Source organism: Dendropsophus ebraccatus, chromosome 12 (assembly GCF_027789765.1).
Source record: "Dendropsophus ebraccatus isolate aDenEbr1 chromosome 12, aDenEbr1.pat, whole genome shotgun sequence".
Taxonomy (NCBI): Eukaryota; Metazoa; Chordata; class Amphibia; order Anura; family Hylidae; genus Dendropsophus; species Dendropsophus ebraccatus.
This window is the reverse complement of record NC_091465.1, coordinates 35,506,440-35,578,528: the sequence shown is the minus strand read 5'-3', so window position 1 is coordinate 35,578,528 and position 72,089 is coordinate 35,506,440. Positions and strand designations below refer to the sequence as shown.

The 72,089-nt window shown below is 42.6% G+C and overlaps 1 long non-coding RNA gene across 1 annotated transcript; it reads left to right on the top strand.

Annotated features, from left to right (window-relative positions):
* The first annotated feature begins 15,244 nt into the window (after window positions 1-15,244).
* On the top strand, window positions 15,245-42,935 carry LOC138768950 (uncharacterized). The gene is made up of 4 exons (XR_011359186.1): window positions 15,245-15,321; window positions 32,172-32,267; window positions 33,246-33,355; window positions 42,846-42,935. It is a non-coding gene; the product is annotated as an uncharacterized lncRNA (long non-coding RNA).
* The last annotated feature ends 29,154 nt before the right edge of the window (window positions 42,936-72,089 follow it).

Genomic DNA, 72,089 nt, shown 5'->3' with positions numbered 1-72,089 from the left:
ATCACATAGAAATTCTCTCATTGCTCTCTAAGGGTATGTTCACACAGAAATCAGTGTCCCACTGTCAGTAAATGAGAGGGCGCACGCGGAGAGCGGCTGCTGCAGAGGAGCGTGCGCCCTCTCATTCAAAGATAGCGGGACACTGAGCACGGTGGGATTCCACGACATAGAGCTCCGCCGCGGAATTCCGCCTTACTTACTCAGTGTGAACATACCCTAATCCACTTAAGGACTGGGACAATTTCCATTTTTGCCCTTTCGTCTTTTCCTCCTTTTAAGGCCATAGCACTTTTTTTTTTACCTAGAGACCCACATGAGCCCTTATTTTTTGCACAACTAATTGTACTTTGCAATAACAGACTTAATTTTTGCATAAAGTATGCTGCAAAACCAGAAAAAAATTAAATGTGTGGTGAAATAAAAAAAACAAACCATTTTTTTTTTTTTAAATTTGGGAAGGTTTCGTGTTTACGCCAATTGCCCTAGGGTAAAATGTTATACATGTTCCTTAGTTAAGTATGATTACAACGATATGTAACTTGTGTAATTTTTATTTTATTTAATGGCTTTTAAAAAATTAAAACCTTTTTAAATAAATGTTCCTTAAAATTGCTCTATTACCATGCTTATAAGGCTTTTATCCTTTGGTCTATGGGGCTGTGTGAGGTGTCATTTTTTGCACCAGGGTCTCTACTTTTTATCGGTACCTTGTTTGCATATATGCAACTTTTGATCACTTTTTATTACAGTTTTTCTGGATTTGATGCAACCAAAAATGCACAATTTTGCACTTTGGAATTCATTTTTATTTATAAAATGGGGGATGATTCAGACTTTTATTAGGGGAGGGGATTTTTTATTAATAAAAAACTTTTTTTTTTACACACTAACAAGAAGTCTCCCTGGGGACTTCTAGTATAACTACATTAATCTCTCATTGAGCTCTATGCAGTATAGATATACTGGATAGATCAAAGAGATAGGTGTTCTATTGCTCTCGGCAGCTGAAGCCAAGATCAATAGATTGACGTGTTGGGATGAGCGCCACTACAGCGCAGACCCCCAGCTGTGGCAGATGCGGAGATCGCTCCTCCGCGATTGCGTCGCGGGGGGGCGATCCCCCAACTAGACCACCAGGAATGGCCAAAACAAGCCATTTAAATGCAGCTGGCAACTTTGACAGCTGCATTTAAATGGCTAATTATTAGGCATGGCAATTGGGCTGTGCCCGCTAATTGCCGCGGTCCTGGGCTGCAGATAGCACCCGGGATCGTGCCCATTCAGAGCGGGGTCGCCAGGCGACTCCCCCTCTGAACGCCCTTAACGACGCCAGGGCATACATTTACGCACTTGGTCATTAAGGGGTTAATAGGCACTGCTGTGTTACCAAAATTTACATAGATAAATAGTACAAGTGAAAACAATAAAAGAAACATTGTAATATATGCTATTAGACACAAATGCTTCCTGAAATCAAGCATCTTCCCCTTCCCTTCTAAGCTGTTTTCAACTAAAAAAATCAGCTTAGAAAACACTGTTGCTTACTGGTTACAATTTGTAACCGGGAACAGATTACAAGGAGGATTGGAAGGAGGGAGAGAGATAGGGTCCTATTGAACAAAGTGATTTTTTGGTTTTCTCAAAATAACGATAACAATTGCAAACAAGCAATTTTGTGAATGACCTAAAATCGTACACTATAATACACAGAACAATAGTCAATAGTTAAGATGGCAATTACCATCGTTCGTATACTCTATTATACGAACAATTGTAATAACGAATGAACAATGTGTACACACACCGAAAGATTTGCCTACGATTAAAAAAACGATTAGAGATAGTTTTATGATCAGCTCATATGACCAATGAACAACATATGTACAAATTTACATTAGTTGTTTGATCGTTGCCTGCATACACATAGTACACAGACTGGGGAAACTACCTACTGGGGCATCTTTATACTGGGGAAAATGCCTACTTGGGATCTAGTTGTATTGGGGAAAACATTTGGGCACTTACTGCATATACTGGGGAAACTGGAGGCACTGGAGGACCTACCAAATAGGGGACCTACATACTGGAGAAACTACTCTCTGGGGCACCAGCATACAGGAGGAAGCAGCATAATGGTGTGCTCTCCCTATCTAGTGGGGGACCTATTGTACCTTTTGGGAAGACTATAATACAGACATTGCCAGATAAGGCAGAAAAAAATCAAAATATACCATCACATGACATGACTTCTGGATATGGGATGGAACCTCACCCATTAGCTATGTGATCTAAGCACACATCAATCAAACATCGATCCAAATAATATGCAAGATATTATTTTGATATTTAACTTTAACATTTAAACCCACATGACTACAACAGTCACATACCATAAGATATACTAGCTGCATCACACACAGCAAGGGGACAGACAGCAACCAAAGGGTGGCACACTATTCCAACAAACCCAGTCCACTAGTCATCCAACCAAAAGATCTTATTCTTAACAGCCAAGCTGCCCCTGGATGACATTGCCATTATCACTTCGTCCCTGGCGGACAGTGCCATTACCACATATTTTAGAACGGTTACTAAAGTTCAGTCTGTTCACCATTGTTAATTAAATCAGCATCCATAAGTTAATCGGTTGACAATAAATTGTCTGCTAAGTCAACTTTCCACTTTGAAAATTCTTATATAACTCCAACCCTTATGTAAAACACATTTAGGTTATGGTCCCACAACAGGAATGGGCTGTCAATTAACCTCAAAAGGCGTCCGTCTGTTGATAATGACAGCCACAAATAATGTTTGTGGCTGTCATTATCAATAGACAGTAGTCATTTTGTGCTAAAATCGCGTAGTAGGAACATAGCCATAATGCTCAATTCATGAAGAGTCAGAATAGAAAAAAACCCTGTGGAGGAAACCTCTAGGGAAACATGGTTGAAGGACAACCTATCCATTGGGTTTAGAAGATAAGGCCTTTAAAAAATTATGTAGTAAATTACAACTACACTAACCAGAGTAAGCAGTAAAATAACATATCAAATAACTGCACAATAAGGACATCATACTGGTGTGGGGAGGCAATTGTTTCATTCATTACTTCTGGTGTCAGAAAGAAGAGTAGATAGTAAGCCAGGAAGTTATAATTCCTCATAAATCCCACTCCCAATAGTAAAACACCTTTCACTTAGGAAGACTTCTATAAAGCATATCCACCATTATAAATCCATATAATTAACTCTTGTAGGGGTATTCTAGTCTGCAACATTTTTGACATATTCCCAAGTTATGCCATAACTGTCCTTTAGAGATACAGGAGACCACCCACTTATGAGAGCTTCCCATCTCCCCCTTTCCTACTTGCAGCCAATTAAGTTGTAAAATTTTTCTTTCTTTTCAGGCAAAATTTCTCTTTCTTTTAAATCAACTGGTTTTGATGGTTTATATAGAGTTATGATTTACTTCTAATTAAAAATCTCAAGTGTTCTAGTACTTATAAGCTGCAGTATGTCTTGCAGGAAGTGGTGTTTTCTTTCCAGTTTGACGCAGGCAGGAACTGTCCATGAAAGGATCAGTTGCAAATCCAAAACATCTCCTGCTTTGGACAGTTCCCAGACAGAGGTGGCAGCAGAGAGCACTGCATCAGACTGCAAATAATACACCACTTCCTGTAGGACAGGCATGTCCAAAGTCCGGCCGGAGGGCCATTTGCGGCCCGCGTTCCGAACTTTTACGGCCCCCCAGGTATCCAGCTTGCTATTATCTGCCTGTGTTATAAAGCATATAGCATGTAGCATGTAAAATGGTCGGCCCTCGCACATGTTCACTTCATCAAATTTGGCACTCTTCGAAAAAAGTTTGGACATGCCTGCTGTAGGACATACAGCAGCTAGTAAGTACTGGAGATTTTTAAACTGAAGTAAATTACAAATCTGTATAACTTTCTGAAACCAGTTGATATGAAAGAAAACATTTTGCTGAAGTTCCCCTTTAATATGAATAGCAGTATTATCTATGCTGTTTTCATAGTTCCTAAAATTACATTAACAGTATAGCTCATGGTATTACTTAAAGTGTAACTGTCATTTAATTTTTTTGCATAAATCAGTAGTACAAGAGATTTTAAGAAACTTTGTTATAGGCAAAAAAGTCTCTTTCTGTACTCAAAAAGCTGTTTCCCAGCCTCCCCTACTCACTGCTTATCTATGCATTATCAGGCAAAGCCGTCTTTATTACAGAGGAGCAAAGTAAAGACAGGTTTGCTGAGTCCATTATAACCTATGGAGGAGGGAGAGGTCGAGGGTGATGAGTGAACAGGAAGAGCAGAGAAGCAGCTGTACAGTTTGGAGACTGTCTGGGCACATAAAACACTGGATTCAGAGGTCAGAAAGGTCAGTGCTTATCTGGGAGCTTGGCAAGAGAAGATTGCAGGATGATGTTTTGTAGAGCCCTTCTTTTCTCCACTCCATGCTCATTCACCCCCATTGACCCCTCCCCTCTCCATAGACCATAATGGACACAGAATACTGCTTCTTCTAAAGTGAGGGGGGAGGTAGGAAAACGGCTTTTTGAGTACAGAAGGAAACTCCTTGGCTTAATAAAACCTATTACAAAGTTCCTTAAAATCGCTTGTACTATTGATATTTATTGAAATTGCACAAAACAGCTGTCTCCGTGTTTTTTGCTTCCAGACCACCTCTAAGAGCTGGCAGGAGTGAGAGATTCTCAGATCTCAAAGTAGGTGCAGATTCCAGAGGGTAACCACAGGGGACATTTCTGGCATATTCTGTGGGTGTGCCAGATAGGAATACCCCATCATGATGCCCCCTTCACTTAGTTCTAAGAAACTGTTCCTCTCTAGTCACACACAATCTACAGTCCACCTTTATTATAGGAGTTCTTCTGTATGTCCCCATACTCAAAAGCAACCTGAAAGCCTACAGAAGAAAAGTTGCCAACCAGCAATGGAAGTTTATGGCATTATAAGGTAATAACCAGCTAACAATATCCCGAGCGCCAACATTAAGGTATAGTCTGCAATATATAAAAGCATGTACATAACAAGATGAAGCACATACCTGATGTCCGCTCCCTCTCTCACTGTATGTGGGGCACATTTTGTCTTCTTGTCCAAGATACAAACATAGAAACACTTCATTCAGCTCCTAGGTTCAGCTGTAATCCACATTAATAAGAATCATTCCTATAATTGTCATTAGACTGGAGTATTGTGGCATCACAATGCATTTTGCTGCTCCCAGTTGCTGAGTGGTGAAGGGTTCTCAATGGCGACCTCTTGTTAAATAGTCAGCGAGAACAGATTGTTATTTGGTAAAACAAAAGAGCCAAATCAGCAGAGAGAATTTCAATAGGTTTGTTGTTTGAACTGGGGTCAGGGGCTGAGCTGAACCAGTTGCAGATGCTGTTATGTATATTCTCTCTCAGTCCCTATGCTGCTAAGCGGCTCGCTCTAAGCTGTCAGTTTTCAAAATGCACCTTTTAAACAAACCCTATAGTGTGACCCATATTTATTTAAGGGTAGGTGCACATCTATACCATACGTTTGTTACCCGGTAATTTGTCAAAAACGTATACAAATATGATGTACAGTTGCATATGTTTTATACATCTGCTTTTTTGTCTGCATCTGTATGATACAAGAGAGTGACCTGGGCATGTCTGACAGGCGCCAGCTTCAATTTACAGACAAACATATACACATGAGGAGCTGCAGAAAACGTATAGGGACATAAAGATGGAAAATAGTGAGAGAGAATACATAGCTGATAACAGGTCCAGCTCGAGGTTTTTGCGGGCCCTCGGGCAACAGAGCGTCAGCAGACCCCTCATCTATGTACTATGCACCCGTCATCAACACAATATGCACAATCACATGAGACTCCACACAAACACACATTATTGACACAGACACTGACTGACTGACACAGGGACTGACTGACAGGAACAGACTGAAACTGACACAAACACTCTCTGACTCATACCTCCCAAATTTTTGGACAACCAAAGAGGGACACTTGTGGTTCACTCTAGGAAAGACAGATACTCTAGGATTTTTACAGACATTCTATACTTTTTAAATCAAGGATGCAATCACACATACAGGATCTGCCACAGATTGATGCAATCACACATACAGGATCTGCTGCAGACTGATGGAATCACACATACAGGATCTGCTGCAGATTGATGCAATCACACATACAGGATCAGCTGAAGATTGATGCAATCACACGTACAGGATCTGACGCAGATTGATGCAGTCACACATACAGAATCTGCTGCAGATTTATACAATCACATGTACAGGATCTGCTGCAGATTGATGCAATCACACATACAGGATCTGCCGCAGATTGATACAATTACACATACAGGATCTGCCACAGATTGATGCAATCACACATACAGGATCTGCTGCAGACTGATGGAATCACATATACAGGATCTGCCACAGATTGATGCAATCACACATACAGGATCTGCTGCAGACTGATGGAATCACATATACAGGATCTGCTGCAGATTGATGCAATCACACATGCAGTATCTGCCGCAGATTGATGCAATCACACATACATGATCTGCCGCAGATTGATGCAATTACACATATAGGATCTGCTGCAGATTGATGCAGTCACACATACAGGATCTGCTTTAGATTTATGCAATCACACATACAGGATCTGCTACAGATTGATGCAATCACACATGCAGGAACTGCTGCAGATTGATGCAATCACACATATAGGATCTGCTGCAGATTGATGCAATCTCACATATAGGATCTGCTGCAGATTGATGCAATCACACGTACAGGATCTGCTACAGATTGATGCAATCACACGTACAGGATCTGCTACAGATTGATGCAATCACACGTACAGGATCTGCTACAGATTGATGCAATCACACATGCAGGATCTGCTGCAGATTGATGCATTTAGTCACATTGATATCTGCAAATCTGCAGCAGATCCTGCATGTGTGACTGCATCCTTAGGTATCATCCGTAACCCTGTCTGTAATTGGGGACTGGATTACAAATGTGTTTCTTGCAAAAACAATCACGAACAGTGCTCAAGTGCGAAAATTAGTAATAGAAATCCAACAGGTGTAACAGGTGAGTTGAGCTTCAAGCTTCCCTGGGGTCTAGTCTAGTTACCCATGAAGTTTGGGTAGCTAGCTGCATGAATAAACTATTTACATGCCTTGCCTGGCCTGACATGTAGATAAAGGCAAATTGTTACAGGAAGGAAGGGAAAAGTTTGTGTTGCTAGACCTAGTTTTAGCTGCAGCCGTGCTGTGAAGAAGTAGGACACCTAGTGGTTGTATTAAGGAACAGCGGCCTCCTGTCCTAGCCTGTGACACTAGAGTGAGACACTTTTACCACTTTTTCACAAAAGCTGTGTACATCCGGCAAATGAGCAGGACATTGTCACATAATGACTCCGGCCTGCTCATTTATGTCAATGTGGCCGTCGGCCGCACGTCGGGCTGCACGTCGGGCTGCACGGCAGCATCCTTTTCTCATTGATTCCCAATGTGCAGCCCGACGTGAGGACAAAAAACATACCCTATGAACATACCCTAATGCAGCTAAAGACACCATATGCTGACTTTATCCATTGGGGATGTATATAAGAAATTGTGTGGTCTCTCTTGCAGTCCTGCTCTAAGCATGGCGCAGCCAGTTGCATATTCAGGGTGCCACTACATCAGCGACTTTTCTCTGCTAAGGCTGCAGGACCAACTTCTTTATCCACCAACATCTTCAGAAATTGGACCTGTGACAGTCCGCTGATCACAAGCGAGGTACTCCAAATTATTTCAAAGCAACTGATGTCAGGAACTTATACAGATTTGTAAATTTCTTCTATTCAAAAATCTCAAGTCTTCCAGTACTTATAAGCTGCTGTATGTTCTACAGGAAGTGATGGGTGCACAGTGCTGCCACCTCTGTCCATGAGAAGAACTGTCCAGCATAGGAGAGGGTTTCTATGGGGATTTGCTACATCTCTGGACAGTTCCTGTCACAGACAGAGGTGGCAGCAGAGAGCACTGAGTCAGACTGGAGAGACTACATCACATTCTTGCAGAACATAAAGTATAGCAGCTGATAAGTACTGAAAGACTTGAGATTTTTTAAATAGAAGTAAATTACACATCTATATAACTTTCTGCTACCAGCTGATTTGAAAGAATTGTTTTCTACTAGAGTAGCCCTTTAAATGGCTCAAACTTTTTGAGTATTGTGTATGCCAAGCATTCTTCAACATTTTAAAATATCACTCCTTACACCTCCTGCAAAGGGGTCTAAAACTAAAGTTCCAGAGAAACCGGGTTGGCCTTGGGAGACTTTGATCTAAGAAAATCTTTATTCATTCAACTTTGACTTCTATATTGGCTAAAGGTTTCACTTACCTGGATTTCTATGTGACTTTTAGATATCATCTGATACAAGCCAGACTGGGGACAAAGCTGAAAACTATAAAGCACCCAACATCATTCATCAAAACTGGAACAAAAACTAGAACCCAACACTATCAGAATAGACTAAATAACTCACATAGGCAGAACAACAAATCGCTCCATTAAATCGCATTCATCTGATATGGTGTTCTGGAAAGGATTTTCTAGATTTCCTACTGTGCTCCATGAAATAACACTGCATTTATGGTAAACCAAACCTTACAGACAATAGATTGCCCACAACTGCACAGGTTTGTTGTCTCTTTAAATATAACGTCTCTTTCCGCTCATGGACATGGCCCCATAGCCGCATATTTCTTAAAGACTTAAAAACAGAAATAAAACCAAATGCTGTAAAAAATGAGCACAGAAGAATATATTATTTGATCCCTAGTGAGCATTGTTACATTCTTGTATAACTCTTTTATGGACAACTAAACCTTGAAATGAAAAACTTTACATGTGTAACATAAATGAAAAAAAAATAAAAAATAACCTGACTCCCCAATGAAACTTAGCTGAATTGCCATTCAGATTTACTTCTCTTTTCATACAGCTGATGTGAATAATGCAATAGACAAGCATGGAACCTAAAATCTCAGCAGGTTGCATATCCAGATTTAGGAATAACCAGCAAGACTTCAGCTTGTACTGTATGTAGCATTGTATATGTACAGTATTATATGTGCAGTAACCTGGGGTTGCTAGGTGTTATTAGCGGTGAGCTAGGTGTCCGGGTATACCAGAAGTGGTATACCCATCCCCGGATATACTAACACTGGCTTTGAAAAGGTAGAACCTGGTGTGTTGGTGCTGAGCAAAAAGAGCACAGTCCAGCACTTAACCATGATTACACTTTACTTAAGGCAAAAATCTTTTTCTTTCAAATCAACTGGTGTCAGATAGTTATATAGATTTGTCATATTTTTCTATTTAAAAATCTCAAGTCTTCCAGTACTTATGAGCTGCTGTATGCCCTGCAGGAAGTGGTATGTTCTTTCAAGCCTGACACAGTGCTCTCTGCTGCCACCTCTGGCCATATCAGAAACTGTCCAGAGCAGTAGAGTTTTTTTATGGGGATTTGCTGCTGCTCTGGACAGTTCCTGGCATAGACAGAGATGGCAGCAGAGAGCACTGTGTCAGACTGGAGAGAATATACCACTTCCTGCAGGACATACTGTACAGCAGCTGAAAAATAAAGGAAGGCTGGAGATTTTCAAATAGATGTAAATTACAAATCTATCTTGCTTTTTGAAAACAGTTGCTCTCCCGACGGTGTCTGGATTCTGCGGTTAGTATAGTGGTAAAATATAGTGGTGGTGTTAGTAAACTGGGATATACTGTTGGTAAGGGGAAGATTTTAGATAGTTCCTGGTAAAGGGATGGATTGAGCCCCCTGGTGAAATCCCCTCCGGATCATATTGCTGTTTGGTTATGGTTTATAATGGATGGTAATGAACTAGACCGGGTATATTTAGCTGATGGAGATGGTATGGGGTAGGATGTGGATCATTGAGGTTTTAACATGATTTTGTACTATGAAAATTTAATAAAGAGAAGAAGGAAAAAAAAAAAAAAGTGTTTAGGTTCATATATTATTGCCGAACTCAATGCTACTCACCACTGATCCAATTGTTCTATTATTTGTAGAAATATACTGTATATTAGAAGTGGCTTGGTGTCCCTATCAAAATTGATAGATCCCAATGACTGTTTTTGCATCTAGATTGAAATAGCTTCACTATGTGGCATTGTGTCTACTTGACATTCTAGCCTGCTTTGCATTACAAGATTCTGTGTAAGTGGTGTTTAGATTCAGTAGGTCTGGTAGTAATCATGGGGTTACTAAAAATTCAGTGCAACTTAAGGGAAATCTCTCACTAGGTTTATGCCGCCTTAAATGAGGGCAGCATAAACTAGTGACAGAAAGGCTGAACAGATGGGTGTATTAATTCCATTATTCTGTTCAACCGTTCTCCCAATATGCAGAAGAATAGGATTCTTGCCACACCCCTCCCCCACCCTCCAGCTGCTGATTGACAGTTGACTGCCTACACACAGCATGGATAGATAACTGCCAATCAGCAGCTGGTGGGTGGAGTTTTCTGCTTCTCATGAATATCCAGGACTACTGGGCTCATGCACATAATGGAAAGGACTACTTATTGTCCATGTTATTCAGGAGGATACATCATTCTGTTCAGCTTTTCTATAACTAGTTTATGCTACCCTCTCATAGGATGGCATAATCCTACTGACAGAGTCTCTTTAATTCATGTAACTGATTGATTTAGTAGAAAAGGGGACAATACTTTTTTTTTTTTTTGCTTGGTTGAGTTATATTTGTCTAATTATTGTTATTTCTTCTATAACGTAACTTTTGATAAGTTTGATAAGTTTGATAATCTCAAGCAGGCATGTAGATGTGCAAAAATAGAAGAAATCAGGAAGGGAGCAAATCTATTTTCACATTTTTGCTGAGTTGCAATGCTGATATTTGGCCGCTAGTAAAGAGCGTCCTTTTTCATCTTTGTGTCATAGTAGCCATAGGACATAAGCTAACATCATTTATCATATATGCTGCTTTTTCACAGCGTGTGTATTTGATACCTGCTGTGTCAAAGCTTTACAGAGCTGTGAGTCATGTTCCGCCAGTTGGTATGTTCAGAACACAAGTTCAGCCATTTGGTATCCACCGTAGGCATCCAACATAAAATGTTCTGTGAAATGTTACAAGCCAAGCATAATGTGAACCTTTGTAATGATGTAGATACAAAAAAGGTGAACACCTGGGAAATTTAGCTCATGAAAACAATTTTGTTATCAAGCATCTGGTCTTGACGGTGCTGCTTATCAAGCTGGAGCTGGAACATTTTTTTAGCAGATTTAACAAGAATGGAGAATCAATTGATGCTCTTTTTTTTTTTTTTTAAATTACTCTATACTCTTCCTATGGCTATGTTTACATGACGTTTCTTCTTTCCGTTTTTTATTTTCTAAAAAAGAAGTCCATAATTTTGCATTTTGGGGGCCCATCATCTCAATTACGACTGTTGATACATTATTCTATTTTAGACCCTTTTGGGTGTGGTTCTTTTTTTTTTTTATTTTTTCCGAAGGTCCATTGAATTTTATAGTAAAGACGATGTAAAAAATTTTTTGTGTAAACAACAAAAAAAGTCTGTTGTTTGCAAAAAAGCATCTGCAAATAACTGTCAAGAACATTAATTTGACACCCGTGCAAACAACAAAAATAGAAAAATGCTGCAGCAAACTGCAAGTGTCAGGACTCACTGTATATACTACCTCCAGCATACATACGATAAAAGACTGTTTGAAATTTTTTTTTCTTAATAAAAAAAGAATGTACGAACTCACCATGTTAAGGGGAATCACAGAGTTGGACCCTTTTTTTTAACTTTTTACTTTTGTAATACTCAGATTTTCAATAAAGGAACCATTCCAACCAAAGCTCCCCACCCCCATATGTGTATATCCATGCTGTTAGTTTCCAGATAACACAAGCAGTGCATATATACCTTTTGCACTGCTGTGTGATCTGGCATCCTGATCTATGGCACTCCGGTTTTAGCTCTTTGGCTTCAAAAGACATAGCCAGTGGCCAGAGCAGCAGGTTGAGAGAGCTGGAGAGTGGGATGCCAGGTCACACAGCAGCGCATATCTGTGCTGTTAGTTTTCATGGATCGTTCGTGCGGCCTGGCCGGTCAATTAATTTTGCCTTGTAAAGACACCTCAAATGAGCATCGTTCTCGCTGATCGACGCTCATTTGCATCCTTGTACGGCCCCATGTTGGCTCATGTAAAAGGGTCTTAAGTTCTCAGGAGTCCTTGCCAGAGATGTTTCAGTTTCTTGTTTTCTTGTTTTTTCCTCCTCTTAAACCAAGACAATAAAGTAGTCCTCAGAGGGACAGCATATCAGTATTATGTGTTTCTCCCTCTCCCTTCAATTGAATCTACACCAAGGGTCAATCATTTTACTGGTTAGTAAAAGCTTTACCACACAGTGTTCACTCACATAATAGTATGTTGGACTATGGTCATAAAGGCTTATGGCACACTCATAAATAAAAAAAGAACAAAAAGTTGTATTTGTGTTTATTATATTGCTGCGATTTTACCCATTTATAGCCACTCTAGGAATATAATAATAATAATAAATAAATAAATAAATAAATAAAATAGTAATATAATAATAATATAAGCAGTAATGCGGAAATGTGTATTTTAACCATGATATGTTCTTGCAATTATCTGTATTTTTTCTTATTCGTACAGGCCAATGAGGTACATAAAGCTTTTTTTTTATACCTCTGCATATGCTTAAAGAGAATGTACCATTACAGTAGTAATATTGAGAAATGTATACCCTCCTGTCGGTCCTGTCTGTTCATCATATTACACAGAACGATAGTCTGATTTTTTGATCGTTGCCTGCAATTACACAGAACAATTCGAACAATATAACGATTTTTCGCGTGATTATCCCGTGCAATAGGGCCCTAGCCTATGCGACAGAAAGATATCTATCAGTGCAGGGCTGGGTATTTGTGACTCATCAACAACAAAGAAGCATGCCTGCCTGTTAATGTTGTGTAAAACACCCAACCAGTGCTTTGATTACTTAAAGGGGTAGGCAGCTTTATACTAAAAATTGTTTAGTGTACAGTATTAGTAAGTGTACTTACAGCACTTACTGACAGCAGCTCCCGGTGTACCACATAGAGCTAAAATCAGACTTGCCTTCTCCAGGCTGAGCTGCCCTGCTCTGTGGGGAGTCTGTCCATAAGATGGCCGTCATGGAGGAGCATGTGACCCTGCCGCGCCCCCCCAGTGTCCACTATAGGCATATGCAGGTTCAGTGATGGACACTGGGGGTGGGGCATAGTCACATGCTCCCCCATGTCAGCCATCTTAGGGACAGAATTATAACAGAGCAGGACAGCACAGCCTGGAGAAGGAGAGTGTGATTTTAGCTCTATGATGTACACTGGGAGCTGCTGTCAGTAAGTGAAGTGAGTACACCAAGCAATTTTACTATAAAGTGACCAACCCCTTTAAAAATTCTGAAAAAATGTTCTGACATACTCTCTTTAAGAGCTTATATCTCTTTAATTCATTTTTAACGTTCAAACAAGTTTAGAATTTTCCTGCGATTGTTAAACCCCTTTGAGCACTGCGGCTGTCACTGATCTCATTAGGCAGCATACTACTAAGAGCATTATGCAGACTTCTTCTCTGAAGTGTCCCGGTGTGAAGTTCTGGGCTTCACACTGTATAATCATACATAGGCCTGTACGTCATTTTGACAGATCAGGTTACTAATCCTCTTCAGTTGTCGTCACCGGACCTTGTATTTATCATTCAGTATCTCTCTGAACCTCCTAGACATGAAGAGGATTCATCCTTATATCTCAAGGGAACTATTAAAAAGAAATGAAATTCATAGGCTTGACCTGCAAACAGAATGGCACATGTCACTGATGTATCCTTGTGATATAGGAGTGGTGACCCTGCTGTTCCTTCCAAGATTGTAAGCTTTGTAAGAAGAGAAAGCATCTCCTTATGAGGAGGCCTTGTACTTGAATACCTTGTATGCTCATCTTGTTACATTACCATTGTCAGTTTGCCTTTGCACATTATTATCCTATTTTTATACTTTATAAAGATAAAACAGGGTTTTTACTAGATAATGGTCACATATACAATAGGCAGCACATTTATCAAAAACTTATCATTAGGTATCTTATTGAGTCCGTATTATTACTGCACACTAGGTGGTAACTGTGTCTACTAAACCCTATTTATATTTTATATTTTACATTTATATATATATATATATATATATATATATATATATATATATTTCTATGGGATGCATGCCATGTTTTCTGGGCTCATACTGTGCATTAAATGGGCAGCACAGGGTATGATTATAGCTCTGGAAATACATTGATGTTACTGGTTGAGTAATAGGGGGGTTCTTGGTTTAGGAATGCGGAAAAACACTATATTCAATGACATTTAATAGAGCCATCTTGGAGCCCATATGTGTGTAGGGAGCGAAAGGTGAAACTAAATTGGCCATATTATCACTACGGCTGCTTCCCAGCGTTACATGATGAAAGCATGCGCTGCTATAGGGAATGCTATGTCTGCTTGTCTGGTTTGTACAATATAATAGTCCCACTTTTGTGAACTAATTTAGTTTCTCTTGGCTCTCCTACAAGCATAGTTCACATTATTATCTTGCTCCCCGTTGTGACAGCTATTCTTCATTCTACCTTGGAAGTTTTCATTTTTTTAAAATATTTTCAGCTCAACAAGGTAGCAAACAATAATATCAGTATCTAATCTATCTAAATGGCCAATCCCCCCGCCAACCACAAAGCACAATAGTCCCTCTCCTCTAAATCCAAGTCTTAATGAAAATGACCACATCAAGTGCTCATTTTGGGCAACTCTATACAACCATTTTTTTCAATTCACTGATATTAGTGGATCCTCCAAGAAGAGGATTTACTTTTCTACACACTTTATAGCATATAGGGGGAGATTTATCAAACATGGTGTAAAGTGAAACTGGCTCAGTTGCCCCTAGCAACCAATCAGATTCCACCTTTCATTTTGCAAAGAGTCTGTGAGGAATGAAAGGTGGAATGTGATTAGTTGCTAGGGGCAACTGAGCCAGTTTCACTTTACACCATGTTTGATAAATCTCCCCCAAAGCTGTCAGGTCAGCGCTCGCTTGCTCCTCGTTCCCTGCTCGCTAACGGAGCTATTGCACATGCCGGCAGCAAATGAGTAAGAGAGGGGGGGCTGCAGAGAACTAAATCGCCCAGGCAGCCCATAGAAGATACCGGCGGTCTGCTGCCGTCGCTCCTATTACGCGGTGTGACAGCAGCAGATCACTGCTATCATGATTGTTATTTTTTAAACATGTTGAAAGACAACGATCAGCCGACATTGTGCATGTCGGCTGATCGTTTTCTTCTTTACACAAAACAATTATCACCCATAATGGACGATATCTGCCGTATACGGTCGCTAATCGCTTAGTGTAATAGGGCCTTTACTCTTATTTGCAGTAACTTTTGACATCAGTGGCGGATTAAATGTACCCTGGGCCCTGGGCTGTCCACCCAACCTGGGCCCCCCGCCCACCCCAGCAGGCTGTGTGGGGTATATAAGAATACATAGATCTGTGGGGGATCAGTATATAGAAGTGACCCCAGAACATCACTAATAGGGGGAGATGTTTTTATTCTATCCCCTATTAGTGATGTTCTGGGGTCACTTCCCTGCACTGAGCCCCCACGGATCTATGTATTCTTATATGCCACAAAGCATCCAGTGTATAATCCACCTAGGACCCAACTACAACAGCTGCAGGCACTACAACTCCTAGCATGTACTGACAGTCTGCAGCCCTCATAATATGCTGGGAGTTGTAGTGCCTGCAGTTGTAGTTGGGTTCTAGTTTAAAAGTTTTCGCTAGTGTACTGTAGTGACCCCGGGGCTATGTCAGTACACTACTGCAAACAATACACTGACCCATTTAGACCCCAATGGTACACAGGCTCTACACACTATAGGGCTGGGTTCACATACAGTACATTTCAGGCAGTATTTGGTCCTCATAGCAACCAAAACCAGGAGTGGATGGAAAACACAGAAAGGCTCTGTCCACATAATGGTGAAATTGAGTGGATGGCCGTCATATAACAGTAAATAACGGCCATTATTTCAATATAACAGCCATTGTTTTGAGATAACAGCAAATATTTGCCATTAAATGGCGGCCATCCACTCAATTTCAACATTGTGTGATCAGATCCTTTCTGTGTTTTCAATCCACTCCTGGTTTTGGTTGCTATGAGGACCACAATACTGACTGAAATATACGTGTGTGAGCCCAGCCTATAAGTGATTACAGTGCAGTTACTAATGACTCACAGGTGACGTCTTCTCCGATTGCCATCGCTCACTTTTTCCTTTTCTTCTCTATTTGGCACAGCATCATGAAGACTTCTCCGACCCCAACTCATCTGCAGGCGGGGAGCTAGGGGTAACTGGGGAAGGGAGGCAGCTGGGGCGACAAGGGGAGAAGCTGGGGCGACAGAGGCCGGGGGGGGGGGGGGAGCTGGGGAGGCAGGGAAGCAGCAGGGGGTGGCAGCAGGGGGAGAAGATGATGGGGGTAGCAGCAGGGGGAGAAGATGATGGGGGTGGCAGCATGGGGACAAGATGATGGGGTGGCAGCAGGAGGAGAAGATCATGGGGGTGGCAGCAGTGGGAGAAGATGATGGGGGTAGCAGCAGGGGGAGAAGATGATGGGGGTAGCAGCAGGGGGAGAAGATGATGGGGTAGCAGCAGGGGGAGAAGATGATGGGGTAGCAGCAGGGGGAGAAGATGATGAAGGGTAGCAGCAGGGCGAGAAGATGATGAAGGGTAGCAGCAGGGCGAGAAGATGATGAAGGGTAGCAGCAGGGGAAGAAGATGATGGGGGTGGCAGCAGGGGGAGAAGATGATGGGGGTGGCAGCAGGGGGAGAGGATGATGGGGGTAGCAGCAGGGGGAGAAGATGATGGGGGTGGCAGCAGGGGGAGAAGATGATGGGGGTGGCAGCAGGGGGAGAAGATGATGGGGGTGGCAGCAAGGGGAGAAGATGATGAAGGGTAGCAGCAGGGGGAGAAGATGATGAAGGGTAGCAGCAGGGGGAGAAGATGATGGGGGTAGCAGCAGGGGGAGAAGATGATGGGGGTAGCAGCAGGGGGAGAAGATGATGGGGGTGGCAGCAGGAGGAGAAGATGATGGGGGTGGCAGCAGGAGGAGAAGATGATGGGGGTGGCAGCAGGAGGAGAAGATGATGAGGGTGGCAGCAGGAGGAGAAGATGATGGGGGTGGCAGCAGGGGGAGAAGATGATGAAGGGTAGCAGCAGGGGGAGAAGATGATGGGGGTAGCAGCAGGGGGAGAAGATGATGGGGGTAGCAGCAGGGGGAGAAGATGATGGGGGTAGCAGCAGGGGGAGAAGATGATGGGGGTGGCAGCAGGAGGAGAAGATGATGGGGGTGGCAGCAGGAGGAGAAGATGATGGGGGTGGCAGCAGGAGGAGAAGATGATGAGGGTGGCAGCAGGAGGAGAAGATGATGGGGGTGGCAGCAGGGGGAGAAGATGATTGGGGTAGCAGCAGGGGGGGATATGGGGCAGCATGGAGAGCAGCTAAGGGGCAAGGGGTACAGCCGGGTGGCAGGGGGTATAGTCGGGCGGCAGGGAGCCAGGGTGAGCTTCCGGCAGAGAGAGCCTGTCACGCAGGCCGGAAGCTCACAGTGCAGCCCCACGGTGCCCGAACTTCTCTGCTTGGCGGCGCGCATGATGTGGCGTCATCACGCCGCCAGGAGAGAAGTACGGGCGGGGGCGGTGCCGCGGCGGACTCCGACGACAGCGCGCCACAGCAGAACATCACTCGGGGGCCCATTGGGCCCCGAAAGTGATGTGCTGCTGGCGCTGTTATGTAAGATCTTAATGTGGCGGCGTGGACCCCTCGGAGCCTTGGGCCCCGGGCGGCCGCCCAAACCGCCCACATTATAATCCACCACTGTTTGACATCATCAGTCATATCAAAAGTCAGTGATCACACCGGGTCTTACCCAGGCTTTCTCAGCAGTACGCTAGGCTCACCAGCCAGCTTACCATACAACTTTTTTCAGCCCTACACTATAATGAAGCGATTGGGGGGGTGGTCCTCATTTTACTCTTTGCAATAATGCTCCTTGACATTTTTCCTGCTGATTTTTTTTTATTTTTTAAGCAGTAATATCCCTGAGATTGATATCGTTCTAGAGAGGGCAAAGTTATACACATATGGATTTTACAGCACAATTCCTGCTTCTAGTCACTAGTTATACAGTACTTACATGGGTAACCTAAATGGATTTACTTGAGATGCCTTTGATCTCTTTTCCCTTGGGAATGTGGAAACCATGCCTGCCAGGGATGGGATGGAAGACGGCAATTTTTCAGCATTGACAATTTACTTTTATGTGATACAGTATATTTTATAATACAGAAGAACTATTTATGACATTGAGGATTACTTCTATAGATTAAATTGGCGTAAGTCCCGAGAGAACCAGGCCATGTCAAAACCCTATAATAAAACAGGGAAAGAACTAATATCACATATAGTTTTATTCTCAGAACGTAAGTGAAAGGGTATTTTCATTGACAGAACTTCTTATTGGTTAACCCTTGTGTGTTTAGCAAGCACTGTTAAAAACGCATAGCAAGTAATTATCCCCTGTAGGTATTGACTTATATGTTATTTCTTAGCTCCCCACTAGACACCAGGCACTTTAACTAGAGACTACAACCCTCTTATAGAATTTGAAAGAAGTTATACTCTGAGGATAGTGATCATTACATAACTTGCTGAAAAGTTTAGACTTTTTTGAAAAGGTTTATTAATGCCAACAAACTTTTCTCAGGAACCGGTCTGAGGTTTTGCCAAAAGCTCAAAGCCCTTTTCTGCACTTGTCACTTGGATTAACATTATATGAACTACAGTCAGGCCTCTCGGTTAAAAATATAACACAATCGATAAAGCCAACTCTGGTCTTTGTCAGAAAAAAACCCGAAAAGATAACAACTTATTTTAAGCAGCTTATCGCAGACTGTCCAGCGGCCTTTCCAGCTCCAACTATATCTAGCACGGACACACTTCAGTACCAGTAGGATCACTGGAGTCTTATGAAGAACGATTCCCAACAGACCAGAGCAACATAACCCATAGAATCGACAAAACAGCATTCAGCGACTTATTTAGTTTCCTCTGTATCTTCTGGAGAATTCAGGTATTTTTATTGTGTTAAAATGATAATAGGAAATCCTATAGGACAGTTTCCTCTTACGTATACAACATTACAATATTTTTTATTTTCTAAATGCGTCATTCTCTGGATGTTGCTTCTGTCTTCAGCTTTATAAGGGAATGGTCAGAATCTGGGGAGTGCCAGGATCTCCATAGTAACTTCTGTATACCAGCTTTGGCCAGGTGCCAGTGTGACACCATCAGAGTGTTCATTTCCAAAACTATTAATTGATCAAGAACTTCCTATCCCAAATTAAGCAAAAAATTACAAATCGGTGCTGGGAAAGGGGGAATAGTATTATTCTTTATTTTTGGTAAAAAAAAACCCCAAAAACAACAACAACTTGTGCTTTACAAAAACAACAACTTTTTACAAAGCACAATTATTTTTATACCCCCACCTCTATACATTTTTCTTTACTGCCTCACCTCTACTTCTTGCTCTCTGTACCAGACCCTCCCCATCACATATTGCATCCCAGCCATGACCCCACAGTATCCCTGCCTAAGTTTGTATTCACCCCTGCTATCTTCTCCCACAATTCCCTGGCAGTCTCTCCCATGTTCCCTTAACCTTACAAAAGCTCAGCTATCTGCCTCCCGCCTGCCTCTGTACACATTTTTACCTTTCTGTTTTTTTTCTCCTTTCCAACGCCATACTACCTTGTGCTCCCCCCATCCCTGTATTAACTGCAAGAATCTATCGGCTTATACTGGGACCTCAAATCTAACCTGAAACCAACAGATATTCAATGTTATACACCAAACAGCAACAATATTAAGGTTCGTCTCAGTAGTAAGTTTCGCAAAAACTGAAAGTCAATGGAAGTTTATGAAGTACCTTAGATACTTGGCTTTTTTGGTGTGGCACTTACCAAAATTCAGGGTGCTGAGGATGAAGCATATTTTCTGCAAACTGTTAAGTTCAATGGAATTTCTTCTGTTTTTCTAAAAAACTACATAGCTTATGTGTATGGCATTTTTTAATGTCATTTTTGGGCCCAAAAAGTGACATTCTGCCCTCTAGGGGTTAATCCCCCTTAGGGACCAATTGTTAAACTTACCTTTCCGGTGTGCAGCGTCATTCTGCAGTCAATTAGCCAATCAGGAGCTGATGCTGAACACTGCTACAGCCACTAATTGGCTCAGCAGAGACTCCTGCAATTTACGCTCAGCCAATCAGCAGCTGCAGCAGTGTAAAATGGCTAACGATAACCCCATTATTAGCCGATTTTTTTTTGTTCTGGGACTACTGGTACCCGGCTCTTCCCAGAACCCTGTGGTCGTATACTCTAAAGATTTGGGCACAGTAGTCCCGGAGCATCAAAAATGGTGCTCCTGGACTGGATGGTGGCAGGCTGGTATTATTAGGCTGGGAAGGGCAAAAATAAATGCCCCTTCCCACCCTGGTACTACTAGGCTGCTTCTGTTTGGTTCAAGCTGGTTATGGAAAAGAGGGGAACTCTAAACGATTAAAAAAAAAAATTATATAAAAAAAAAACATGGTTCCTCTCTTTTCCATAACCATCCAGGTAAAAAAAACAAAATAGAAACAAACAAACAGCAGCCTAGTAGTACTAGGGTGGGAAAAGCCATTTCTTTTTTTCCCTCCTCAGCCTAATAATACCAGCCTGCCAGGTCCAGTCCAGGAGTACTATTTTTTGATGCTCCAGGTCTACTAGTACCTGGATCTTCAAAGTATACAGCCATAGGGTACTGGGGAGAGCCGGGTGCTGGTGGTCCCGGAGCAGAAGAAAAAGGGCTAATAAAAGGGCGTTATCGTTAGCCATTTTACTGGCTAACACTAAGCTCCGGCATAGTAATCGTCCCCCGCAATGTCTGCTAAAACAATCATCATCTGAGGAAGGGTGCTGCAGGAGAGCAGACACTACAGGAGAGCAAACCAGCTAACAGCAAGCTCAGTGTACCAGGTCTGGCTCCTGCCCTAGTAAGAAAGGGGGTCACTTAACACCCTCTTTTATGGTGTAGGTCCATATATCATTCGATCTGAACATGGACGTCAGCGTCTGTGGATCTCAACACTGACCCGAAAAATTCCAAATTAAAAATAAACAATTCACACATAAAATTAAAAATGCCAGAAAAAATGCATGCAAAAAATGCCAAAATACCTGTGTGAGTGAAGCCACCTTAAAACCACCTGCTTAGAAATTTGTAGGGCTGCCTCATGCCCCCGATCACCAGGCAGGTGTTGAGAAGCAAGGAGGCATGTTTACATGTGGCCCTTTAGCAGCTTGGCGACGCCTCTTGGACACTTGTATGTCTATAAAACAGCAATTCAAAAGTTTTAGAAACCGAAAGTCTTAATATGCAAATATCATTTATTTTATTGCTTTTTCACCTAGAAATTGTCTGCAGCTCTAAGCATAATATAAAGCCGACATATTCCCTTTAACCCCTTAGCGACCCATGACGTATCTGATACGTCATGGTGCCGCGGGGGGTGTTCAGAGAGGGGTCCCGCCGGGACCCCGCTCTGAACGGCGCCACTCCCAGCTGATATGTGCAGCCGGGGAGCGCCTCTATTAGCCGGCGCGGGTCCCGTTGCCGCGCCGAATAATTAAGCCTCTAAATGCAGCTGTCAAAACTGACAGCTGCATTTAGAGGCTTTGCTCGCACGTCCCTGGTGTCTAGTGGGACAGAACTCCCCCCCACAATGCGATCACAGGGGGGAGATCCGTTCTTCTGCCCGTGCCGGGCCTCAGCGTCGCAATGACACTGATCCTGGCTCGGCAATAGATTGCTGTGGCCTGCAGCAGGCCATAGCAATCTATCACTGATCTAATGGATCATTGCTGTGTATATACACAGCATTGATCTCTATGAGAGATCAGTGCTGTGTATATACAAGTCCCCCAGGGGGACTTCCAGTTAAAATAAAAGTAAAAATGTTTTTTTATTAATGAAAAATCCCCTCCCCTAATAAAAGTCCAAATCACCCCCCTTTTCCCATTTTAGAAATATAAATAAATAACTAAACGAATAAATAAACATGTTTAGTATCGCCGCGTGCGTAATCGCCCGAACTATTAATTAATCACATTACTGATCGCGCACAGTAAATGGCGTCAGCGGCAAAAAAATTCCAAAGTGCAAAATTGCGCATTTTTGGTCGCATCAAATCAAGAAAAAATGTAATAAAAAGCGATCAAAAAGTAGCATATGTGCAATCAAGGTACCGATAGAAAGAACGCATCATGGCGCAAAAAATTACACCTCACACAGCACCATAGACCAAAGGATAAAAGCGCTATAAGCCTGGGAATAGAGCGATTTTAAGGAACATACTGTATATTTGTTAAAAATGGTTTGAATTTTTTTAAAAGCCATCAGATACAATAAAAGTTCTACATATTACATATCGTTGTAATCATAATGACTTGAAGAACATGCAAAACAAGTCAGTCAACGGCGTAAATGCAAAACTCCCCGAAATCAAAACAAATTCCTTTTTTTTTCAATTTGACAGCGCAAATTATTTTTTTCCAGTTTCGCAGCATATTTTATGGAAAAATAATGCCTGTCATTGCAAGTTACAATTGGTTTAGCAAAAAATAAGCGCTCATATGGGTCTCTAGGTGAAAAAATGCAAGTGCTATGGACTTTTAAACATAAACTGGAAAAACGAAAATTGGCTTTGACCTTAAGGGGTTAAAGAGGGCACAGTAGGAACACCACAGGCAAAGATGTGCAGGCACTTAGGCCCAGTCTGCACCAAGATTCTAGTAGCATAGCTCTTGTCTAAATAATATAAGCATTATCAATTAATTGACCCATATCTATTTACCAAGAAAATACACTAGCGTCTGCCTATTAAATAAAAAACACATAACAAATAACCAATACAACTAACTATCACAATACATATAACTATACAAATTTCATAACCCTTCATGCAAAACGCAACTGATGTGCAGATGCTTCATTGACAGTCATGACGATAGTTTAAAATACAATGAGAAAATACTGCCTGTTACGAGGTCTGTTATACTAAATGTCAAATTAATCTAAATGAAATCATAGGATATACTGTGGGATAGAAGAAAGTATTCCTATGAGAACTGAACCCCTGCAGTATCACCAAGCATATGACATGTACTGATTGTTCAGACTAGCTTTATCATTACTAATTGACTCATGGCGTGACATAAGGTAATTAGCATTGTGATGTATTGTTACCAGGCACACCTGATGTGTTTCATTGTCTGACGCTAATTTAATTATTAATTATTATCCTCAATTACTAAATGTTCTTTTTATTCACATTGAGAGGCATAGGAAGGTTGTATACTAACCCCCACACTGCAGTATCAGGATGAAGGTTAAAGTACAGGAGTCGATGGAGTCTCTTCTTATTGTAAGCGTCTTAGGTTTGATACAATAGCTGAAGTCAGGCCAACTGATAAATTTTATAATTTTATATTTTTTTATGGCTCATTATCAATAATAAAGTTTGCATATATAGGAACCAATGTCTAAAGTAGCCTATACACTTTCGGCTACCAAGTTATCTCTTCTGGCTGCTTCACATCAATGTTCAGCCCAGTTAAACTGCATGGGGGACATTTATTAAGACTGGCGTACGAGTATGCTGGTCTTAAATTAGGCCACGCCCCTTTTCTGTAGCCAGATTCACTAAGAGGTGTGCACCTCTCAGTAAACCCAGTTGGGTGCTTCCAGCAGGTGTAGATTTGTATTATGCTATATCAGCTGCAGGAACATTACCTTTTTACACTTGAATTGCGGGCTCTGTTGGGTGTGCCCGCAATTCAATTAACCATTGAATACAATGTAAAGTACGGCCGCCGGCCGTACTTAACATTGTGTGAACAGCTATTGTTTCAGGTTTTTGTTCGGCGAGCAGCATTTGTTCATTATTTTAACTTCTGTTCTAAAGGACGGACTTTAAAATAACGAATGTAAAAAATGTACACTATAGCACTTCCCCACACAGACCCTCCGGTCTAAGTGTAATGTCAAGCACAAAAACTTTATATAGATGCAAAAGTTACCTGTCCCTGTGTCCTGTAGGGACAAAATAGTTCAAGTCCAGTAGCATGGTAACAGCATCTCACTTAGGCGGAAATACGGAAAAAAGAAACTTTATTCCAGCATGGCAAACAGAGCGACGTTTCAACCTTATAGGTCTTTCTCAAGCATACAGAGTTAGGAACAACATGTAGTATATAAGGGATCATCAGCCAATGGAAAGGAAACATATAATTAACACATATTAACCCTTAACAACCCGTGTTTGAACAACAGTTACAGATAATCTTTATTTAAACAAAATCAAGTGCTACATTTATCACTATAGGGTTAAAACTACTCACAGAGCGCTAGTCTCCCACAGGTGTATCCACTATCTGAGCTACAGAGGAGCGCAACAGGCACAGGCGCCGGCGTCTCACGGCGCTTACTGCGCTTGCGCTAAACAGAACCAATCACAGCAAGGTGGGCGTCAACAGCCGCGATCATGTGATCGCAACCATAGCAACTCACCACGCTCACCCTGACGTGAGTCAGCCGGCCACTGCCAACGGCAGGAACCTAACTCCTGCCAATCATTAGTGTAATACAAGGAAAGTCTCAAATGAAGAGTCCTGTAGAGAGTCCTGTACTCCAGCCAATCTTCAACCGCATCCAAAGCAGGTCACATATGGGGCGTTCAAGAATAAAGTCACACCATAGCTTCTCCGGAAGCACATACGGCATAGACAGCTCCTCCTCATGCAGACAGGTTAATAGTCACAGATCACTGTCATTGATGTAGTTCTCCACTCACCATTTCAGGTCATAAGCTGCAACACATTACATATTGCTGTGCACTGTGGTTCCACCAGTATCATGAGCTGCGGTCCCTCCATCCATAAGCGCAAAAGCACACACTCGGTCCGCGTGTGTCCGCTTCTCAGTGGTACAATCGGACCATATAGTAGTACATGCAGCAAACAGACCCGGGCAAGGGGGCTTCCTGTATAGTGGCAAGCTGGCAACTCTGGACCTCATTCATCATAATACCACTTCATGATAGCAGTTCATATAAGACAGCCTCCAGTATAAGTCCCATAGGGAATCGTAGAAGGCAGCTGGAACAAATATGGCAGAAGGCTCGGCTGATACCACATCAGGATGAAAAAAATAAACTCCTCTGTAGTCTGAACGCTCATCATTTAGTGGACCCATGGCAGACAAGCGGACGTGTCTAAAAAAGTGAAAAACAACAGATTAAAAGATTATAAAACCATCACTAAAAACAAGAGAGGTTGAGTCCTAACAAATATTATATTACAAATACGGTCTAGATGCACTACATATTCGGCAACACCTTATATTCCAAATTTAAGCCCCTAGGGCTCATAGTATTAAGTAAAAAAATCCATTTCAGTTCCAATTTTTTAAGCCTCAATGTTCTGTCACCTCCCCTGACCAACGGGGGGACACCGTCAATGACCCTAAAACGCAACTGGCTAAGTGTATGTCTCGCTTCTAGAAAATGTTGTGGAACTGGCAATTCAACTTTCCCTGTGCGAATAGTACTTTTGTGTTTCTGTATCCTCACTCTTATTTCATTTGTTGTTTCACCCACATAACAAAGACCGCAAGGGCAAGTAATTAAATATACCACATATGGGGTCCAATGTGGCCCCAACTTATGCAAACATCTATATGGCGGTCCTGGAGGAGGAGTCTGTTTATTTGTCATCTTTCTGGGGACATGTCCGTTGCTGGCTCCGCTATATCGATGATATTTTTTTGATATGGGAGGGGTCAGAGGAGGAGCTACTGCGGTTCCAGGTTTTCTTGAATAACCTCCATAATGATCTGCGTTTTACCCTTGTGTCTTCCAGGTTGGAAGTACAGTTTTTGGATACACGTATCTTTAAAGTTGGTAATAAATTGGAGTCTGATTTATTTGTTAAGCCTACAGATAGAAACAACATCCTACACTTTCAGAGCAACCACCCACGTAGGATGTTGGAATCCCTACCGTGGAGTCAAATGCTCCGTGTTAGACGGGTAGTGGGACAAGAGGAAATTGTGGACGAGAGACTTAGCTCCATGTGCGATAAGTTTATCGCCAGGGGCTACCCCTCGCAACTGGTACAACAACATAAAAACCAAGCCCTGTCAGTACGTAGATCGGATTTGTTCACATCTAAGGCACGTACGAAAGAAAAACGCATTCCCTTTATTTCTACGTTCTGCCCATTGAGTGGAAAAATTGCTAATGTCCTGAGAAAAAATTGGGGTATTCTTGCTAAAGGTTGCCCCAAGGTAGAAGAATTTAGTCTCCCTCCCTTAATGTCCTACAAACGGACACGGAACATCCGGGATGCAGTTGTAAAATCTGATATAGGAGTATCCAAAGGTCCAGTACAAACATTGCTATCCACCTGTAAAACGGGATGTTTCCCTTGTCTGAATTGCTCCTGTTGTGGGAATTTAGTCAAGGGAGACACTTTCCATCACCCGCATACAGGCCGTGAATTTAAAATTAAACAGAGATACAATTGTAGATCGAGTTTTGTGGTATATTTAATTACTTGCCCTTGCGGTCTTTGTTATGTGGGTGAAACAACAAATGAAATAAGAGTGAGGATACAGAAACACAAAAGTACTATTCGCACAGGGAAAGTTGAATTGCCAGTTCCACAACATTTTCTAGAAGCGAGACATACACTTAGCCAGTTGCGTTTTAGGGTCATTGACGGTGTCCCCCCGTTGGTCAGGGGAGGTGACAGAACATTGAGGCTTAAAAAATTGGAACTGAAATGGATTTTTTTTACTTAATACTATGAGCCCTAGGGGCTTAAATTTGGAATATAAGGTGTTGCCGAATATGTAGTGCATCTAGACCGTATTTGTAATATAATATTTGTTAGGACTCAACCTCTCTTGTTTTTAGTGATGGTTTTATAATCTTTTAATCTGTTGTTTTTCACTTTTTTAGACACGTCCGCTTGTCTGCCATGGGTCCACTAAATGATGAGCGTTCAGACTACAGAGGAGTTTATTTTTTTCATCCTGATGTGGTATCAGCCGAGCCTTCTGCCATATTTGTTCCAGCTGCCTTCTACGATTCCCTATGGGACTTATACTGGAGGCTGTCTTATATGAACTGCTATCATGAAGTGGTATTATGATGAATGAGGTCCAGAGTTGCCAGCTTGCCACTATACAGGAAGCCCCCTTGCCCGGGTCTGTTTGCTGCATGTACTACTATATGGTCCGATTGTACCACTGAGAAGCGGACACACGCGGACCGAGTGTGTGCTTTTGCGCTTATGGATGGAGGGACCGCAGCTCATGATACTGGTGGAACCACAGTGCACAGCAATATGTAATGTGTTGCAGCTTATGACCTGAAATGGTGAGTGGAGAACTACATCAATGACAGTGATCTGTGACTATTAACCTGTCTGCATGAGGAGGAGCTGTCTATGCCGTATGTGCTTCCGGAGAAGCTATGGTGTGACTTTATTCTTGAACGCCCCATATGTGACCTGCTTTGGATGCGGTTGAAGATTGGCTGGAGTACAGGACTATTTACAGGACTCTTCATTTGAGACTTTCCTTGTATTACACTAATGATTGGCAGGAGTTAGGTTCCTGCCGTTGGCAGTGGCCGGCTGACTCACGTCAGGGTGAGCGTGGTGAGTTGCTATGGTTGCGATCACATGATCGTGACTGTTGACGCCCACCTTGCTGTGATTGGTTCTGTTTAGCGCAAGCGCAGTAAGCGCCGTGAGACGCCGGCGCCTGTGCCTGTTGCGCTCCTCTGTAGCTCAGATAGTGGATACACCTGTGGGAGACTAGCGCTCTGTGAGTAGTTTTAACCCTATAGTGATAAATGTAGCACTTGATTTTGTTTAAATAAAGATTATCTGTAACTGTTGTTCAAACACGGGTTGTTAAGGGTTAATATGTGTTAATTATATGTTTCCTTTCCATTGGCTGATGATCCCTTATATACTACATGTTGTTCCTAACTCTGTATGCTTGAGAAAGACCTATAAGGTTGAAACGTCGCTCTGTTTGCCATGCTGGAATAAAGTTTCTTTTTTCCGTATTTCCGCCTAAGTGAGATGCTGTTACCATGCTACTGGACTTTAAAATAACGAAGTCTGAACACAGCAGTTGGCACTGCATTGAATTTAATGCTGCAGAAAAGAACAGATGCTGATTTCATTGCAATCAGCGTCTGTTTTTTTTTTCTTTTTTTTTTAGAAAACAACTTTGTGGGAGCATAGCCAAAGACTGTCAATATTAAGGCTATGTTCACACTGCGTATGATTCTGGCCGTAGTGCGAACCGCGAATATACGCACGTAGTTTTGAGGTTGATGCGTTTGCTTGAAAGTATACGATATCCAGCCGCACAATGCACACTACGTATGAGCTTACAGCCGGATCGTATAGAGCGCTGTGAAAAATGAACACGACCATTGTTTGAGGAGGGAAATGTTCCAACTGACGGCCGTGGATTTCCATGCGGTCCCGTACAAAGTACTTATTTCAGCCAAATTGAACTTGATTTTTCGATCCAAAAGGTTCTGTGTGGTTTATTGGGCTGGGCGAAGATTTCCAAGTAAATAACCAGTTTCAGATCGCTTCGAAACAAGCTAGGGAAGCATAACTGTACTACGGGCGTATGTTCGCGGTTCGTAGTTTCAGCCACACATGTAAAACGGCGTAGGAAATGTGTCCGGACTCGTACGCAGTGTGAACATAGCCCTAATTCGCAAATTCTTTGTTTTGATAAGTCAAAAGGTCTTATGAATGTTTTGATCGGTCAGTGTACAGGTGTTCAGACCAAGATGGGAGAAGGGTGCAGGTTCCCTCCTGTCATTGTGTCATGTGACCAAAACGGTTGCATAATGCAAGTTTATAGGACGGTCTCGCTCCAGTAGACATCAAGAGAAGCATGCTTATCTCCCTGCTTGTTATGGTGATGGGCTGGCTTCTGAACACTGGAAAAGAAAATTTTATTTATATTTTTTAAAGGTACACTTTAATAATAGGCAGAAAACAATTATATCGAGATGGAATTTTGCAAAGATCAGCATTACAAAATGTTTGTATTTCTAACTCTAAGTTTGTATGTTGAAAACCTCAGGTTACTGGTACTTGCTTCTAGTATTTTGATGTGAATATGTTGCCGTCTATGGAGAATTGCCACTTCGTTGCCCAAAGAAATGCATCAAATTAACTGAAATGTAATCCAGGTTGTAATGTGGAGTCGCTCACTTACGGATTGATCCACGTTTTTTTTTTTTACAAGAGGTGAGGTACAGCAATTTTAATATGACAACCTACTTTCATGCTCCATAAGACTTCATATATTAAATTCTAATCTTGTCATTGACATTCAGAATAAAACAGCCACCCACTAAGAATAGCGAACGGAGTCAATTAATACTTATGCTTGCATGTAACTGCTGAGCAGGGTCCAATTCCCAATGTTACAGATTCTATCTGTACCATAATGGATTATATAGAAAATTCTACATTTATAAGAATAAGGAGAAAGATTAACCTCATTGCCTATAGAATATCAAGAAAGTCAATTGTTCCTAAAAGGTAAAATGAATTTATTGTATTAAAGAGGTATTCCCATCTTAACTAATATAGTTACACTTGTAGTACTTGTCAAATTAAATAGTTTTGCAATTACATTGATTTAGCAAACTTGCCTCCTTCCCCTGATATGGAGCTCTCTCCCTACCATTGTTAACAGCTCTTTGTCTAGGTTACCGACCACCACTCTGCTCTAAAAGCAGTAGCCTGGCTGGTATATATAGCTATAAAAAAAAAAAAAAAAAAAAAAAAAAAAATATATATATATATATATATATATATATATTTTACACAGTATATATACACTATAGGGGTAAATTTATCAAGCCTGCACCCAGAACTTTGGAGGAAATCGGCACCTTTTCCCCCAAAGCATGCCCTGCTTACCTGATTTATCATAATTTACGCCAAACAGGTATAAATCATGGTAAAAATCTACCATCTACTGCTGTACGTTAGTCTGAGATCCATCAGATTTTCTTAGTGATTCCGGTGTGGGGCATGGGGCAGTGTACCAGTATGTTGGTTACGTAACCTTCACAAGATCCTCAGCTGCCATGGAAACCCATTGACACCAGAGATCATACTGCCGAGAAGCTGAAGAGGTAGAACAGCGCCCAAAGACACCCAAATTGTGGCACTCATGATCTGACTGTGGCATGTAAGGGGTCTTTTACACAGGTTGATTATCAACCAGGAGTCGTCCTGTGTAAAGGTGACAGTAATCAGTCAAAAAGTGGCAAAATGTCCGATCCCCAGCTGATTGCATGTTTTGAACTATCCTTAAAATTTATTGCTATCAGTTGCACATGTTCTTCTTGTTAGCAGGGGATGTGCGGCCAATAGCAAAGGGTCAGTGCAGATATCAGTATATCTGTGCTGTCAGTATCAGGATCACACAAGTAGTAAATACACACCTTCTGCGCTGCTGTAAGGTCCGGTAACCTAATCTCTGGCTCTCTCATCATGCTGTATGTCTGCTGTGGCGTCTTCAGGCTCCTCCAGCTGTCAATCATTCTGGAGTAGGTGGCAGCCCAAAGATACAGTGGTGATCGGAGAGCAGAAAAGGAATGCTGGATCACACAGCAGCAAAGTAGGTAAGTATGCACTGCCTGAGTGATCTGGAAACTGACAGCACAGATATACGAATTTCTGTTCAGTTAGTTTCCATGACCGCACAAAAAATACAAGGATCAGTTGTGCGGCCCAGCCACTTAATTTATTCTGCTGTGTAAAGGCACTGCAAATGAACGCCAATCCGATAAATCTTTTAATGTAGAACCCTTGGTCTACCTAGAACAGCTGAGCTCCCACGATCTCTGCATGGGAGTACTACACTGCCTAATTTTAGACCTGCAATAAAAAGGCAGCATGTTAGAATTAGCACCCTAATTAGCACAGACACCAGTCATTAACCCATCAGTAAGAAATATGGACCCAATACGGAAAGAAGATCCTCCTGCATCCATAACCATCACTAAAATGTGTTCATTGTAAAAGCTTTAGCTGCAGAAATATCCTAATATTTGTATGTAAGTACGATTGGGATTATACATGGACATAAGTGCTTTGTCCATCCATATACCGTATTTTCCGTCGTATAAGATGACTTTTTAACCCCGATAAATCTCCTTCTCTGGCGCAGGTAGTGTATGTCACACTGCCTGTGTCGGGAACGGTACGGGAGGTGCGCGGAGGCCGGGAACGGGTCGTAGGTGAGTTTAATGTTTTTTTTTTTTTTTTTATTTAGCTGCAGTTAACCCCTGCCTGACCACAGCAGGGCTGCAGTCAGGCAGGGGTTAATATTTTCCTGCATATAAGGTGAACCCCTGACAATCTTCTTCAATTGTCAGGGGTCGTCTTATACGTCCAGTCGCCTTATACGCTGGAAAATACGGTATTTATCTATAAGCTATATATATATTCTGAAAATATTATTTCCTCTATTGTATTTTCCTTATGCTGCTTGTTTAACAGGAAATCATATTTCATGGGGAAAAAAGTTGAAAGGTAGAAAACTCAGGGGGATTTTATTGCAAAGTTTCAGCCCCAATTAGCTGATGTTAGAACAGTTTGTCCGATATAGCCCGCCCAATGTATACCTGAGAGAGATTCTTACACCTACACTAGATAACAATACACAGGAACAAAAACAGTTTTCATGTATTATGATTGATGTCTTCTAGAGAAGCAGCGATGGCACATAATAAGGATATAAAGAAAGGAAAAGGGATGTTTATGCACTCAGGACTCACAAGAGACTATCTTCTATAAAGGAGAAGGTACATTATCAGCAGTATCATCCTAAATACTCCGATGTATTAAAACATTGCATAATATGGCAAATCTCAGCAATCCAACAGAAAATAATCAGATATGTGTTGTTAACAGGGGATGTTATCACTGAGATGCTGTCAGCTTGGACCCACACACACTGCCTAGTTAAAGGGACCCTACAGAGCAGGATCTCTTCAATACTCTGCACTACTACTCTACCCCAATGTGATAGGTGCCATTGAATAGTTAAAGGGGTTGCTTACTTTATAGTACATTTGTCAGAAGTACAGTATAAGTAAGTGTATTCACATTACTCCCTGTGTACCCAATAGAGCTAATGTCACAGTTCCCTCCTCCAGGCTGGGCTGCCCTGCTCTATAGTGAGTCTGCCCATAAGTTGGCTGAGCATGGATGAACATGTGACCATGCCCCGCCCTCAGTGTCCCCCATAGACATATACAGGCTCAGTGGTGGACACAGGGGGCGGGGCATGGTCACATGTTCCTTTATGAACAGACTCACCACCAGGGGCGTTGCTAGGGTCCTAAAACATCCGGGGCACGGTGCCGTCATAGGCGGTTCGTGAAGGAGCCCAGTGCAGAAGCTAGTAACCCCTATGACAGCTCTATTAGCCCAGCTCTATTGACGCCACTCACAATAACTGCGGCTAAGCAGACACAGGAAGCCACCTGCCCGGGGCTCCTGTCAGGGTCACTGTCATTGATAGTGGTGCACACCACTGCCCAGGCAGCTCCTTCACATCTCCCCTGTACACACAGCCTCTGGGAGGTCTGCCCTAACTCCTATCCTCTAGGTCAGTGTTTCCCAACTCTTTCTACTTCAGGGAACTCCTACCAGATAAGGTTCTACAAAATGCAAAAACCTCATTCAGTGAATCACAGGTGATGTCTTCTTTGATCTGAGATGTTCTCTTTTCCTTTTCCTCTCCACCCGACCGGGATCACCATGATGATTTCTTCCAGCTGCTATTCATCTCTTCAGAACCTGCTAGACAAACATCTTAGGCTCCGCACTTTTCCTTCAACTTCGGTAGCTACTACAAGGCACAGCGACTGGCACTACGGGTGGACGAGTAAGTAGTAAATGCGGTCCTGGAGGTAATTTGGATGGCAGGAAAGATTGTGAACTAGGGGTGCACCTCACTCTTAGAAACCAAATACATATGCAAATAGTTCACAAGCGAAGATATGAGGAGGGCACTCACCGTTTTGGTTCACGTAAACTTTATTTTCTTTCCATCAGAACAGATAAAAGTCCAATATTCGTATATGGTTACATCAGACAGCTTCCCACACCAACACCCTCCAGCTGATTGCTACAGCTGTTTCGTGCTTCCGCACTTCTACAGGCACCGCCCCCCTAGCCAGACAATCAACTACAAATACTTGCAGCTAAACATGTGACCGGAGTAAAGCAGTATCAGATTAAAATAAAAACATATAATTGCAAACATAGTTACTCATCCAATGTATTACAGGAACATACTCAAGTCGGGACTAAAAAAGACTTTGAAAATTTTGTTTCTTATCTCAACACTAATTCTATGAATATGTCATTCACTTTCAATTTCAGCACATCTAACATAGAGTTTCTAGCGGTCATGACTTCCATAGGTGAGAATGGGAAACTAGTTACAACAAGCTATAGAAAAAACACTGCTTCAAATTCCATCTTAGATTATGCAAGCTATCACCCCCAACACACAAAATTAGCAGTTCCTTATGGCCAATTTTTAAGGCTTAGAAAAATAAATAGAACTGATGATGATTTCATGACAAAAGCCAATGAACTTCAAAACAGATTACTAATAAGAGGGTATCCAAAAAAAGAACTAGAAATAGCTAAAGAAAAAGCTTTCAATAAAAAAAGAAATGATTTAATCCATTCCGCCACTAAAAATAAAAAAATAGTTTAGCAAGCAAAATCACATTTCGCCTTTTCTTTTAAATTTTCTCCAATGGCAGAAAAAAAATAAAAAAAGTGGTTAATGACAACTGGTTTCTTATACAAAAAGACCCAATATTATTTAAAATTTACAATGAAAAACCATTGGTGACTTTTAAAAGAAATAAAAATGTAAAAGACCTATTAGTAAGAAGTACATACAGAGAGAAAAAGAACACACAAACTTGGCCACAATTCACACTCCCGCCCGGGAATGACAGATGCGGGAATTGTTCTTGGTGTGATTACTTTCTAAATTGCAAGTCAGTCACTGTGGGAGGTATCACACGGAAAGTAAACAATCTCATTTGCTGCCACACCAAAAATGTTGTTTATTGTATCACATGTACATGCGGTTTATTTTATATCGGCAAGACAAAACGTTGCCTGAACAGCAGATTCAGCGAACATGTGCGTTAGCTACGAACGAGTAAAGGCGCCCCTAGATTATTACAGCACTTTAGAGATGTTCATAATAACAATGCAAAAGAAATGAAGTTTATGGGGTTAGAGCGTGTTCACATTAAATGTGGTTGTGATAATGAAAAAATTCTCCTGCAAAGAGAAGCAAAATGGATAATTTCCACAAATGCACAAGGAGAAGGTGGCCTCAATGATAGAATCGACTTGAGTATGTTCCTGTAATGCATTGGATGAGTAACTATGTTTGCAATTTTATGTTTTTATTTTAATCTGATACTGCTTTACTCCGGTCACAAGTTTAGCTACAAGTATTTGTAGTTGATTGTCTGGCTAGGGGGGGCGGTACCTGTAGAAATGCGGAAGCACGAAACAGCTGTAGCAATCAGCTAGAGGGTGTTGGTGTGGGAAGTTGTCCGATGTAACCATATACGAATATTGGACTTTTATCTGTTCTGATGGAAAGAAAATAAAGTTTACGTGAACCAAAATGGTGAGTTCCCTCCTCATATCTTCGCTTGTGAACTATTTCCTTCAACTTCCTTCCCTTTTCCCCTCCTATAGGCTCCCATACAATAGTAATGCAACTGCTTGGTGTCAGTGAGTAGGTAGGTAAATGTGTTGCCCCCTGTATGTAGGATCCCCTTATGTGCCCCCACTTTGTAATAATGATCAGCAGGGCTGTATTAACAGCTGCTGCTGCACTAGGCACTAAACCTGAAGACGCCCCATCTACACGCACCTATTGGCGATACCAGACTTGACCAATACCACCATACCCCCCACCCCCCTGGAAAAGACACCAGATTTACTGGCAAGTCTGAATGGGAGGAGGAAAACTAAAAAAATAAAAACAAAAAAAAAATAGTTTTTTCTGTCCCCCTGCTCCCTGGTGCTGCCCCCCTGCAAGGTGCTGCCCTAGGCACCGGACCACGGGTGCCTAGTCGTAAATACGGCCCTGATGATCAGTGTTGTGCCCCATAGTAGTAATGTCCCCTGCTGTGTTACCCCACATTGTAAAATGTCCTCTACTGTGCACCCTCATATAGTAATAATGCCCCCAGCTGTGCACCCCTATAGTAATAATGCCCCCTGCTGTGCACCCCCATTGTAATACCCCCTGCTGTGCCCCCTATATATAGTAATAATGCCTCCTGCTGTGCCCAATATAGTAAGAATGCCCCCAGTGTTCCCTCCATACAGTAATAATGCCCCCTGATGTGCCCGCATATAGTAATAATGTCCCCTGATGTGCCTCCATATGGTAATAATGCCTCCTGCTGTATCCTCCATGTAGTAATAATGCCCCCTGATGTGCGCCCATTCAGTAATAATGCCCCCTGATGTGCCTTTTATATAGTAATAATGTCCCCTGATGTGCTCCCAATATAGTAGTAATGTCTCCTGATGTGCTGCCTATATAGTATTAATGTGCCTGCTGTACCCACCATAGTAAAAGTTCCCCTCCTCCCTGAAATCAAGTTGACTGCCATCCCCATACACTACCCTAACTGAACCCCCACCTGACTCCCACGACACACACACATCTTATGCATTAAGGAACCAACAGGCCAAGTGTGTCTATTTGCTTCTCCCCTGTCTCTCCCTTGCCTCCCCTCCAGCCTCCCCCTTGCCTCCCCTCTGGCCTCCCCTCCGGCCTCCCCCTTGCCTCCCCACCGGCCTCCCCCTTGCCTCCCCTCTGGCCTCTTCCTTGCCTTCCCTCCGGCCTCTCTTTTGCCTCCCCACTGGCCTCTCCCTTGTCTCACCTCCGGCCTCCCCCTTGCCTCCCCTCCCCCTTGCCTCCTCACCTTAGTTGAGTGCCGCAGCGGCAGCCCCAGATACCGCCCACCCGCTCTGCTCTGATTGGATTAGAGGACCACATCTAGCCGCTACGTTGGGCAGGCAGTAGGTGAGGCGGAAGGGCAGCCGCGGCGACCTGCGAGCCAGATGGGTCCATCAAAAGAGCCAAATCTGGCTTGCAAGATGCCGGTGCAGAAAAGATTCGGGAAAATTCTGGTGCTGACACTGGTGCACGTTCAAAGGCTGGGGTACTCCAGCCTGGATCCCTTTTTTCCCAATTTCTGGGGAGGGAGTGGGTGGAATTAACTGGATCCACTTACTTCCCTGACTCCAGTACTGCTGCCTGCATCCAGCTGCTCTGATCCCCCAGCCCCTTCCTGGTCTGAGACAGCCACTGAGCTATTCAGTAGCAGAGGCGGGACACAGCTACTGCTGTTGAATGGCTAAGCGGGCCCGCCCACATCACGTCTCAAGGCCCTTCTCAGACCAGATTAGTGTCTGGAGCGCGGGGAATGGAGCAGCTGGATGTGGATGGCAGTGCTGGAGCCAGAGAGATCAGTGGATGCAATTATTTTCACCCGCCCCCTTAACGGCAATTGTGGAAAAAAAAGAGTTCCCGGCTGGAGTACCCCTTTAACATGGTGAGGGTGATGCCTAGCAATGTGTCATCAATTTATGAGATAGGAAAACCTCTTGAAGGCAGGCTGAATATTTCCCATTACAGTCTGTTTTCTTACATGTTATCGAACATTATCTAGCATTAGACATTGTAATTGAGTTATAATAAAATCATAGTGAGGTTATTTTTGGGAAAATCAAGCTGCTGTGCTATCGGTGTCATCCGTTCAGCAGCTCCCTGTGCACCAGTTTACTAACAATAAAGCCGAAAACTGTGCAAACTGCTCCCTGTCTGATGCTATAAGCTAATCCACATGCCTCTGGGAACTGGCTGACAAATGGAGCTGTCATCTGTAGCTGGATGATATGATGAGCATTGTAAGGATGTTTACTGCAGCAGCCATAACATCAAGATGTATTCCATAGTTCTTCCATGGATTATATGTAGAGATGAGCGCAACTCAAGCATGCTCGAGTCCAATTGTTCGGCATTTGAATATCAGTGGCTGAAGAAGTTGGATGCCGCCGTACATTGTGGCACATCATTGACACCTCACAGTCCAACGATTCGTTTTCCATTTAAAAACAGCTACAAAAACTATGATTTTTAACGCCTTAAAGGGGTTATCCAGCGTTACAAAAACATGGCCCCTTTCTTCCAGAGAGAGCACCACTCTTGTCTCCAGGTTAGGCAGGGTTTTGTAATTTAGTTCCATTATAGTAATTGGAGCTTCATTGCAAACCACACCTAAACTGGAGGAACTGGAGAGTCGTGTTGTCTCTGAAAGAAAGTGGCCATGTTTTTGTAGCACTGGATAACCCCTTTAAGGATACAGTGGATTTTGTTCTTAGGGGGAAAAGGGGAAAAGGTAGGCGATCGCGCGGGGTGTGTGTGTGTGTAACACTTTATCAGTGTTATTGGCGATCACATAGAGCTCCTGCCACTGAAATTTAAATGCTGTGAATGCGGCAACCCATCATTAACTGTAAGGATCCAGTTATGGATGCACATCCTCTATGGAGGAAGCCAAGCTCCTAAACTTGCTTCATAGAACCCCGGCACATAATGGCATAAATGTATGCCATGCGTCATTTAGACACAGACTTCTATGGCACACATTTATGTCCATTGTCGTTAAGGGGGTAATAGAAATGACAAATAATGATCCGGAACAATTTTTTTTAAAATTCAGCACCAGCATATTCCAGAACATTAAACTACATTAATCAGGATATGGATAAACAGCTAATGCTCCTGGCTTGACTTCCCCTCTTCATTGAGTGGCCCTCAAAAGTCCTGAAAGAAACAATAACTAATAATAATAATAATAATAATAATAATTGAGAATAATTTATTCAGCCCCAGCATTTTCCACAGTACATATGGATGAAACAGGATATGGAGAGACGTCTAAAGATGTAGGTATGAGTGCAACTTTGCATTAAGTGGCTCTGAAAAATTTAGAGAGGATGATTTTCTAGTAAAGAACATTGGCTCCATTAGAATTTCTAGCACCCTGCACCCCTCACTCTCCACTACGAGCCCAAGGAGGTTATGCCTCCCCTTATGTGGGACCTGTTACTGGTGACATCCATTGCTGATGGTGCAAGCAAAGCTTCCACAGCCGAGCCTCCCCACGGCATCACAACACAATATCTAACAATTTCTTACAATATCTATCTATCTAGACAGCAAGCAAACAATAGCACCATTCAGCTTTTCAGAAGCGACATTTTAGTCCTTCTATTTAGACTTTTTTCAAGACTTGCTTGAAAAGAGTACAAAAATAAAGGACTTAAATGTCGCTTGTCTGTGATGCCTATGGAATAAAGTTCAATACCGTTGCTTTATCACAAAAAAACAGAGTGCTGCTTTTGTTTGTTTGCTGTCTGAATAGACACCGGTGGATCAATGTGTTTGATAGCTGGAACCCAATAATTATTTCTCCTGAGTGCTGCGTAATTTAAAGAAAGTATCTATCTATCTATCTATCTATCTATCTATCTATCTATCTATCTATCCATCTATCTGATCAAATTCAATACAATTTATCAGTGTGAAATCCATTTCACTATAGACAGGTTACAAATGCTCAAGAGGGGCAGGAACATATGACTTTCTTCACAAAAGGGTCAGTGCACATCTTCATAACTGTATGCCTTTTTTAGTGCTTGAGTCACGTTATATAGAACATAGGTCAGTTTGCACACCTTCTCTGTGACATGTTCTATAGGTTATATTCTAATTGCTACGTTCCACCCACGTTTAGTCATGCTCTGCCGCTCAAGGTTCGTAGGTTGGTTTTAATTACTGCAAAGCATTGCTGGATCCATCATGTCCTGAGGTTATCCAGTGGCCTAGCATCCGGAGAGGGAATTTTGTTTCGTGTGGGATACTAACTGGGTCCTACCTGCCCTGGATTCATTTTAGAGGCCTAGTCCCAGGACAAATGATTCTGTGTAGTATTAGGGTCCTTTCTTATCAGGTCACCATAATATAGTCAATGGTTACATACAGTTTACTCAAAATGTGCACTACAATTTTTACATTTATTATAAACACAGTATAGCAGAAATGTAATTTGAAACTACATTACTGCTATGAAATGCATTGAATATATGAATCATGTCTGTATATTTAATGTTCATACATGTCATTATCAATTGCTGCATCCTTTTTGGTTTAAAGTGAATGTACCACTCAGTACATTGCTTGGTGTTTTTTACATGAAAAAAACGTGAATGCAGGTGCCTCGGTTCTATTTTTTTTTTAACTACTGCCCGATTCATGCACACAGCACCAGTCTATTCCCAGGCACTGGACCACAGGCCTGTCCCCAGTCTTTCAAACCAGGCTGGTGCTTGGTAATAGTTCGGCGCCATACGTGGGAATCGGGCGGCGGTTTAAAAAAAATACAATGTGCCATCGGCATCCCCGTGTTGCCGCCGGTCTGTTCATGCAAAAAACACCATGTGATGTACCTAGTGGTACATTCGCTTTAAGTAAGAAAAGTTTTTGCTAGATGAGATGTATCTGGCAGTGAAGTACTTCCCCTCTCCGCCATTCAGAATACATAAATATAGATGGGATAAATAGGAGAGATAGCTCTCAGCCAAATGAACATCTGCCAGCTATTCACATTGTGCTATTGACCTAGAACTAAAGGTGCCCATACACCTTTAATAGCTATTGTGGAAAAATAGTTCTCCCGACAGTTATCTCTCCCGTCTATCTCCCGTCTTTCTATCATCCTTCTACCATCCTTCTCCCGTCCTTCTCTCCCATCCTTGTCTTGTCCTTCTCCCATCCTTCTATCCTTCTCCTATCCTTCTCCCGTCTTTCTCCTGTCCTCCTCCCGTCCTTCTCTCCCGTCCTTATCCCGTCCTTGTCTTGTCCTCCTATCCTTTTCCAGTCCATCACAAGAACATTTGTCAGTCTTCTTTGTGAAGTAGACTGATCGTGACTTTATTCTGTCTTCTATGACTGCAGTGTATTCAAATAATGCACTTTTTCTATAGTTTGGGTAAGTTGTTTTGGGTTGGGGTTATTTTCTGTTCTATTCATAACAAACAACAATTACAAAAATTTATTAAAAATAAGCTTGACAAACATAAGTTTGACTTTAATGAAAGCCGTGAATAATTCGTCAGGATGCAACGCATACATGGAAGGACGGCAATAAACTATGTTCCATATACTAATGAGCATGTAGTCTGATTCCCCTTTTTAATGACCCCTCTGTTCCAGTCCACAGCTAATAAGATTCTCATTTTGATGTTGACATATCTCACATTTCTTTACCGGATAATGTGCAACATTTGGTCTCATAAACCAACAACATGTTTCCCATGAAGACCTTCTAAAAACAGTTGTGACATCCATTAGGATTCTGCACATTGGATTCAGTTTACGTCTGTCTTAATGTTATTATTATTAAACTCTACATTGCTTTCCACACATTAGTAAATCTGATATCTCTGTGTGGTGTATTTATAGTTTCATGAAAATTAACCACCTATTTCTGGAGGGTCCCCTCCCTTTCCAAGGGCCATAACTTTTTAGATTTCCTGTTAATATCGCCATATTCTGGCTTATTTTATGTGGCATGAGTCAAGTTTTAACAGAACCGTTTTTAGTTGAAAACAAATTGATGACCTTGTATCACGTTTTTATGGAAGAATTATATTTTTTAAAGCAATTCTGAACCCACAATCTGAACCCCCCAAACCGCTTGTACCTTCGGATAGTTTCTTTCAATCCAAGATCTGTCCTGGAGTCCGTTTGGCAGGTGATGCAGGTGAATCAGTCCCATGCCCAACTGCCAGGACTTACATTGTTTATGCATAAGGCTGGAACTACCTCTCTGTTCCTCCTCCCTGCCCTCCTCATCATTAGGAATGCTCCAGACAGATTGACTCCTATGTCTCAGCTGTGTGAATACTTAACATGGGCTGGATAATGTTTAGACAGTAGAAAATGTTCCAGTGTCATTCCTAATGATGAAGAGGGTGGGGAGGAGGGACGGAGGGGTGGTGCAAAGTTAGGGCACAGATACTCTAAGCCTCGGCTGTTAGGCAAGGGGCTGCCAGTTTAAAAGTAGTTTTTTAGGGCAATAACTGCATCACCTGCCAAATAGACCCCAGGACAGATCTTGGATTAAAAGCAGCTATCCTAAGGTACAAGTGGTTTGGGGGGGACAGATTGTGGGTACAGAATCGCTTTAACCCCTAGACGACCCTGGGCATACCCGTACATCCAGCGGTGTCCTAGGGAAGTTCAGAGCGGGGCCGCTCTGAACCGCTGTGGTTCCGGGTGCTGCATGTAGCACTTGCTTTCGTTTTGTACCAATAAAGTATATCTTCACTATTTATATTGACTTATTTCAATTTGTTAGAAGTGCCACTCATTCATGTGGCATGCTTTTACTGCTAGTTTCTATAAGGAACATATATCTGTTAACAATGGTTTGAATTTTTTACAAGCCATCACATAAAATAAAAGTTATACATGTTACATATCAGTGTAATCGTTTACATTGTATAAAAAAGGATGAAACATCAAAATATTGCCTCAAACATCATAGAATTGGAATGTTATAAATCAAAGGAAAGTCTTTGATCAAATAATGTCACATTACAAAGACTCCAGATTAATTTTGATTTATTCATTTTTTGCTTGTCCTATCTTACTTTTTACCTTACATTTTCATCGTTTAGAAACAAGATTACAACTTTGGGTTTTACAAAATAAAATTTGAACTTTTGAAAATGTAATCATCCTCTTCACGCTTTCCATAGATAAAAAGTCCTCGCTGCAGATATAACAAAAAGTTTATGGTTCCCGCACATCTCCTGATAAACTTATAACCTGAGGCCGCTGGGTTGTGATATTATTATGTTCCTTTGTAGTTTGCTTTTTAACTCTGTAATTCTGAAGTGTTTGTATGGGGGGAAAACGGCTATGCGCTCTCTTTCAACTAAAGCAATATATATAATCTCTCTCTATCGATTTGTTGTGAATAAAAATAAACACAATTGCATCGAAGTATGACTTCTGCAATCACAGCACGGGACAATGTTTTACAAGCTTGAAAGCAAAGCGGCATCTTCCTATCTGTAAATACCAAGTGCAATTTAACCAATTTGAAAATAAATTGTAGAAAAAAAGAACATACGGATGAATACAATCCCCACATGAGCACTTACTGCGGCACTGCTATATTGTAAGGCTATGCTAATATTCCTACTATTATTACTTATGCTTTTTTCTTCTTTTATAGAAGCAGAAAATCGAAAATAATGTTTGGATTTCTCACATGCGGAATACCAACGATCAATGGGCCCCTTTGGTTCTAATGGGTTCTTTTGGGTTTCTGTCATTTTACCTAATAAAATAACTCCATATAGTGCAATATTTTGTCTTGTATTTTTGGCGGAATATGTTGTGGAGGCTGAATCGATTGCATTAGGGAGATATTGTCAATGGTGGCCTAATCATGGTTTGTTTACATGGAACGATCATAGTTTGAATTTTCGCTATAACGATTGGATTTGAGCGATAATCGGCTCGTGTAAACACAGCGAATGATTAAGCGACGAGACAGAAATCGTTCATTTTGATCTTTTAACATGTTCTCAAATCGTCATTGGTCTTAAAATTCGCAGATCGCTTAGTGTAAACAGTCTTTCACCGATTCACCCTATGTGTGAGACAGGCTTAAGCGATCTTAAAACGATCGCAATAACGATTTTTCCAAACGATATATGGTTCCGTCTAAACGCTGATCGTTATAAAAAACACATTGTTATTTCAAAATTGTTAAGCGTTCGATTGGGCGAATTATCGCTCTGTGTAAATGCATCAAAAGTCTCCCCAATCATGTGTTGAATAAATCACTACATGTATACCATGCAGGCTACATAGCCCCAAAACATGCCCTACCAGAGTACTTTGCAGCATGTTTCTATGAGCTTCTATGGCTCTTCACGTATTTGACTTATAGTGTCACTGTCTTTTAAAAAAATTTTTTTACATGTCATAGAGAGAAACAAATTAGAAAAATTGCACTTGCCCTGCAAGTGTCAGGACTCACGGCATACACAGAGTACTTTGCAGCATGTTTCTATCACTACATATACCCCCTCCAGCATAAATACCATAAAAACCTGTTCTGAAATTATTATTTTTTTACATAAAAAAATGAGGTTCTTAGCAAACCATTTGATCAAATAGAATGTAACAACTCACCAGGTTAAGGGGAACCCTAGAGAGTTGGACCCTATATTTAGCCAATGGCCTCTCTCAGACTATAAGTCTACAAAACTGGGCATACAGGATCAGGTCATGCAGTTTGCTGCAGCCTTTTTTTATTTTTATTTATATGTTAGCCATGGCAGCGTGCAAGCTGCACAGTGTAAGTGCTGGTTATTTGCTTTTTATGTCTTATGTGGGGGGGGGGGGGGGACTACCTCCTTTTAGCTGTGCACTCCACCCAGTTCCAGTGGGTGTTTTACACAGAGTTTAGTTGATCCTATATGCCCACTTTTGTAGACGTATAGTCCGAGAGAGGACACTAGCTTTATATATGGTCCAGCTCTTTGGGGCCACCTTAACATGGTGAGTTGGTACATTCTATTTGAGCAAATGCTTTGCTAAGAACCTAATTTTTTATTTAAAAAAAAAAATTAGAACAATTTTTTATCATATGTACGCTGGAAGGAGTATATGCACTATAATAAAAAAAATACGAACTCGGAGAGGAAAGAGCTGCTGCACCTCACACCTATTGCTGAAACTAATGCTTATCGGCTACATTTAAAAACCAACGCCAGGATGTTGGTATATAATTTGATCAAACCATATTGCCCCATGTACCACGTGCAGGTCCCCTGGCCCACATAGGTCCCTATACTAAACCAACACTGTTTTGGGCAGTGACCGTGAACCCGGCAGAGCAAACAACAACAGGGGAGGGGGGCCCAGAATAGCCATGCAACCCCAATGTCCCATGACCAAACCCACTGGGCCCCCCCACACTCCGCAGGCACCGCTCTCAGAGAAGGAGGCCACCAAGCAACAGGAGTGTGAACAAGGTGTTACTACTTACCATTGCACCAGCAGGTAGAGTGGGAGAAAGAGGAGGTACTTATCATATGTGCACAGGTGCTTCCTGCTAATTGGGGTCACATGGGTCTCACAAGGAGGAGTGCTAGCCACTCAGAAAGGGGAGAAAAGTAAAATACGAACATGGAGAGAAAGGAGCAGCTGCACCTCACAACAATGGCTGACACTAATGCCTCTCGGCAGCCGAGAAGCACTAGTGTCAGCCATAGGTGTGAGGTGCAGCAGCTCCTTTCTCTTCATGTTCGTATAATTTAAAAAAATGATTTTCTCTAGAACACTTTGGATGATCAGAGTAAATTTTATTATTTTTTTTTATAATAATGATAATAATAATAATAATATATTGTTTTTATTCTTCAACCTCATCATTCCAGATCCCACTACATGATCTAGTAACATATGTGGTGATAGGGATTTACAAACCAGGTCAATTAAATTCATAAAATACATGTTTACTACCATAAAATAATGAGCATCTCTAATGTATTTCCCATTTGAATTTTAAAATGATCTTTTTATATGTTTTTATAACAGCATGATACCGACCTACGCCTTCATTAGTACACGCTGCAGTCTTATGGGAAAAACTGAAAAGTTTACTTTCCACTGAGACACTGAAGCAGAAATAATTAAGAGTTTTAACCCCTTCACGTCAGCCATCTGTATATATACGTTCCTATTGCACATGCCCCGTGCAGTAGGAATGTACATATACGTTCCTGACTTGAGGGGGCTTTGTGATGAGAACGGGATCGCTGCAGGGACAGCGATCCCGCTCTCATCTGTGTACAGCACCGGAGATAATGAGGATCAGCTGCGATTCCGCAGCTGACCCCCATTAACCCCTTAGTGACCGCCGAAACGGCGGTCACTAATGGGCCGGTGCCGCCGCTGTATTTCATCTCCCCCCACCGTGAATCCACGGTGGGGGGAGATGAAATAAGTAAAAATCAGACCCCAGATCAGCCCCTAGTGCCCCAGTCACTAACCCCCCCTCCCGCGGCAGCCATCGGATACAAGATGGCCGCCGAGATCACTGTGAACAGACTAATGTCTGTTCACAGTGATCAAAAAAGAAAAATGAATGAAAGCCCCATGCTCTCCGCCACCGGAGGTAGCGGAGAGCATGGGGCAGTCATCGGGAACCCCCTGTGGGGTCCCGATACAAGCGATCAGCAGTATATACTATATACCACTGATCGCTTGTGCCATGTGCCGCCGGCAATTTTTATCCCCTGTCACCATGAATGATTGGTGACAGGGGATAAAAAGTGATGTCCCCCCACCCCCCCAAGTCGCCCCCCACCCCCCCTGTCACCCCCAGTCACCCCCCCCCCCTTCCCCATATACTCACCTGCTCCTGGAGCTCCTTCCTCTTCCGTGTCCTGGCTGGTTATGAAGTGCGCATGCGCTTCACAACCAGCCAAGCTCTGAAAATTTAAAGTGACAGAGACCAATTTGGTCTCTGTCACTGAACTATGATTACTGTGATAGAAAATATCACAGTAATCATAGTAATACAGTGAAAATGAATGTATAAACTACAAAAAGTGACAAACATACAAAAAAATAAAACACACACTTTTTATTATAGTAATAATTGCAGTTTACTCCCAAATTACCCCTAACCCCCCCCCCAGATTACCCGTAACCACCGCAGGTTGCCCGTAACCACCGCACGTTGCCCATAACCACCGCACGTTGCCCGTAACCACCCCAGGTTGTCCGTAATCACGTCAGATTGCACGTAACCCCCCAGATTACCCGTAACCACCGCACGTTGCCCATAACCACCGCACGTTGCCCGTAACCACCGCACGTTTCCCGTAACCACCACACGTTGCCAGTGACCCCCTCCAGATTGTCCGTAATCACCCCAGATTGCCTGTAACCACCCCAAATTACATGTAACCACCCCAGATTAGCTATAAGCACTTCACTCTATCCGTAACAATTCTAGATTGTCTGTAACCCCTCCAGGTTGCCCGTGACCACCGCAGGTTGGGCATAACCACCGCAGGTTGGGCATAACCACCCCAGATTGCCCGTAATCATGCCAGATTACATGTAACCCCCCAGATTGCACGCAACCACCGCAGGTTGCCTCTGAACACCGCACCTTGCCTCTGACCACCGCACGTCGCCTCTGACCACCGCACGTTGCCTATGACCACTGCACGTCGCCTATGACCACCGCACCTTGCCTCTGACCACCGCATGTCGCCTATGACCACCGCACGTCGCCTATGACCACCGCACCTTGCATCTGACCACCGCACCTTGCCTCTGAACACTGCACCTTGCCTCTAACCACCCCAAATTGCCAGTGACCCCCTCCAGATTGCCCGTAACCACGCCAGATTACAGGTACCTACCTCAGATTACCTATTAGCACTTCAGTTTATCCGTAACCACAGCAGGTTGCCTGTAACCACCCCAGATTGTCCGTAACCACCCTAGATTGTCCGTAACTACCCCACGTTGCCCGTAACCACAGCAGGTTGCCTGTAACCACCCTAGATTGTCTGTAACCACAGCAGGTTGCCCGTAACCACCCCAGGTTGCCCGGAACCACCCCAGATTGTCCGTAACCACCCCAGATTGTCCGCAACCACCCCAGATTGTCCGCAACCACCCCAGATTGTCCGTAACCACAGCAGGTTGCCTGTAACCATACCAGATTGTCCGTATTCACCCCACGTTGCCCATAAACACCCCAGGTTGCCTCTAACCACCCCAGGTTGCCTCTAACCACCCCAGGTTGCCTATAACCACCCCAGGTTGCCGTAACCACAGCAGGTTGCCTGTGACCACCCCATGTTGACCGTATCCACCCCAGATTATCCGTAACCACCCCAGATTACCCGTAACCACCTCAGACTGCCCGTAACCACCCCAGACTGCCCGTAACCACCTCAGACTGCCCGTAACCACCTCAGACTGCCCGTAACCACCTCAGACTGCCCGTAACCACCTCTAGATTACCCGGAACCACCCCAGACTGTCCGTAACCACCCCACATTACCTGTAATCTAATTTTTTTTATTGTATTTTAGTAACTGCGCTATTCTAATAACTGTTACTAGCTGCGGTTTTGCTCCAGCAAATTGGCGCTCCTTCCCTTCTGAGCCCTGCTGTGTGCCCATACAGTGGTTTATGCCCACATATGGGGTACCGTTGTACTCAGGAGAACCTGTGTTACAGATTTTGGGGTACATTTTTTCTCCTGTTCCTTGTGAAATTTAGAAATTTCAAACTAAACCAACATATTATTGGAAAAATTCAAGTTTTTCATTTTTACTGGCCAATTTTGAATACTTTCCTCTAATACCTGTGGGGCCAAAATGCTCATCCTACCCCAAGATGAATTCTTAGAGGGGTGCACTTTCCGAAATGGGGTGACTTTTGGGGGGATTCTATTCTGTAGACATTACAGGGGCTCTGCAAACGCACCTGGTGCTCAGAAACTTCTTCAGAAAAATCTGCAGAGAAAATGCTAATTGGCGCTCCTTCCCTTCTGAGCCCGGCTGTGTGCCCATACAGTGGTTTATGCCCACATATGGGGTACCGTTCTACTCAGGAGACCCTGCGTTACAGATTTTGGGGTGAATTTTCTCTCCTGTTCCTCGTGAAATTGAGAAATTTCCAACTAAAGGAACATATTATTGGAAAAATTCGAGTTTTTCATTTTTACTGTCTACTTTTGAATACTTTCCTCTAATACCTGTGGGGTCAAAATGCTCACCACACACCAAGATGAATTCTTTGAGGGGTGCACTTTCCAAAATGGGGTGACTTATGGTGAGATTTTACTCCGCTGGCACTACAGGGGCACTGCAAACCCACCTGGCGCTCAGAAACTTCTTCAGCAAAATCTGCATTGAAAAAGCTAATTGGCGCTCCTTCCCTTCTGAGCCCTGATGTGTGCCCATACAGTGGTTTATAACGGGCTGTTTACTGGAAGCAATAGGAGATTAAAGGTGAATTTTAATTATAGAAATTAAAGCACTGTAAAAAAAAAGAAATTACAGGCAAAGCGCTTGTATAAAATCTATGAATCTCACCAAACGTCTGCGCTGCCCAGTGCCTGGCACCGGCTTCAGTCTTCAGCAAGAAAAGGTTATGGAGAATTAATGAAATACATGAGCACTGTAGATACTTGTATATACTTAGCTGTGATGCCCTTATCTGGGCCAACCCTTGATGTTAATAATAGAGTTAATTACATTGGTTAAGTATAATTGTACTAAGCAGATATCAGAGACGACAGAAATGTTTCATGCTGAGGCTGAACTTTATAGCAGAAGCTACAAAGAAGATTTCATCACCTTTTATACAAATTTTTGTAATAACATGAAGACTTTTGCTGAGCAGAAAAATTATAACTATTTGTGAACATGTAGACCTATAATTGTAGTTATGTCTAAGTATTGTTTGGCTTTTTACACAGCTCCCGTAGAGAATGTATAGAGCTGGGACACGGGTGCACAACCAGTTGCTCCATTCTATTGGGCAACTTAGGTCCTGGTCTTAAAGTAGCAGTGAAGAATTCTTTAAAGGTGGAGTCGGAGTCAGTACTCCTGCCAAAACTCCTCCGACTTCTACTCCAACTCCACAACTTTGTCTCCACAGCCCTGGTTCACACACAGCTTTTCTTTTTTCACCATCCTTTCACTGTATTTACTATTATATTCAATGGACTTTTCAATTAAAGACACATCCAAAGCCTAATCAGTCCACCTAAACAAGAGTTATGTACCAATTGGCTGACAGGCAGCCAATTCTCAAAATAACGACTTCATTTAAAAAATTATAAACGGACAGGAAAAACGTTGTGGGTACATAGCCTATCAGCAGCTTCCTTGCATATATGCACCTTTTTATTACTTTTTATTACAATTTTTCTGGATTCAATGTGACCAAAAATCAGCTATTTTGCACTTTGACATTTTTTTTTGCGATTACCCTGTTTACTGTGCACAGTAGGAATTATATAATTTAATAGTTTACACGATTCAGCATGTGACGATACCAAATATGTTTATTTATTTATTTTTATTTATAAAATGGGAAGGGGGATTTAAATTTTTGTTATGGGATTGGATTTTTTTTTACACAGGAACTTGAAATCCCTTGGGGGACTTCTATGATGACTGCACTGATCTCTCATAGGGATCAATGCAGTACATATGTACTGCATTGATCTATTAGATCAGTGTTTAATTACTATGGGCTGCTGAAGCCCATAATAATCGAGTGTTAAGCTGATATCAGCATCATTGCAGCACTAACGCCCGGCCCAGCCACAAACGTGAATTGCCCCTCTGTGATAGCATTGTGGGGGGACAATCCATCCACTAAACCACCATGGATGGGGTTTAGGGGGAATTTAAATGGTTAATTAGCTAGGTACGGCAATCAGCCCGTGCCGGCCAATAGTCGCCGTCCCCTTCTGCTCATAGCAGCTGGGAGCCGTGCAGTTAAGAGCGGGGTCACCTTAGGGTGCCATGACATATGGTTACATCATAGGTCCTTAAGGAGTTGAGACAAGTGTAGGGGACAACTCTGCCGGTTAGAAAAAAACATTTAAGCGCCATGACAATAAGAATAAAAAGATTTTATCCTAACTGAAAGAAAATGAATATGTTGTATTAGAATGTGGACTTCCTGATTTCATGGATCTTTAGCTTTGAAATAAATGTATGTATTCTGTTAGGATAAGGACACTTGTTAGGCGAGAATTCAATTTCAAGCAATCTTCTCTTCCACCGATGTTACTTTAATTATCTGACCAATCATTATTTCACATATCACGGTTAACTTAGTTTTCAACCTTGACTCCTAGCTCACCTTGTGAGATAAATAAGAGGTAGACGTGAAGGAAACAATAATGGATTGGTTTAATTGCCTTTGCTACATATAAGCCGGTCATTAATTAGTAGGAGATCTCATTAGAATTGCTTTCTAAGTCAAGTTTTATAGATGCTGCTACGACACCATAAAGTTAGTTAGGGCCTTGGGAAACCTTGAAACACATTTATTAAGACTGACATGTAGGCCATACACTAAAAAAAGATTATTGGAGCGCACTAAATTTATTAAATAAAGTGCATAATTCTTAATAAATAGGTAATAATATAATAAAATTATAATAATTTCCGCGCAGTTTATGCTGAAAACTGCTGCAAATACATTCAAGCCATGTTCTCACTTTATATAAAACTGGCCGTTCTGTGATCCTGCCGGGTGTTATTGAAGATCATCCCGGCCGGTACTGCAGTCCCAGCTGGATGATCTTCATTTCTGCTGAATTCGGATGCGGGTGCACTCGTATGCGCCCGCAACCGAATTCACCACTGCACACAATGGAGCTAGCCGCACTGTCCATCGTGTGGACTGACAGATTCTCTGCAGCTGCAAAAAACTGACATGTCAGTTTTCCCCGCAGCCGGATGGAATCACGGCCGGAGCGCATACTATGGGTGGCATTTATTAAGTCCGGCGTTTTTTATGCCGGACTTATAAATGCCCCCGCAGCTCCGGCGCTACGGAGATTTATGTAGAGGCGGACTGCCTCTACATAAATCCTGTGCGCGCCGGTGCGCACCGCCGAAAACCTACGCCAGCTGAGGACTGGAGTAGGTTTTCGGAGTACATTTGGGCGGAACGGATGGTAAATCGCGCGGACTCTGAGTCCGCGCCCTCCGTTCCGCCCACTGCACGCCCCCTTTCCGCCCCCCTGGCGTACTCGGCGGAAAGTGCCGATTTGCAAATATTTTATTCGCTAATCGTCCATTTGTGAATAAAAAAATACGCAAATCGGCACTTTCCGCCGAAAATCATCCGTTTGCCGGATGATACATGTGGCCCTATGTGTATACACTCCGGCCGGGATTCAAATGCAAGATATTTTGCATAAATCACGGCCGCAACAACGGCTGTGATTTATGTAAAACATACGTTCTGTGAACATGGCTTAATTATAAGGCTGGGTTCACACTACGTATATTTGAGGCTGTATGTTTGAGGCTGTATAGCAACCAAAACCAGGAGTGGATTGAAAACACAGAAAGGCTCTGTTCACATAATGTTGTAATTGAGTGGATGGCCGCCATTTAATGGCAAATATTTGCTGTTATTTTAAAACAACGGCTGTTATATTGAAATAATGGAAGTTATTTACCGTTATATGGCGGCCATCCACTCAATTTCAACATTGTCTGAACAGATCCTTTCTGGGTTTTCAATCCACTCCTGGTTTTGGTTGCTATGAGGACCTGACATGAGGACCAAATACAGCCTGAAATATACATAGTGTGAACCCAGCCCAACTGTAAATAAGAACCATTACATCAGTTTAAAATTGTTTTAGATTTGCATTCATGTTTTAGTCCTCAGTTTGGGTGTGGGTTTTTTCAGCTCAGTTTCATAAATGTAAATGAATATATAGATAGATATTTTTATGATATGTACAAGTATGATGTGTGGCAGTTATCTGTTGGCTTAAAGAGGATGTACCATCACGTACATCCTCTTTAATCTGACCCAAGGTTTGAACGGCGCTGTCACGGGGAAGTCGGTGCCGCAGTCCGTTTTTGGAATCAACGGGTCCCGGGCCAGTGCTGAAGCACAGGAAGTGGGCCAGCCCGCCCCTAGTGGAAGAATATTTCTCCCAGAGCCGCGGAATTCGCTCCCACTGGGGCTGGCCGGCCCGCCTCTTGTGCTTTAGCACCTGCCGGGACCAGTCGATAGAACGGCACTGTACACAGGATCTGTGGGTCAGATTAAAGAGGATGTACCTGATGGTACATCCTCTTTAAGAGAGACAGGGAAATCCACTTACGGATATCTTAGAGAATCCGTAACCCAGCTAAAGTCAAGACCCAGTGATCAGACAAATTACTAAAATCCCTCCGAACTATAGGGCCATTGTAGGACAATTCTTAAAATATAACCTCTAATACTTCATTTAAAATAGATAGGGTCTGCTACTCACAAGAAAACACACATATATGGACAACATGATGCCCAAATGTTTATGATGGCTGGGCTTCACACAAACCCAAGGTACTCAGAGGCCCTAAGGAAATTTTTTTTTTCTCCCGGGTACCTTATAAAAGGGGGGACTGACACTGTGGTTGGGGCCACCCTATTAACCCCTTAGCAACCCATGACGTACCTGGTACGTCATGGTGCCGCGGGGGTGTTCAGAGCAGGGTCCCGCCGGGACCGCTCTGAACTGCATCGCTCCTGGCTGCAATCTGCAGCCGGGCAGTGCCTCTATTAGTCGGTGCGGGTCCCATTGCCGCGCCGGCTAATTAAGCACTTCAATGCAGCTGTCAAACCTGACAGCTGCATTGAAGTGCTTTACACTTCACATCCCTGGTGTCTAGTGGGTCAGATCTCGGGGGGGGGGGGGGGGGGAGGAGATCCATGGATGCGATCGCGGAGGGGGGGAGATCCATTCTTCTGCCAGTGCCGGCCTCAGCATCGCAATGACGCTGATCTCGGCTCGGCAATAGATTGCTGTGGCCTGCAGCAGGCCAAAGCAATCTATGACCGATGTAATCGATCTTTGCTGTGTATATACACAGCACTGATCTCTATGAGAGATAAGTACTGTGTATATACAAGTCCCCCAGGGGGACTTCTAGTTTATGTAAAAAAAAAGTAAAAAAGTGTTTTTATTAATAAAAAATCCCCTCCCCTAATAAAAGTCCAAATCACCCCTCTTTTCCCATTTTATAAATATAAATTAATAAATAAACAAATAAATAAACATATTTGGTATCGCCGCGCAAGTAATCGCCCAAACTATTAAATTATCACATTCCTGATCTCGCACGGTAAATGAAGTCAGCGCAAGAAAATTCCAAATTGCAAAATTGCGCATTTTTGGTTGCATCAAATCCAGAAAAAATGTAATAAAAAGCGATCAAAAAGTCGTATATGCGCAATCAAGGTACGAATAGAAAGAACACAGCATGGCGCAAAAAATTACATCTCAACCAGCCCCATAGACCAAAGGATAAAAGCGCTTTAAGCATGGGAATGGAGCGATTTTAAGGAACATATATTTGTTAACAATGGTTTGAATTTTTTAAAAGCCATCAGATATAATAAAAGTTATACATGTTACATATCATAGTAATCGTAACAACTTGAGGAACATGCACAACAAGTCAGGTTTACTATAGGGCGAACGGCGTAAATGCAAAACTCCCCGAAATCAAAACAAATTGTTTTTTTTTTTCAATTTGACAGCGCAAATGATTTTTTTTCCGGTTTCGCAGCATATTTTATGCAACAATAATGCCTGTCATTGCAAAGTACAATTGGTTTCGCAAAAATAAACGCTCATATAAGTCTCTAGGTTAAAAAAGGCAAGCGCTATGGACTTTTAAACATAAAATGGAAAAAGCAAAAGCGCAAAAACTAAAATTGGCTTTGACCTTAAGGGGTTAAGGAGGTGGGCACCCCGAAAGGTAGGGACAGATTTACTTACCATCTAGTGTACGGTGCACTAACCCATTTGTCTTCCCTATGGCCCCTGAGTACCTTTCGTATGTGTGAGGCACAGCCATCATAAACATTTGGGCACTGTGTTGTCTGTATATGTACGTTTTCTTTTGAGTAGTGGCCCCTGTCGGTGGTGACAGGTGTGCTATGTATTTTTGGTTTTGATTGGATTTGTCATTTTTAAGAAATTTACATTAAAAGACCCCTAATTTACCATAGGAAATAATGGCCCATTGGAAATAGTGGCCACACTCTAAACGCTAACAGCCAATCACAGCACATATGCAAATAGCTGAAATATAGCAGCCAATAGAAATTCTAAGGTCTTGTCAGTCAATGCCTCACAACATCTACACAGTCACATGCCAACTATTGGCCAATAGAAGATGTAGAAGATGGAAGGTCCTTAACGATTTTGTCTCACTGACATGAGTAAAATTGTCATGGTAACCGAGCAATGATCTTTACCATTATAAGTAGCACAGTTCAGTCAGTAAAGTAGAAGTGATGAGCCAGCCATGTAGCAGAGCTGAGCCAGCCGTGTAGCAGAGCCGACACCCACACTATGTAGCAGAGCTGAGGGAGCTGTGTAGCAAATCTCTCTTAAAGGGATGGCACCCAAGTCGCTCTTAAAAGGGACGGTACCCAAGTCGCTCTTAAAAGGGACGGCACCCAAGTCGCTCTTAAAGAGACGGCACCCAAGTTTCTCTTAAAGGGACGGCACCCAGGTCTCTCTTAAAGGGACGACACCCAAGTCTCTCTTAAAGTGATGGTACCCGAGTCACTCTTAAAGGAACAGTACCCAAGTCACTCTTAAAGGAACAGTACCCAAGTCACTCTTAAAGGAACAGTACCCAAGTCACTCTTAAAGGAACGGTACCCAAGTCGCTGTTTAAGGGACGGTACCCAAGTCTCTTGTAAAGGGACGGTACCCAAGTCGCTCTTAAAGGGAGGATATCAAGGGTTAAAGTTTCTTTTAAAGGAAAGTCACTGTTAAAGGGGTGTTCTTTTCAAGCACTATGTATTTTCCTGGAAATTAAGCCCATTATAAGTTCTTTTTTTTTTTAATTCAGAGAGAAGATTGTGCATGGGTATGCGTCTGAACACTCAGACCCAGACCAATCAAAACTTTTGACATGTCTCTATGACATGTTAGAAGTTTTTTTTTTTTAATGACAAATACACTTTCAAGGGTACCTGTCATTGTGTTGTTGTGCAGTTGCAATCGATGCCAGACTTTCAGGTTGCCGTGGATATTTTCCAAGACAGCAAGTTCAATGCATGAGCTCTATAAAATAAAACAGGACTCATGCACAGAACTCACCCAGCATGGGACATATGCACAGCAACCAGATCTTCTGGCATCAGCTGTGACAGAGAAACATAGTGACAGTCCTTCTAAAGGCTTAAAATTTTTAAAACATATATTTTTTTTGCTATTCTTGGCTGCTGGTTTGGACTTAGGCCCCAAAAGTGTTAATCCCCTGGTTGATTGACACCACCTCTTGTTTATGCATAAAGCAAGGTGGATTTCTAAGCTAAATGCCCCTGGACCTCTTGGTTTGAACAACTGAAATGATCTGAATGTATTTTTGAAGTCATATTTTTATATTTCACATCTTTGTATGTATCAAACTTTATTTACAAGCACCTTATATATATGCATCTCCCCATTGGACATCATCTCCTGGCTGGATGAAGTCTACCTTTACGCGGAACAGCTGTCCCAGGTTTAAGCTGACCCTTTCATCCTCCTCCCTGCTTTGCCCTCACTATGAATAAAAATTCAGTTTGGTTGCATATGCTGATGAATGCCCAACTTGCTTTTATTTTTTGTTACATACACTACTATGTATCTATTTTGTCCTCCCATTTTATTCAGATCATAAGCTCCAATGAGTAGGGTCCTCTCCTCTTCATCCTCTCATTTGATGTGCACTCTGCTTATCGATTGTAAAGAGCCATGGAGTATGTTGGAGCTACTTTTTGAAAGATATAAGTAAGGTATAAAATGTGCAAGTTTAGCCTCAGGCAGAGAGAATTTTACAATAACGTTATATGGCTGTGTAAAGGGAAACAGGGGATTTAGAGTCCTGTAACAGAAAAGTGGCTACTAAAAAATATAAAAATGTAGTAGTATATATAAAATGCACACAGAAAAAAAATGCTTGTGTCTTATTTTTACAAGGAAATGCTGAGAACTTTACTTTTTTTTTACAACTTACCCTTTCAAAAAGAGCTATTTAGAAGGCGGCAATTGTTGAGAGAATGAAAGCGCTTCCATTACCTATCTTCCTATGCACACCCAGTTCTAATTTATATTATTATGCTCATAAAGCAAAAAGTCTTATGTTGTTAATAGAGTCACCTTTTGTTACCTGGTTTCACTTTGCCGCTTTTATGATAATATGCTGCTACAATCCAACATTTTCTTATATAACATTAAAAAAAGGCTTGTGAAATAGCAAAGCATTAACATATTTCCATGTTCTGACTTTTTTAAAATTTATATTTATTAGTTTAGTTTTGAGCCACTATTGTACAATTATTGTGTTATAAACTCTGTGCTGTGTCCATATTGTTCCTCCAAAGAGGTATTTATATTCACATAACAGTGCTGTCCAATGTGAAATCTGTTCATCACTATTTAACCTGTAGAAGAAAACTGTGTTTCTATATGTTTATACAGGCACAAACATGTCCATTATCAACTTTCAACTCGGAAAGAGTTTCGAATAGAACCTTGGGATGTGATCTTAGAGTTAGTATCATCATTTATGTTTTTTTTTTTTCATTTTGCCCCCCCCCCCCCCCAACCGTGTGTAACATCGGATAGCTGCTTTTAATCCAATATTTGTCCTGGGGTCCGTTTGGCAGGTGATGCAGTTATTGTTCTATAAAACAACTTTTAAACTTGCAGCACTGTGTCAAATTGGCATGGCCTAGATTGTCTGCACCACGGTCGCGGCCCGCCACTCTTGTTTTGCTTGCGGTCACAAGAGTCCGGCTCCGTCTTCCCCCGGCTGCTGCGCGGCTGCCGCGGGTGTCGCGTCTTATCCCCGGCAGCGCGCGCATTCCAGAGCTCCCTGGGCGCCTTGGGCCCTGACTTCCGGTTCCGGCACCCAGGGAGCTCTGGGATGCGCGCGCTGCCGAAGATAAGACGCGGCACCCGGGGGACAGACGGGGACAGACCAGGAGGAGAGAGGATCAACGTGGGAGCGCGTTGACAGGTGAGTTAAGTTTTTTTTTTTTTTTATCAGCCTGCACCAGTGGGGTGGGGGGGGGGTGGAGAGGGGGCATCTATGAGGGTGGGGGGAAAGAGGGGGGCATCTGTGAGGGTGGGGGGAAAGAGGGGGGCATCTGTGAGGGTGGGGGAAAAGAGGGGGCCATCTGTGAGGGTGGGGGGAAAGAGGGGGCCATCTGTGAGGGTGGGGGGAAAGAGGGGGCCATCTGTGAGGGTTGGGGGAAAGAGGGGGGCCATCTATGAGGGTGGGGAGAAAGAGGGGGGCATCTATGAGGGTGAGGGTAAAGAGGGGGCCATCTATGAGGGTGGGGGGAAAGAGGGGGGCATCTATGAGGGTGGGGGGAAAGAGGGGGCCATCTATGAGGGTGGGGGGGAAAGATGGGGCCATCTATGAGGGTGGGGGGAAAGGGGACCATCTGTGAGGGTGGGGGGAGAGGTGGCCATCTATGAGGTGGGGGGAAAGGGGACCATCTGTGAGGGTGGGGGGAGAGGTGTCCATCTATGAGGGTGGGGGTGAAAGAGGGGCCATCTATGAGGGTGGGGGGAAGAGGGGCCATCTATGAGGTGGGGGGAAAGGGGACCATCTATAAGGGAGGGGGGGGGAAGGGGACCATCTATAAGGGAGGGGGGGAAGGGGACCATCTATAAGGGAGGGGGAAAGGGGACCATCTATAAGGGAGGGGGGGAGAGGAGGCCATCTATAAGGGAGGGGGTAGAGGGGGCCATCTATATGGAGGGGGTAAAGGGGGCCATCTATATGGAGGGGGAGAGGGGGCCATCTATAAGGGAGGGTGGGGGAGAGGGGGCCATCTATAAGGAGGGCAACATGGGGGGAGAGGGGCCATCTATTTGGGGGGGGCAACATAGGGGGAGAGGGAATACACAGAGGGGGGCATATATTATTAGGGGGTCACATAGAGTCAGGGCTACCCACTAAATGAGGGTGTAAAGGGGCCAATACAGATGTGCAGTGTGTATAGAGATGAGGATGGTGCCAGAGTGAGAAGCCTAATATGTCTGTCTGGCAGATTCTGTGGATTCGTGGCTCAGAGAAGTTCTCATAACGGCCCAGGACGGATGGAGAAAAAGATGAAAAGGAAATAACTCTGATCAGAAAAGACGTCTCCTGTGAGTCCCCTGATATAACTGCACTGTAATGTATATGGTGTATAGAACCTGTGTAGAGCTGGGGCCACCTCTATATGACTGGATGAGGTGATTTAGTATACTGGATTTGGTCAGTAACAATATGGTGGTGATGGTAGTGGTTGTGGTGTGGTGGTAATGTTTCCTTCCTATATACTGGTATTACTGGTAATATTGGTCTCAGTATACAGGATTTGGTCGGTAACAGTATGGCGGTAATATGTACTGTGATAATACTTTCTCTTCCAATATGCTGGTGTTATTGGTAATATCTGTCTTGGTGTGTATATATATGTATATATTGTGACAATCTGGGGGTTACTCACTCGCTGGGATCGCCATCTCCTGGGTCTGAGACGGTTGGCACATCGCAAATTGCAGTCCAGTCAGCGCTGTACAGTTTTATACTGACCACAGTCAGCTTTATTTATCCATTCAAAGAAAAACACAAGACATAGGCAACACTGCCAATAAAATAAAACCTAGGCCATCTAGCCACTGACTAACACCACAGCTTTCCTAGCTGTCACTTATGAGCCTAATGCTCAATATCTCCAGCTCCATTGGTCTCATCCAGACTTCTTGTCTGCAGCTCCCACAGGCCTAGCACTGTCTTTGTTCTCCCACCCTGGGAGTCTTCACCTGGGAGCCATCACCTGGGAAGCTCTGGGGTCTCTAATAGAGCTCCACCAGGTGGTTTCAGAGCCTCATTAGCTCTAGGGCTGGAGTGGAGTATCTGGACCAGGAGCTCCACCTGAACTCCAATTACCACTCCAGAGGCATAGAACTGCCTCTTACAGCCCCACCATGCCACAATATATATACATATATATATATATATATATATATATATATATATATATATATATTGTGAGAAGGTACAAGGGGTCATAGTAGATGACCGATACGTGTCACCGAGGTGCCTGGCCTCAGTGAAGTGAGCTGGTAGCTTTTGTCAGTAACCCTAGGTTACTGACACTTTTTGTTGAATAGTATGGCTGTTTGCACAGCTGATCCGGGCCGGCCTTTCACTGGAGCAGTCTTAGAGCTGGGTGGGATGACTGCTCCCACGTATTCCAGGCCGGGTTTTCTGTGGCTGGATAGAATCCAAGTAGCTCAGCAGAGCTGAGGGTGTGGTCCCAACTCTGGAGTTTGTGGGACTTGCAGTGCTGGAGTGTGTCAGCTGGGAAGCTGGTGGGTGTCTGGAAGCTGTGCCATCCCACCTTTCCACATCCTAGAGGGTGAACCCGCAACTGAAAAGGACTTGTGAGTTTGTGACGTCCACTTGGACTTTATATTCTGTTTTGCTGAAGTCAAGCCATTAGTGTTTTAGTTTGCTGTCCCTTCTATGCTGAAAATAAAAGGACTGCTGTTTGGCTAAACTGCATATTGAGAAAGACTTTTAGATTGCCATTTGAACTCATCCCCACATATGGTGTTTCGGATGCGGGCAGCAATCCTGTGAACTTTCTGTATGTCCTGGGTCAAGGCTGCAGTACAGAGCCAGACCACACCAGCAGCCATGGAGGAGGTGATCAAACAGCTAATGCAAGCCAACCTCCAACAACAGAGGGCGCATACAGAGGTAATGCAGGCCCAGCAGGAGACTAACAAACTGTTCATCCAGCAGATGGCTGTGCTGTAAGATGCCATTCGTGCTCGGGAAAATCCACCCAGAGCCATGCTGGATGAGGGACATAAAGTCAGGAGGACTGTGAGGGAAGCTCTACAGAAGATGACGTCAGATGACGACATTGAGGCTTTTCTTACCGTGTTTGAGAGGGTGGCTGACAGGGAAAAGCTGCTGCCGGATCAGTGGGCTTAAGTCCTGGCCCCATATTTAACCGGGGAGCCCCAAAAGGCTTATTATGATTTGGCTTTGCAGGACGCTAAAGAGTACCCCAAGTTGAAAGCGGAGATTTCGGTACAGCCCAACTCAGAGACTTGACCCTGAAAGGCGCCCTAGAGAATGTTGTGGTCCTTAATGGGGTTCCCCAGGAGCCTAGGGCAGACGACCGGTTCCCACATTTTGCCATGAATAGTGACCTGTTATATCGGGTGACCAAGATAAGAGATGAGGTGGTGGAGCAGCTACTGGTGCCAGGACCATATAGGCGTATGGTAATGGATATGGCCCACTCACATGTCTTGGGTGGTCACCTAGGGGCAGACAAAACGCTTGAGAGGGTTCTACAGCGTTTCTATTGGCCAGGATGTTACAGAGAGATTAGGGATTTCTGTCAATCTTGTCCTGTCTGCCAGGTCACCTCCCCGGTAGCCCATTTTCGTAGTCCTCTGGTCCCATTACCAATTATTGAGGTTCCCTTCGAGAGGATAGGAATGGATCTGGTAGGGCAGTTGATGAAGTCAGCTAGGGGGCATCAATACATCCTCGTACTTGTTGATTATGCCACCCGGTACCCTGAGGCTGTCCCCCTAAGAAGTCCCACATCCAGAAACATCGCCAGGAAGTTATTCCATGTCTTCTCCCGAACAGGCATTCCTAAAGAGATTTTAACAGACCAGGGAACTCTGTTCATGTCTAAGGTAATGAAAGAACTGTGCAAGGTATTGAAAGTCACTCAATTGCGCACATCGGTCTATCACCCACAAACAGATGGCCTTGTTGAACGTTTTAATAAGACCCTGAAGGCGATGCTAAAGAAAGTAGTGGAGAAGGATGGGCGGGACTGGGATTGTCTTTTACCATACCTGTTGTTCTCCATTAGAGAAGTGCCCCAATCCTCTACAGGGTTCTCCCCCTTTGAATTGTTGTATGGCAGGCACCCCAGGGGTCTCTTAGATGTAGCAAAGGAGACTTGGGAAAGTGAGGTCACGCCCTACAAAAGTGTGGTAGAGCATGTAGCCCAAATGCAGGAAAGGATCTCCAAGGTGATGCCCATGGTAAAAGAGCATCTTATGCAAGCCCAAGAGGCACAGTCCAGGGTCTATAATAGGTCTGCTCGTCTGAGACAGTTTAATCCAGAAGATCGTGTACTAGTGTTAGTCCCTACTGTGGAGAGCAAGTTCCTAGCCAAGTGGCAGGGTCCCTACGAGATAGTGGAGAAAATAGGGGAGGTCAACTACAAGGTCCATCAACCAGGGAAGAGGAAGCCCTTTCAGATCTACCACATTAATCTGATAAAACCGTGGAAGGAGAGAACCCCCCCTGAAGTTTCTTGCCTGGTGACACAGCCAGAGACCACCTTTGAGACAGTTAAAATTTCAGAGACCCTGTCCCCCTCCCAAAAACAACAGTGTAGGGAACTGCTGCAGAAGAATAAAGATCTCTTCACGGAAACTCCCGGGTGCACCTGTGTAATAGAACATGAGATCCTTACAGATCCCCAAGTGAGGGTAAACCTAAAGCCATATAGGATCCCTGAGGCCCGCCGGGAGGTCATTGCCAAAGAGGTCCAGAGAATGTTAAAACTGGGGGTGATTGAGAGGTCCAAAAGCGGGTGGTCCAGCCCAATAGTGTTTGTGCCAAAACCAAATGGTGAATGGAGATTTTGTAATGACTACCGCAGACTTAATGAAGTATCCACGGTGGATGCCTACCCCATGCCAAGGGTAGATGAGTTGGTGGAACGACTAGGGCCAGCTAGGTACATCAGCACCCTGGACCTCACTAAGGGATACTGGCAAATCCCACTGTCCAAAGAAGCTAAGGAGAAGACTGCTTTCTCCACACCTGAGGGGTTGTTTCAGTACCTCCGGATGCCATTTGGGTTGCAAGGGGCTCCTGCCACCTTCCAGAGGGCCATGGACCATGTTCTATGTCCATATAGGAAGTATGCTGCTGCATATTTAGATGACATTGTCATCTTCAGCCATGATTGGGGAAGTCACCTCATTAAGGTTCAGGCTGTCTTAGACGCCTTAAGGAAGGCAGGTTTTACTATAAACCCAAATAAATGTGCCCTAGGGATGGAGGAAACCAGGTACTTGGGGTACATAGTTGGCAGAGGAGAAATTAAGCCGCAATTGAATAAAGTGGAAGCTATTCACAATTGGCCCCGCCCACTCACGAAGAAACAGGTCAGGGCATTTCTGGGTATTGTGGGATACTACAGGCGGTTTGTCCCCAAGTTTGCGGAGATAGCAGTTCCCCTGACTGACCTTACAAAGGGCACAAAGTCGGCCATGGTGAAGTGGTCCCCAGAGGCAGAGAGGGCCTTTTAGGAACTAAAACAGTCTCTGTGTAGACAGCCAGTGTTGGTGGCTCCGGATTTCTCCCATGAGTTTGTGGTCCAGGCTGATGCATCGGATGTCGGTCTAGGTGCAGTGATGTCCCAGGTAGTGAACGAGGAGGAGCACCCAGTAATTTACCTTAGCAGAAAACTGTCCCCAGCAGAGAGAAATTATGCCATCATCGAAAAAGAGTGTTTAGCTATAAAATGGGCACTAGACTCCCTTAGGTACTACTTATTGGGAAGGAGATTCAGGCTAGTGTCGGACCATGCCCCACTTAAGTGGATGAGAGATAAAAAAGGAAATAATTCTAGGGTTACCCGCTGGTTCCTTACCCTGCAAGAGTTCTCCTTTTCAGTAGAACACAGACCAGGAAAAATGCAGGGAAATGCAGATGCATTGTCAAGGGTGCATAGTCTGGTGGCTGAAGGTGCCCAAGCCCCTGGCTTTGGACAGAGGGGGGGGGTATGTGAGAAGGTACAAGGGGTCATAGTAGATGACCGATACGTGTCACCGAGGTGCCTGGCCTCGGTGAAGTGAGCTGGTAGCTCTTGTCAGTAACCCTAGGTTACTGACACTTTTTGTTGCATAGTATGGCTGTTTGCACAGCTGATCCGGGCCGGCCTTTCACTGGAGCAGTCTTAGAGCTGGGTGGGATGACTGCTCCCACGTATTCCAGGCCGGGTTTTCTGTGGCTGGATAGAATCCAAGTAGCTCAGCAGAGCTGAGGGTGTGGTCCCAACTCTGGAGTTTGTGGGACTTGCAGTGCTGGAGTGTGTCAGCTGGGAAGCTGGTGGGTGTCTGGAAGCTGTGCCACCCACCTTTCCACATCCTAGCGGGTGAACCCGCAACTGAAAAGGACTTGTGAGTTTGTGACGTCCACTTGGACTTTATATTCTGTTTTGCTGAAGTCAAGCCATTAGTGTTTTAGTTTGCTGTCCCTTCTATGCTGAAAATAAAAGGACTGCTGTTTGGCTAAACTGCATATTGAGAAAGACTTTTAGATTGCCATTTGAACTCATCCCCACAATATATATATACACACACACCAATAGCATCACTTGGTCGTGAAAGGAGGGGGGGGGGGCCCAAGATGGCCTCTAGCACCAGGGCCCAGGAGACATTAGCTACGCCCCTGTCTGTGCCCTAGGCTTTTAACATCCCTCCTTCCCTCCTCACTGCCCTCTTCATTAGGAACTGCATCACCTGCCAAACGGACACCAGAAAAGATCTTAGATTAAATCAGCTATGCGACCGTACAAGTGGTTTGGGGTGGCAGATTGTGGTTACCGAGTTACTTGAAATTAAAAACAAAAACAAAAAGAAGAAACAGATGAAAGATGCTATAATTCTATTCTGATTTGGATTTTTTTCACTTAGAGAGCTATGTTAGGCTTTTCTTTGCAGTTGTTCCTTTTTTGTTATCCATTTTTTTTTACTTACAACTAGGGATGGTCCGAAACTGCCGAGGTTCGGGTTCGTATAAACCCGAACGCTTGGCATCAGATTCCCGCTGTCTGCCCGCTTCGTGCAGCGGGTGGATACAGCGGGAGGACCGCCTGAAAAACTGGGATACAGCCTATGGCTATGGCTGTATCCCAGTTTTCCAGGTGGTCCTCCCGCTGTATCCACCCTCTCCACGGAGAGGGCAGACAGCGGGAATCATTGCCGAGAGTTTGAGTTCGTACGAACCCGAACCGAACTCTGTTCGGACCATCCCTACTTACAACATAATAAAAAAGAGAAACACAGTTATTTTTTTTTTCTGCCTACGGAGCTGGTTAGCTGAATTACCGAAAGTTCCTTTGACTTGCATTGCATCTCCGTGTAAGGCTCATCTCAGTAGAATGCAACATTGTTTCTACTATTAGAGAGGATATACCTGTTAGTCACTGAATTTATAGAGAACATCATCTTTCCTGACATGTCTAATCTAGTAAATAATCCTATTACCCATGTTTCCATTTTGGAGCATCCTTACTTACCCTCTGTAATATTTCCTGGAATAATCCCTGGCTGGTCTTTATGGAGCCTTTTTTGTGATGCAACTACACTCATTGACAAGAAAAAGTACCTATAGATTGCGGCAAAACTCGGCATACAGTTATTTTACCAGCACAGCAATACAAAATGTGTAAAAAATAAAATAAAAAGTTTAAAACATATTAAAAAAACTCTAATAAAAATGCCCCAATAAAGATTTATTACGCCCTTTCCCATTATGCAAATAAAAATATTCAAAACGTGCGGAATTGTCCGATCTATTAAAATGTAACCATATTCCCGCACGATAAGCAGCGTAAATGAAAAGTGGGGAAAGAAACACCAGCATTGCTGATTTTTTACAATTATATTTAGAAAAAAAATTATAAAAATAATGACAATATGATACCAATAAAAAGAGATCATGGTGCAAAAAAGACACCCCAACCAGTCCTGTAGGGGAAAAAATAAAAGCGTTATGGCTCTTAGAAAGCGGGGAGGAACCTTGCATTAATTTGACCTGGAAATCCGGGCACCAATGACCTCGGTCATGAAGAAGGTGAACTTCACCAGAATTTTTTTGTAACCAAAATTCTGGTGCATTTTTGGTACACAGTGTGGCTCCAAAATACTGATCAAGTGCTATACTTTACAACCTGCATTTTCAGGCATTTAGTACACGTCCTTATATGAATATAGAAAATATTCACGTACTCTCCATTTGACAATTATCGGGCAATTCATTTCTTGTTTCCACACAACATAATCAATGTATAATTCCTTCCGTGTTTGATCCTAATTTATACATAGCTTGCTTAACAAACTCTCAATTATGTGAAGCATAACCAGCTGACATAAATGGATTCTACATAACGAATACTTCATGTTATCAAATGTTCCTTCAAATTATTAAAAAGAAAGAATTCAATAGGAATTTGGTATAAAAGCTTGTTTTACAACTTGCCAAACCAATATCAGAATATTAATTTACCACCAAGAGATGTATTTCTAAGGCACTTTGGATGAGTCATTTACACAACTGTATTTGGATATTACAATGACAGGGAAGGCAGTAATTCATTTCCAACATAAAATGCAATCATTTGAAGTTAAGGAAAAAGGGAAAGTTAATTAAATGAGAGTTGTGAGTCCTAGCCCCTGCTGTTCAAGCTGTTTGAGGTTCAGTTAGTTAATATGCTTGAATATGTGTATGTACTAAACACTAAAAAACACTGAAAATAAAACTTACTTTTTAAAGGTGCCCTTCAATAGTTGTTACCTGAACGGCCAGCTCTCCCGATCCACCCAGTACACACATGAACATTCGTCAAGGCCCAACGTTTATGTGTTATCAGTGGAGGGAGGAAGGGTAAGCCATTGCCAGAGAGAACTAAAGGGTCAGCAAGTTGGAAGGCCCATCAAAAGTTTGGCTGGTCCCACTAAAGTTTGTGAATATGGCTAAATATGGATACAATTCTGGAGATACATACACTGACAAAATCAGACATTACAGAGGAACATATGTAGCTGTCAAGACAAACATAAGAAGTTAAGGCCCTACTCGCAAGAGGAGTATTCCCATCTGAGCTGGTTTCTGGGGCCTGACCGATTGGGACCCCCACCGATCCCCATAATGGAGATGCATGTGCCCTTAAATTAATAGAGAGATATCCGCGCCTGCACTCCACTCATTCTATATGGTGTCACTCAACACTTTTGAGTTTAGTGCTCGGAAGAATGGGTCCAGGAGTGGGACTTCCTGCAAGGAGGCTCCACTGGGGGGGTCGGGCGGGCTCTGCCCCGGCAGCTGGAATGACAGGTTCCCTTTAAATGGTGCACCTTCTTTGCCCTGTACAATAGGTGCAGTCAAGGAATTGAGAGATGGCACTGTAAGTCGAGTAATGATTTAAATTTCATAAAAATGTTTTGTCAAGGGACCATATACCTTTTATTTTTAGGATTATATGCATTATTGATCAAAAGAGCAGTGTACTGCATTTAGCATTATTTTTCTCAATGATGCAAGGGTTAAAAACCTGGTAAATTCTGTCTAAATTGCCCATAGCGGTCAATTGACCATTTAACTGGGTTTGTTGGTTACAACAACCAGTGTCTCTTGTACCTGATGTTGGGTAAAGAAAAGCATTGCATACAACACGTAAAAGCAACCAACCAGTAAGGAGATCATCATGTAAGGGTCCCATTAATTAGAATAGAACTGGTGCCTAACAGTCACTGGGCATCAGAGATTTGCTTTGGGCACTGTCCTGCCCATTGTATAAATCTACATGGCTAAAGTCAGGTCAGATGGGAGAGTACCATGGAGCACAACTATATATAACTAGGTGGCATAATGGAGGGCCCATTTAGATCCCATTCTATGGGATCCATCTCTTTGTATGCTACTAGTTTGTCAGGAATTATACAGTTAAAGGGGTTGTCAAACAAATAAATAAAAATCGACTTAATCTTTTGTGTTAGAATAAAAATCCTTAATCCCTGCTGTGTCTGTGCAGCAAATGCCAAACCCAAAAACATGGGTATTGCATCTTATACTTTCTCATTGACTCTCAGCCAACATCTTGCCACAGCCAATGCTATGCACCAATTTTGGGACTTTTTTTTTTGCAGTTTTTTTTTTAACCATCTAGTCTAGTCTATGTTCACACAATGTCTATTTTGCAGCACTCTTTTTGGGCAGCCGCCATTTTGATAATGACTGCCTCAAAAAATGTTCATGATAATGATGACTGTAAAGAGATAGGGGGAGATTTATTAAACATGGTTAAAGTGAAACTGGCTCAGTTTCCCCTAGCAACCAATCAGATTCCACCTTTTTATTTTCCTGAGCCAGTTTCACTTTACACCATGTTTGATAAATCTTCCCCCCAGAATGTGTGAACATAGCCTTAAGGGGTGATGTAAGACTAATCTTAAAGAGCTTGTCCAGAGAAAATTCATTTGTCCCCCAACCAACCTCCGTACTCCCGTCAATCTCCATATTGGGCCCCCGGCTTCTTTGTCTTGAATTCCTATGGAGCCACCAGAAAGAGATGAGTAAGCCAAAAAATGCTTACTTAGCTCTTTCCGGTGGCTCCATAGGAATGAATAGAGCCGTAGTTCACATGCCGTACCCACGGTTCTATTCAAAGCAAAGAAGCCGGGTCCGGGGGTACGGAAGTCAGACTCTCCGCAATCTCTTAGTTGTCCCCTATTTTTTGGAAAGGGGACAAGTTAATTTTTCCTGGACAACCTCTTTAAGGAATTGATTACTTTTGGTATTATCTATAGTTAAAAGAAGTAACATGAGGCAGAGCAACACAGTTCTGTAAATTAGAGCTCTTACTTGTGTAAAGTCGACAACCTTTGATGATTTAATTTGTAGGAATTAAGAAATTTTCTTGTCAAAATGTAAATTGCAAATCATCTGTAGAAGTCTATCTTTAAGAACACAATGCACTTTCCACATTTGTATTATTGACAATAAAAATATAATAATTCTTATAGACTGGGATTGTTTCCAAAAACTCTTTCTCTAAGAAGTAACATTTCAATAAAACAGAGAATCACATGTCCTCAGGTTCCAACATCACGACAAAGACATCCTGTTCTCCTGTTCGTAAGCTTCACAATCTATATGTGTGCATGTAGATGTAGCAGTGCCGAAAGTGTCTATAAGCAGTTGTATGAATTGACCAATTAAGACGGCTACTCTATAGTTCTATCATGGTCTGTACATACTGTATATACTCATGTATACTGTATGTGTAAATGCATGTGTGTGAATGTAAGTACATGTATGTACTTGTATGATTGTGTATGTATGGCTGTGTGTATATATCTGTATAATTATGTTCAGTATGTATTACTGTAAAAGAATATCTTTATGTTTACACATGTATGTAGGTTTATTTGCAGCATTATATACATACTGTACAGTGTATATGTATGCTTGACTACAGAACTGTATGTGCATGTATGATAATGCATGCATATTTGTAGGCATCTGTATTTATGTTTACTTGTGTGCTTGTATGTACACCTGTACATCCATACATAATTAAGGTTAAGGCAGCTGCAAAGAAGCACCAATTAGCGAGATTGGAGTTCATTTGCAGTGCCTTTACATGGCGCAAGAAATTGAGCAGCTGGGCTATACGAACAATCTTTGTATTGTTTGTGCAGCCATGGAAACCGACAGCACAGATATGTATATATCCATTCTGTAAGTTTCCAAATGACACAGCATTGCATACTTACCTAGCACGCTGCTGCTGTGGTCTGGCATGCTCTTCTTTGGTTCTCTCATCCAGCATCTGTATCCTAAGGCCACCACACCTCCTCCAGCTGTCAATCATCCTGTAGGTAGCAGCATGAAGATACAGTGGCTGGACAAGAGACCTGAAGAACTGGATGCTGGAACACAGCAGCAGTGCCCTAGGTAAGTATACATTACGATAAAGTTTGAAGCCAGCTCTAAAGACACGAGGCCCTTAACACCTGCATATTTGTATTCTAGTTAAAGCTTTTCATTTAGGGTCTTATCAATAATAAAGTAGAGGTCAACTTTAGAATGAGCTATTATAGGATTATAATCAATGTATTCATTGTCAGGATCATCATTGTACGCATATGTGTGTGTGTAAAGTGTATTGGGGTAGAACATTGGTTAAATATTGAAGGACATTGGATTAGCATTTTATTATACTCCAAAGACTGGATGGGGCCTTCAACATTCTAGCGTTTTATGGCTCCTTCCAAACCCTTTTTAATGTGTAGATTGGAGCAGGATAATATGGAAGATTTGATAGAAATCACTCTCCTGGCAGATAAGCAGGATGTGGGGGCATTTGGTGGAGGTAGTTTCAATGATCACTCTTGTTTTCCATGGTAGGTTTTATTGTTTAGATAACACATCTGTAAGCTATAGGCCGACAATGGAACCTTCCCTACAAAGGAAGGAAATCTGCATTGTTACTGACACAGAATAGTATCAGCCTTTTGGACCAATCAAATTGAATAGTTAGTTATAAAACTAGATTATCCTGCTCCTGTCCAATAAAAAGTTCTTCAATGTTAACCAATGAGGTAAAAATGGTATATAGACTATGCAAGAATGGATGATTCACAAAGAGACAAGATGGATGAGTAAAGAAGAACATACAGAGGGATCAATGTATGGAGGGAAAGCTTCTGGGTATGATAGCACATTCATGCATAACCTTATTACATCAGAGCTATAACCACTTGCTGTCCCTCTGGGACTGAATCTGAATACAGGCTTCATCTCTGGAAAAGAACAAAGGTTGGACTGGATTTTTTTCTGGCAGTGGTAAAGAAGATCCCATGGACATATCATCATACATGATATCACAACCATCGTCTCATAATTTAATTATTTAGAACATTACTATTGTATTTTTTCCTCCTTATGAGGCAGAGGGTCCCTCTCGGACTGTACAGCCTGGCTACTATCTTCGCCCATCGCCAGTATTTCTGCTAACACGCAGAGGTTGGATTGTCATGATTTGTTTCCCATTTCCTGTCATATTCTTTCTTTTGCTACTAGCAAAGTGTGACGGTACAGAGCCATTAGGTGGCAGGATTGTATAGAGTTCCTCTCTAGTAACCTGACTACTGCTCTTCCTAAAATCTCATCTAAGTAATTATATACAGATTCTGACTACCCACAATAGATAACTGGGGTCTGACACGGCTTCTTACTCCATAGCACTGTTTAAAAAAAGAAAAAGTTATCGTTCTCTTCCTAATTTTTTTCATGTAAGGATAGATATGTTTATCCCAAACATGTTTAAAGGAGGCTAGTCAACACCCTAAAAAGTCATCCAACCCATGTGTAAGCAAAATAATTCAGTGGCCTGGCACGTCATCTATAAACAGCCTACAATAATCCAGGAACTATGCTATATAAGAAAAGAAATAATAATAATAATAATAATAATAATAATAACAAAAATGGTGGAGGGTGTCAGGCACAAGACATATCAGGAAAGACTTAAAGGGGTTATCCAACGCTACAAAAACATGGCCACTTTCCCCCTACTGTTGTCTCCAGTTTGGGTGGGGTTTTGAAACTCAGTTTCACTGAAGTAAATGGAGCTTAATTGCAAACCGCACCTGAACTGGAGACAACAGTAGGGGGAAAAGTGGCCATGTTTTTGTAGCGCTGGATAACCCCTTTAAGGATTTAAATCTGTATAGTCTGGAGGAAAGAAGGGAAAGGGGGGACATGATCAAAATCTTTAAATATGTTACAGGACTAAATAAGGTTCAGGAGGGAAGTTTTAATATAAAAAAACAACTCAAGAACAAGAGGACACAATGAGAGTTTAGTTGGGTTAAAATCAGAGGCAATGTGAGAAAATATTAATTTACTGAAATAGTAGTAGATGCTTGGAACAAACTTCCAGCAGATGTGGTTGGTAAATCTACAGTAAATGAAATGTAAAGCTGCCTGATATAAACATATATTTATCTTAAGTCTTTTTCTGCCAACAATCTTCTATTTTTCTATGTTTCTATGTCTGGGATAAACATATCTATCCCATATATACCACTATATACTCTTTATTGATACAATTCAAGGAAATAATAATATTTTAAAAGATGAATTAAGTGGAAACCAGGACTAATCAGAAATACATTTTATACTTATCAAAAATGAATAGCTGCTACATTAGGCTATGTTCACACAACGTATTTTTTCGTATTTTTACATCCGTTGTTGACGATTGCAGTACTGTAGTGTTGGCCGGGATGATTTTTTCAGAGACACGGAACGGCCAGTCTCTTACGCCATGTGAACAAGGCCTTATACTGTTATGTTGTATGCGTTAGGTTCATATGAGACATATATAGAATAAAATGAGATGTGCAGTATATAGTCAAATACAAGTGGTCAAGCCTCCACATCACCAGACATATAATCCTGTCTATCTGAAATAAAATAAGTTTGTAAGATAAAGGGCAGCACTGTACATAGTCACATACAGAAACCTGTTTCCTGCAGTGAGATAGGGAGATCAGTGAATTAGGGGCAGCAGCAATGAGCTGAGTGCAAATCCCGGCTAATTCTAGAGATTGGTGGAGGTCTTACTACTACTACTACTACTTACAACTACTTACCCACACCATGACTGATCAAAACTTTGATATGACTCAATGCTATTCCAGAAGTTTCATTAAAGTGACAGTGGCCCTTTAAATCTCCAAAAAGTCATTTTGATTAGTTGGGAACCTCAAACTTGGCAAATTGATTCCACCACTTCTACCAGCAACATTGGTATCGATAAA